At 41.8% G+C, this 71,508-nt stretch overlaps 2 protein-coding genes across 4 annotated transcripts; both read right to left on the minus strand.

Annotated features, from left to right (window-relative positions):
* Window positions 1–13,544: 13,544 nt before the first annotated feature.
* Window positions 13,545–37,119, minus strand: efnb2a (ephrin-B2a). 2 transcript variants are annotated; one of them, XM_085383666.1, is made up of 6 exons: window positions 36,963–37,119; window positions 36,224–36,778; window positions 25,142–25,425; window positions 18,380–18,472; window positions 17,074–17,181; window positions 13,545–15,377 (listed from the first exon to the last, which is right to left on the minus strand). In XM_085383666.1, exons 2-6 carry the CDS (start codon window positions 36,334–36,336, stop codon window positions 14,968–14,970), a joined length of 1,008 nt encoding a protein of 335 aa, XP_085239792.1. In that variant the 5' UTR covers window positions 36,337–36,778; window positions 36,963–37,119; the 3' UTR covers window positions 13,545–14,967. The 2 variants fall into 2 exon arrangements, with proteins under 2 accessions (XP_085239792.1, XP_085239793.1); XM_085383667.1 differs by having other exon boundaries at window positions 36,224–37,080.
* A 4,550-nt stretch (window positions 37,120–41,669) lies between these two features.
* On the minus strand, window positions 41,670–54,757 carry LOC146651441 (arginine and glutamate-rich protein 1-A-like). 2 transcript variants are annotated; one of them, XM_085383717.1, is made up of 4 exons: window positions 54,207–54,755; window positions 48,158–48,383; window positions 44,487–44,570; window positions 41,670–42,967 (listed from the first exon to the last, which is right to left on the minus strand). In XM_085383717.1, exons 1-4 carry the CDS (start codon window positions 54,536–54,538, stop codon window positions 42,803–42,805), a joined length of 807 nt encoding a protein of 268 aa, XP_085239843.1. In that variant the 5' UTR covers window positions 54,539–54,755; the 3' UTR covers window positions 41,670–42,802. The 2 variants fall into 2 exon arrangements, with proteins under 2 accessions (XP_085239843.1, XP_085239842.1); XM_085383716.1 differs by lacking the exons at window positions 41,670–42,967; window positions 44,487–44,570 and having other exon boundaries at window positions 45,124–48,383; window positions 54,207–54,757.
* Between the last annotated feature and the right edge of the window lie 16,751 nt (window positions 54,758–71,508).

Genomic DNA, 71,508 nt, shown 5'->3' on the forward strand with positions numbered 1-71,508 from the left:
TTTCAGTATTTGACATCTATCTGACGTTAGTATCTGATGCCTCCCTGATGACGCTGCATGATGGATTACTATAATGTGAAGATCTGAGGTCTTGGTTTTGTGTTCGTGCGAGTTTATTTACACCAAGTGTGCGGTTACAGCACGTGTTTACACGAACCGCAACATCTTGATGTTTCCAGGCTTAAATAAGGGTTTTGAATGCATGATGGCACTTTCACTAAAAACAGGTTACTCTGATCCTGCTGTTTCAGGCTTTCAGACCTTATTGTCCAAACCCTAAAGTCCAGATTTGCATCTACTGGTTCTGAATTTACCTTTACCAACAAGCAATTTCTTTGTTTCATTCTGTTGATGACTTATGAAAAAGTGAATCTCAAAGCATTATACATCACAGGTTTGTAGGGGATACTCTAGACACATTCCTTAAGTCAAAGTTGAAAGGATTCTTGAACAGGTGTTCCAGGTTCTTGTGATCACCTGTTGATGATTTGGTGATGTCGATGAATCCATGGTTACCAAACAAAGAGTTTCAGTTTCTGTTTGAGCAGTCAGACAACAACAAACCGTGCAGGTATTACTCATGAACTTTTGGGTGTTCACGTTGTTGGTACAGCGACAGAAACACAGCCAACACCTACGGTTAATCGTCCTGACTGTACACACACACAGCTGATAAAAATGTGTGCCTGCTCCCTGCCAGCCGAGCCTCTCTCACTTGTTGCTCTGCTCAGGCATTGTAAGGACGTCCAGCTCCACCCCTCACCTTTGTGTGCATGAATGGAAGGTGTTAGTGTCTGCAGCTTCCATCGCAGAGAGGGGAACAAAAGCAGGAGCTTTAAAACCACTTAATCCCTTCACCGGGCCTCCTCTGGCTTTGACTCTTCCCAGCCTGCATTTTTTGGATTTTGTCAATTTAATAACACACCTTGGCCCCCAAATCCTCATCCCTGCTACATGCTTCTGCTTTTACTCATGACGACGTCACCGTAATACAGGACTTCATGGAGTGCTTCTTGCTGTAGTTTCACTCAGTGATTCACGTGATTATGATGAGAGCTTTCAGCTGGCTCGTTAAAGACTAAAATGACTTTCTAATGATGTCTCAACAGGTGTGATTAAGCAGTAAAACGTCATAACACCTCTGTAGTAAAGTCCAGGCTTTAATTGTGTTTTGTCACGTTTAATGTGTATTTCACTTTTCAGTTTCACATATTAAAGGTCAAATATTATTTCTACATCAGTTTTACCTCAGACTCTAAGAACACGTCAGTGAAAATACTCCAAATCTAACCTACAAATACAACAACATGTTCTCCTGACTGTTGGGCATTAACTTCTGTATTGTGTTTTAATAATCTCCAATAATTCTGATCTTATATACATAATTATCTGTTCCTGATATCAGACAAGAAAAGTAGCATGAAATTTTGACTTTAACAGCTGACAGTTTATGGAAAAATAACCCATATTATCTGTCAGATATTGAGTCTGGTGAGTTATAAAACATTCACCCCCTTTAGACTACTTTTAAAGGTGGAAAATTAGATACTGCAACCTTTTTCATATCAGGCTGTAAACATGTTTATTTCTGCTGTAAAGTTTAACAAACCACTGTAAAGTAAATAAAATGTTACTCTTTTTTTCTGCTTTTATAAAAGATCAAGCGTAGATCCCTGGCTCGGATTAAATTAACAAAGCCGGTCTTTCTGCAGGAGTAGGGATGGGTATCGTTTAGGTTTTATCCGATACCGGTGCCAAATCGGTACTTTTGAAACGGTGCCGGTGCTCAAACGGTGCTCAAACCGGTGCTTAAAGAATGGAGAACACAAAATTGGTCCAAAAACCTCTCATGTTCAGCTGGTTTTTTGTAAAAAGATAACAATGTTAGCCTTTTCTGCAGCTATGGGGCATATATGGCATCACTCTTGGCTGGAAGCAGTGCTTAATCAATGGAAAAAACACAAACTTTATCCAAAACCTCTCATGTTTAGCTGTTTTCCACTTTTTCTTTGGTCATTTTAGCCTTTTTGGCCAGGGTGAAGGGAGTATCTGCCATCAAACAAGAAGACAGACGCATGTAGCTATGATGAGGTTTGTTAGTTCACTTTACATGCATTAATGTAATAACGTGGTTAGCCTACTCAACGTAAATTACACACGAACATTAAGCTACTCACGCAGAGAAGAACAGCTGCTGCTGCATCATCATCCATCATCATTTCTGCTACACTGGCAGGGCTAGGGGCCAGGACTCTCCTCTTCGGGGTTTTTGGGGGATATTGCTAACTCCGGGTCAGATAACAGGCAACCCACGCACAGTAGATGCGCTCGGTGTGAGGTCTCGCAGCAAGCTATCATACGGCGCATTTCTGGGCTTTTAAAAAAAACGCTATGCGTCGCCAGGTGTTTCATCGGATTTGAGGTGTTACCTCCTTTGACAGTATCACCTTAAAGCACTTGTTGCAGGCTGCTGAGTTTGCATATTTTGCTGTGAAGTACATCCAGACTTTTGACCGCTTCGCCTTGGACATTTTAATCTGTAGCTCTGCTCTAAAAGAACGCACGTACCTGGACCCGCCTACTATCCTCGGAAACGTAAAATTATTGGCTAGAAGTGCACAGCTCAGGAAAAAAAAAGCACCGAAATAAAGCACCGAAATGTGCGCTGCTTTTCGGTCTGGTTACTACCGTTTATGTCAGAACCGGTGCCATCATGGCACCGGACACCGGTACCCATCCCTATGCAGGAGTATTTTAACTTTTCAGAGGCTAGGCTAGGCTACAAATTCTTGCTTTTTCTATTGTAAATGCAACATCGTCTACAGTCTGAATCCCTTATAAATTTTGTCTTTTAGAGGTTAAAATCATGTGAGTTAAGACAGCATCACAGCAGGTTTGATATTCCAAATACAGCATGACAAAAAGCCAGTACATGGGGAAAAAAAGTTGGACATTGTAACATCGGATCTGATTCACTGCTGGAGCCTCAAGTGGACATTAGAGGAACTGCAACTTTTGGACTGAGGCTGCTGATTGGTCTTCACCTTACCAGGAAGGATATAGTTCATTTCAAAGCTGCACTTAAATAAATAAATCTGTTAATCTAGGCTTATCTCGTGTGACCAACAGAGAACCGTTTACCCTGAGCTACACAGCAGAACAGTGGTTTAACTCGGCAGTGACCATTGTGTGTATGTTGAGGCAAAATGTCTACATGTGTTTGAAAAGCTCTTCTGCAAAGCTACAGCAGTGTGCAACAATGGATTGATTTTTGCGTAGGACCACAAACAGTCTGCTTCTTCGCATTCGGCGCTCGTTGACATGATGAATATCTCCCACGTGGGCTCACCCATGATTGGAATCCGTATTCCTGGATGAGTCACACGACAGGAATCAAGAGTTTCTGTGTGGATTATCTTCTTATTGTGCGACGGAGATGCACCCTGATGACTTACTTACTTGTTTACACACGACACAGCCGCATGCATGACTGAGCAATTATCTCACTCAGCTGCAGCCGAGTCCGGTTTGTATCTACCCACGAACGTTGCAAAGGAGAACGCTGAAAATCAAATGCATCTCGGATCATACAGGAGTTTCCCTCCGAGCGCAGCATTTTGAAGTTACTGTGTTTGGTATGCAAAGAGAGCGCTCGAAAAAGCAAGAAATGTACAGCAAGCCAACGCAAGCACAGGTCTGCGTTCTCAATGGCCTCCAGAGAGATTTCATCCCACTCAGGCTCAAACTTTCATTTCCCACCGAGCTCGTAATCAGCGCTGACACTGGAGCCTCCTGGGCTTTAAGACTGTGGCCCTCTGTTCTCAACAATGTTCAATTACAGACATGTGGAGGGAGGTTAGCGCCTAAAAATCTGACTACTCCCTGATGATAAACTCTTCAGACTCCTCAAAACGAAAAACCCATTAAACACCCGCAACGCCTCGTCGCCTCTCTGCAGCGCTCGGCGGTCCAAGCCATGAAGGCGAGGGAGATAAAAAGGAAAAGTTAAATAGGAAAAACATCAGAAAGCACCCCTTTTCCTCATCAAAGCACGAGATGCTAGGAGATGACAGACCGCCATGATTTGAGGCTCACAATTTGTTTTCTCTTTTTGTTTCCTCTTTTTTCTTCTCCTTCTTTTTCTCCCGATAAACAGGAGTTGAGCTCTGCGGCCGTCATGAAGGTATTTTCATTTTCAGCTGCCGCCTCATAAACAGAGGGCTGTGAAGACAATGTGGTTAGAAATGATGAATATGTAGCCTGTGGCTTTAATATCTTTAATGCTCGCCGCCGATGTGGCAGAGCATGGAGGGGTGTATTGGATAATGATGAAAAAGAAGAAAAAAGATGGCGAGTCCATCAGCTCAGAGCTTTGTGCTCCTCAGGGACTTTTCTTGTAGCCTGTAATGCTTCACCCCGAAATAACAAGGTGGCTTTTTACCGTTATCAGGCTTAATACAGGGTGAAGCCAAAATAACAGGAACACCTGGAATAAAGGTATTCAATAATTTTTCAGAAATTAAAAATTTCAAACTTTCAAATTAAGTGTGAATTATTCATTTTGTCTTAATAATCCTTCTTGTTGTTTTTAGTTAACCCCCTGCACCCCATAATGGCCGTGATGGGCCAAGATGCATGTACTACTGTTTGTGTACAAAAGTGTTTTTGTATATTTGTGGCATTTTTTATAACATTAACATTTAGCAGTAAATCATGACAAAAAGGGTGACAATTAAATATTTCTTGATATTTTATGTTAACTCAAACCTTGTGGTCACCATTATTATAGTGAGTGCAGGTCGTCAGATCAATGTTTACCTTTTGTTTTTCTTTTTTACCTATACTCAGTTGTTTAGATTGTTCAGATTTCCACTTTCTTCTGAGAATTCTCAGGAATCTGGACTCAGACAGCAACATGATATGATGAATTAATGATGATTTTTAATCCAAATCATCATTATGGTAAAGATTGAAATCTCAGTGCTAAAGAAATGTTGGATAAGTGTAAGTGTAAGAGTAATTACATTGGAATAACACCGATTTAACATACTTTGAGTTATTGTTTGCTATCTGGGAAACTAGTACGGGTCTAGAATGTTAAGCAGTTCCATTTAGGTTTACACGTGAGAATTCTACAAAATGAGGTGGATGTTAATCAAACTCAAGTCCCATAAGTCATTGCACAGAAATCATGAACTGGTCGTGACTTTTCATGCTTCCTTTCATCTGACTATCTACTTAAATGTGTTCACGTATAAAGAAATTAATATCTTTCACTTTTAAATAGTGAAATCATGATATGTCTATGGCACTAGTCCATTGAACTCACTTTCAGACTTAAACTTTTGAAACTCCTTTATTAGTGACGATCAGAAAAATATTTTAGAAATCTATCACAAACTTGTCTAAAACCAAAACTTACTGAATTCATGTCCATCCATCCCATCCATCCATTTTCATCCGCTTTGTCCGGGGCCGGGTCGCGGGGGCAGCAGCCTAAGCAAAGAGGCCCAGACCTCCCTCTCCCCAGCCACCTCCTCCAGCTTATCCGGGGGAATACCAAGGCGTTCCCAGGCCAGCCGAGAGATATAATCTCTCCAGCGTGTCCTGGGTCTGCCCCGGGGCCTCCTCCCGGTGGGACATGCCTGGAACACCTCACCCAGGAGGCGCCCAGGGGGCATCCTTGTCAGATGCCCGAACCACCTCAGCTGGCTCCTTTCGATGTGGAGCAGCAGCTGCTCTACTCTGAGCCCCTCCCGGATGGCCGAACTTCTCACCCTATCTCTAAGGGAGAGGCCAGCCACCCTTCGGAGGAAGCTCATTTCTGCCGCTTGTATCCGCGATCTCGTTCTTTCGGTCACTACCCACAGCTCGTGGCCATAGGTGAGGGTAGGGACGTAGATCGACCAGTAAATTGAGAGCTTCGCTTTTACACTCAGCTCCCTCTTCACCACGACGGACCGGTGCAGCGTCCGCATTACTGCAGCTGCAGCCCCAATCCGTCTGTCGATCTCCGGCTCCCTTCTCCCATCACTCGCGAACAAGACCCCGAGATACTTGAACTCCTCCACTTGGGGCAGGAACTCATCCCCGACCCGGAGTGGGCACTCCACCCTTTTCCGGCTGAGAACCATGGCCCCTCCTTGAATCGCTACCTTATCGTGGTGGAGGGGTTTGTGTGTCACAGGGATCCCAGGGGCTATGTTGTCTGGGGGCTTTTGCCCCCTGGTAGGGTCTCCCATGGCAAATTGGCCCTGGGTGAGGGACCAGACAAAGAGCGATTCATAAGACCCTTATGAAAAGGACATCGAGGGAACAGTTTACCCTGCCCGGGATAGGGTTACCGGGGCCCCGCCCTGGAGCCAGGCCCGGGGAGGGTGCCCGAGGGCGAGCGTCTGGTGGCCGGGCCTTAGTCCATGGGGCCCGGCCGGGCACAGCCCGAAGAGGAGACATGGGCCCATCCTCCCGCAGGCCCACCACCAGCAGGAGGCGCCATAGGGGTCGGGTGCATTGTGTGCCGGGTGGCGGCCAGGAGCGGAGGCCCTGGCGGACTGACCCCCGGCTGCCAAGACTGCCAAGACTGAATTCATGTTTTGTACCCAAATTTAAGGCGGCACATTGGGCTCCTCTGAGAATTCAGAAATAATTCAAGCGTAACACCAACAACTAAAACATTTTTTTTTTCTGTTTAGGAACAAAAGTAAGTGTAATTTGGCATCTTATTTAAATAATAATATGCTTTACTACATATTTCTGCTTTTTTGTAAAACAGTAAATTTGAAAATTAGCATTAAAAATATTGTTTTGATTAAAAAGCTTGGGAATACTGGTATATTGGTTAATTTTTTTAGGTAATTACTAACACTGTTAATTTAAGGAAGCTGTGACATAAACCTTGGGTGGAGTTGTAATAGTTGTTAAGCATTCTACTTCCAACTGAAACCACATTTTTTTAAAGTCCTCGGAAAATTTGTATCAAACAAATGACTTTTCCTGACTAGTGAACTTTCTACTATGAGACGAGGATGAACTTAAAACAGACCTCAGTGTTAGAAACTTGAACTGTGCTCTGGGTGGTGGTTCTGGTTCTGGTACAGCACTGGGCACGGTTGAACAGGCCGATACAGGAGTGACAGGATGTATTCATGACTTGCTGTGGAGCGTAACGTAGCAGAAACTTCCTGTGTAGTCACCATTTGCACTCTGGGGTTGTTTTGCACAGGTGTTATGTGTTGGAGGTCTATTGTGTGGTTTACATTACACAGTCGGATGTTTGTTATTTTGTTGGTTCCTGAAATCGTGGAAATTGTAATGGTCTTCTTATCCTAATCATCCAGTGGCTGATTACAGCCACATGAGCAGAGACCAGAGCAAAAGGTATGGCTTCAGGGCTGCATTTAGAACTTTATGCTTGATGCTTCCAACCCTGTAACAAGGTTTTAATCTGAAATTCTGTGCTTCATCATTTATCAGAAAGCAAACAGAGACTCTGTGACTTAGTGTTGATACAAGAGTAAAGCCAAGAATCTGACCGCCCTAATCTAGATTTGGCCATAAATGCTGGCCTGCTGGATGCCTGGCTGTCACAGCAGTAATCTTGCCTGTTGCTTGATACCCCTCCTTGCAAGCTTTGGCGGAACAGAGAGTTATGGTGGCGAGTTGACGGCTGATTTGGTGAGCGGTTTCTAGCCAGCTATAGTGGAAGTGATGCCTGGCTTTCTGCGGCTGTGTTCTGGCAGGTCCTTGTCCTGACTCACTGGCAGCGCGGCTGGTTATACGGGCTAGATGCCTGGATATCTTGGACGACAAAACAAGACTGACTCACCGGCTTAGCGACAATTTGGCCCTGTGCTGGTGCTGTTTCACAGAGTAACATCATCCCGCTGATAGAAAACAGGATTCCTTAATCACTGTGTCCACATTACATCAACAGAGTGGGCCAACCTACCCAGCCGACACACCCTCACCTTCATACAGACTGCGTTCGTCTGCTATGTTGTGCAGTATACTGTGAGTCTTAACAGTGCATTAACCTGCAACCAAAACCATTCCACCGTCATATCTCTTATGTTACAGAGCTGAAAGGAAATAAGATGGTGCAGGAAATACAAGAGAAAGATATAGATCCTGTTTCAAGTCCATTGGTTGTCATATGTCTGAATAAATACAAGTTGCAGCTTGGTGAAACTCAGTATGGGGAAGCTGCCAGATTATGGGCGACTGATCTGGGGTTTGGGTTTGTTTAATGTCTTCCGGGGCATCTTTGTGCCTTAAGCTGAAAAGCTGGTTTCACTACAGCCTTGAACTTTTCAGATGGTGGTTTCGTGTGAGAATATAAATGTCATGTTCATTGGAATCAGATGTCTTCATGGTGGTCTTTAACTTCTCACAATTCACCAGGTCTTCATCAACTCATCTTGGATTAAGGGTAGGGTTGGGGTTTGTTTTCGCCACATGCTAAATGGGCAGGTTTTCAGAAAGTAGAAGTACTTTTCAGATTAAGCCTTTCACAGTGACCTTGGCATTTTTGCTAAAAACCTTTTCCATTTGGATTCACATTCGGACAGTGATCTTGAGAATCTACTACCTTCTTAGTACAGACTCCTCTGATGTCCAGTTGTGTCTATGTGAGAGTACAGCAGGTGATTATCTGGGACCTTCCTCCTGGACGTGGCATCACCAAAAGCAATGATAATCCCATTGTTGCAGACATCTCCTTGTTTGTCCATTGTTATATCCACTTGGTAAACAGAGAACCACTTGACCAGGTTTTATACTTTCCGTGTCTGTGTCTGCTTGGGTCCCAACGACATAAATTTCATCATCAAGGCTTTGCACAAATGTCCGTGTAGCTGCCTGTTTTTTGTGACCGCGCAGACTGTTCTACAGAGAATGTATATTACAATTGACTAGCTAGGGATGTGCCCAGGCAACAAATTTCAAACAAGTATAACAGCAATGATTACTCGGCCACCGGGTCCCCAGCTGTCAATGTTTGCAACAAGAGTATAATCCAAGATTTAGGCTTAAGGAGGCATTTCAGCCACATGCTAATGAAGTCTAGTTTCAGAAAATACAATATATTGCTTGACATATCAACTATACCAACATGAAATTTGTCTTTAACCTCCTAGGACCTGGCGTCCACATATGTGAACATCACATTTTGGGTTGTCTAGACCAAAATACAGCATTTTGCTCTACAAGGGCCTGATATCCACTCATGAGGACATTATACTGCCACTGTTCTATCGAAATTTAAAACAAATGTCCTCATATGTGGATCTCATTTTCTCAGAAACATAAATCAGGTAAAAAACAAAACAAAATCTGGTAATTCTCAAATGAAAACCCTGAAGTTTACGCAACATGTCAAATCTTTGTGTTGCTTTGTTTTGTTTGTCAAACCATTAACTACACCTGCCAACTCTTTGAGCCAGTGAGGCAAACCAACAACCCACAGGTCTGACACAGAGACCAGCCACCATTCATGCTAGTAAAATCTTTGAAAAACATGCATCTTTCTGGAGATAAACCAAAGTCATGCAGTTCCAGTGTTGAAAAAAAGCCAGCAGGTCTCAATTTCACCATTTTATTCAGGCCATGTTAACAAATAAGCTCATGTTTTGGTGCAGTGGTCATGTTGAAACTTAGATTTGTTAGCTGTTTTCACACCGTTTCATATTCAGCATTGGAAGCATTCATGATGTTCACAGGTATTTCAGATGAGCCAGTCAGCCTTTTAGCTCCAGGTCTTTGGACTGTGGGAGGACAACTGATCACCTGGAGGAAACCCAGCTGGCAGGTTCCAACCCAGAAAGGCGACTAAGTACTGCACCACCCTTCTCTGTTTCATTTATAACAGATTAACCCTGCTCCATGTGTCGCAACAAAACAACCAAAACCCAACCTGGGCCCATTCACAGAGGAGACGTGTAAGAACTGCTTATACTCATATCACAAATGGCGCCAGGATGTAGTTACATAAATGAAACAGGATGCTGCTAGTCTGTCATGTGCTGATACATGGGTTTCTTTCCATTACTGACGTAGGACCATACAGCTGTACCCCCGTGAACATCACCTTTAGGTCAGGTAGTGGAATATAAATCCTACAACTGCAACATTAATTGTACTCTCGTTATAAAAACAAGATCAAGTCAACTTTGACCTTAATATTTCTTAGTTATAGCTTATAGCTGCTAACTTAAAATTTAAGCCCTTTACCCACTATTTTTAGTGACTGGCTCCAACTTTTCTGAAAAAAATTATTTGCCTTGAGCTACCCCTCGTTTCTTTGGATTTTGCTTCTAAAGAGCCAGACTTTCTTACAACTTTTTAAAGTAGTCTTAAGTAATGGTTCTCCAGGCTTTCTGAAGGTCTTTCTTTCAAAACTGACTACTTTTTCACTCATATTCAAGCCATATCTTGTATCTGATAAGTGTTAGAAGTACTTGCCCTAAAAAAAATAAGTTCCAAATTACACAAGAACTAACTGAAAATCAGTGACAACAGGTCTGATGGAGCGAGTCGTCATGTATGGAGCACGGTGGAGGCTCTGTCACGGTTTGGCACTGAGTTTCAGCCAGTGTTGAGGATCTTATAAAAACCGATGAAAAATTAAAAACTACTGTCATATTTTGATCCACCATGCAATACCAGCTTGCTAGAACAGAATAGCTTTCATATACTGTGTTTCCATGCACGTTTCAGTAAATCACCTCATGTATTTCCTATTTTTCTTGCAAAATATTAAAGGAATGAGGGGTGACTCAAGACTTTTGAACAGCACTGTAGATAATATTTTAATTTGACCTTGAGTAGCCTACACAATACTCCTAACTTCAAACCCATTCAGGACCGCTTTAATAAACTGGAACACACACTCTGAGTAAGACCTTATCTAAACACCCGGACATAAGTAATGCTCCTGTGGCAGAATGGGAGCATATCCCTGCAGGAATCCAACATCTTTTAAGCGTTTATCTGCAGTCACTTCCCACCAATATTTGGCAGGAAGATATACTGTATAAATAAAAACGTAAACGACAGAACGAACAAAGAGCGATGAAGTTTGTCCTCTAGAGCAACTCCGCAGTGATAAACATCTAAAAGAAGCCAGTGAAACTGTAATAAAGTCGCCGCGTGAAACAGTCAAAAACAGACATTATTTATTCATGCAGTAAGAAACACAAAGCAGGCAGCAGCGCATCCATAGGAAAAACATTTTATTGAAAAACATTTTCAGTTTGTAACAGACTGGTGGAATGTGTGTCATTTATCCTCACGTTGAACTTGTTTTAAAGTTTTGAATGTTAAAACCATTTTTCACAGCCTGGCCATCTCATACTGCGAGGAAAAGGGGAGAACCATGACATGACTAAAGAAAACTAGGGGGGACGAACAAACAATGCAAATATAATACTGTGTTACTGACAAACCGGACTGAACTCAAATTATCAACAGAACAGAAGAAAAAGAAGAAAGAAACAAAAAGAAACTAATTCAATAAATATTTATGGTACACACTTATGGCACAAATATGCAGCAGTCAGTTTGGCAACTTTTCTCTCTTTTCTTATTTTTTTTAAACCAAATTACAATGGAAACAGTGCAAAAGGGGAGGGAGTGGGGAGGACACGGGCTTTCCATCGAGCGCTAGCTAAAATACATAGCAAAAAATTCAAATTTTATACAAAACATCTTACTTTAAGAGTTTATAAAAATGATTTTATTGGGTTCTGGTCAATATTTACATAAGCTATTTACCAAAAAAGTAGTATGCTCTGTTTTACTGAAGTGAATTCCATTTTTCTGTACTTTTCGCTTCCATTTACGTTCCTAAAAAGGTGAATAAGGCTATTGTAACAACCCAGGATCCATATACAATACAAACATTAATGTATTTACAGTTTCTTACCTACAGAAGTACGGTGCAAAATTACTGAGTCAAGTGACCAAGGGCTGACCATACGAGCAAGGCATTTTACAGTAGCCTGAGGTGCTTCTCTTAGCTTGCGTGCTGAGACTCTCACGGCGTCGCTACGATATTTCCAAGCAGGTCGGAGCACACCTGTCGACGCTGGGAAAGCGTTAGCAAAGCTAAGAAAAGGACGCCAGATTCAAAGAAACTAATAAGATTGTCATATTCTGCCGCAGACAGACAGCAACTAAACAGCCATTTCTCTTTTCTTAAATACCTGTTTGGGTGTGATACATATGCTTTTTAATTGTTTCATTTTTCACAGTTTACCTTTGTACTACGGCACACGGTCAGAACAGAAGAGGTTCAAATAATACTAGAAACGATGCAGGAACTCAAAGCTAACAGCAGGCTTGTGTTTTGTGGTGTTGGTTTGTTGTTACATCTTTCAGTGGTTAAGAACACTTTCCATAGGTGTTTTTTTTTTTTTTTCCTCAGAATCGATTTAAAAAAATAAATAAGAATTGCATATTTGCAGATTTTGTAGCCTCTCAGAGGCACAAACCTCAGATCATACAAGGCTTGGCTTTTTCGGTGAAATTTGATCATGTACGAATGAGGATGATATATGCTCGGGGGCAGGCCTACGCCAAAGATATTCATGAATGTGAAGTCACTGAAATGCACACGCACACACTCGCACAATCACACGGAGAACATGAGGGGTGTGTATGAGGAGATTCGGGCGCACTGGGTGTTCATGGGAGTTATCCTTTGGGAGATGCTACACTGAGTGAGCGTGGGAGACACAGCTACTCTGCCCTTGTGTACACCAATGTGAGCTATTTAGGGTCAGGTTAACTCTCCTCCCCTGGTCCTCCTTCCCAGGACCGAGCCAGAAAGAATACAGGACTCAGATTAAAACCGTTTACTCTTGGTATTCCTTTAACTATCACCAAAAATATACGCATATAACGGCCGACAACCGTAAACTGAGCCGGAAAAATATGGGACTTAGCGGCTGATTCCTGTATTCTTTCCATTCTTTCCATCTTCGCAGTCAACTTGCTAATAATCTGTTAATTCGTAGCTGACTGAGTTGAAAAACTGTGGTGGTCTGTGGCTGACAACAGATTTTTTTTTTTTATCAAGTGGGTAAAAATCTGAGACTTGGTAGCCAGTTCAAGGGCCAGTGGCCAGCTCCTGGTTTATTTTACTAAGTGGGGGAAAAAAATCCAGGATTTTTTTGGTAAAAATAAAATATGGGATCCGGTAGCCAACTCCTGGGAAAGAGACACCTCTATTCTGGAAAAAATACTATACTTTTAACCGGGTAAGAAAAAGAAAAATAACGGACTCAACAGCTAACTTGTGGAAAGAATACAGGACTTAGCGGCTGACTTGCGGGAAACAACACAGGACTCCCGTATTCTTTTCCGGACCTCAGCAGGATTCCGAGATATTAGATAATCAAAAACCTAGATTGCATATTGTGCACTTATACCATTAATATATTAACATTACTTCTTCTCCTTACCGCCTGACCACACCTGTGCTCTGTATGTGTTTATCATAAATAAATTCTGCTTTTTATTTTTTTGTAATTTTTCATCTTTTAATGTTATTTTTTTAAATGTACATCTATTTAATAAAAAAAGGAAGTAAATCGAAAACTCACAATATGGAAATGCTAATGAAGGAACAGTAACGATGTAAGTAGATGTCCCTGTGCTTTTTTTTTTTTTTTTACATGTTTTTTTTTTTTTTAAAGGAGAGCACCGTTCACACTGATTTGGGGCCATTTATTTTAAGGGGGCCCTTTTATTCATCACTGGACCCCTTGGGGTAAACATTACAGTACCTAGAGCTGTTTCAGCCAGCTAACTTCTGCAAGATCTCGGGCCTCTTGGAGTTTTAATTCCATCACTTCTCCGTGTCAAGGCCCAGATCAGAGGTGACTAAATCTGCCGGGATACAGCTGCTCTCCCATCTCCATCCGTCACTGCAAACCTCTCTGTGGACTGCGAAGAGTGGAGGGGCCAAAGAAATAAAAAATAGGGGGTTAAAAGTGCTGCACTATAATGTGAAAGTCCTCCACTCTTCCCAGAAGCCACCTGGGTTTATTTCTTTTTTGGACACTCTTGCCATTCCGAGTCACCTGAACTATACTAGGATATGAAAAACAGTAAACCGTAAAAGGAGTGTGGGCGGGGTCTATTTTTCTCTTAAAACCTTCAAGTAAGAGAAGTGACAAAATGTGGGAATGAGGCGATCCACACTAACACCCAAACAGTTCACATCGAGAGGTGAGACAGTGTGTCTGTGCCCGAGGGTGGATGTGTGTGCGTGATGGTGGGTGGCAGGATTAATGGGGTGATGTCCGTGAGTCACTCAGGAAAAAGTCCCAGAGAGGATTGATGGGTGCGAGAAGCTCCACAGAGTCTTTTTCCGGCCAGTGAGTGTCAAGGGGCGAGGAGGCCGCCGTTTGGTGAGTCCACGGTCAGACCATATCCTCTTTTAATTCTTCACCTCCTCATTTTATTCCTTCTCTTCTCCTTCTCGCTTTCCAAGCAGAAGTCTCTCTTTACGCGAGGAGAAAATAATTCCTTATCTCATCCTCCTCAGGAAACCTTCACACCTGTCTGTCCATCTCCAAAAAGAAAAAAAACCTTCCCGATCCCACAAACACTCCCACAGGAATGCCGGCTGCCGCAGTGCACAACACAAGACAACACTAGGGAAAGAAGAGAACGTCTTCTCTGCTTCCTGGAGAGCAGCAGCAGTGGCGGCGGCAGCAACAGCAGCAGCAGCGGTGGGCTTCACTACAGGGCCGCCACGCGTTCCCGTCCATGCCAAATCAGAGCGACAAGGTGTCAGCAAAACTCCCAGAAAGAAAAATAAAGTAGTGACAAAACATCAGAGGAGAGGAGGAGTTGACAGAGTGAGAGAGAAAAAGAGTGTTCATTAGCAGGGTGTGCCGGCCGCGCCTGCCGAAGCCAAAAACCCGCTCTGCTTCGTGAATTGTTCCAGTTCCTGCTTCCGCCTCAGACTTTGTAGTAGATGTTAGCCGGACTCTGAGGCGGCATCTCCTGAACTATGTAGACCGGGTGTCCGTAGTCACCGCTGACCTTCTCGTAGTGCGGGCAGAAGACGCTGTCAGCAGTCCTGAGCGGGATGATGATGTCGCTGGGCTCCGAGCCGTTATTGTTCCCGCCGCCTCCGCTCCGCTTCGGAGTTGCCAGGGTGCTTAGAGACAGCGTCGCTGCGTGTTGTGGTGAGTGCTTGCGGTGCCGCCGCCGGTACTTTAGTAGCAGCAGGACCAGCACGACGATGATGATGATTAAGATGACGCTGCCAGAGGCAATGGCCACAAAGATGGCCACCTCGGAAGGCATGACGTTTGAGGACTTGCCGTCGCTCCCGTTGTTTTCGTTGCTTTCTCTGGATGCTGGACCTGAAAGAAGAGAGAGAGGAAGGAATGATTAAGATGATGTCAGATTATTTGTCGTGCACGCTTTTTTTTCTCAAAAACACAGAAGCGGTAAAACAGCATATTAAGATCATTTTCATTAGCCCTCCCAAAACCGTAACTATGACTACAAATTTTTTTAAACATATTATAGTCTGCCAGATCCCAGGAAAAGCAAAGAAATAGTCAAATAAAGCATTATTAGTAATACTTCTTATAACCTAATGACAAAAATCCAAAAGCTATTACAATGCATCCAACTCTAACATGACACATTTCTGATTGGCTGGCCCTTATAAACAGTAGGTTTCAACAGCAGGTGGGTGGGGCTTCCGTGCCTATGACATCATACAGATCCAAGAATAGAAAAAAAACTGCAGTCTCTAAACTGAGAGCTTTTTGGCCGTCAGTAATAAGAATTCCCATCACGCATATGAGGGAAAATAAGGAAAAGCAGAATAGCTCAATGTTAAAATCGAAGCTGATAAGGTGTTTCTCTTCACCATGCTGCTGCCATGAGCAGCTGAGAGTGAAGCCTATACACTGAAGGCGTTTCTGTAAAGGTCACATTCGATTGGTGGCCATTCAGATTCAGCAAGTGAAAGCAGCAACCTTGGAAGTAGGGCAAACGCAGCCCGATGGGACAAACAACGGTTGGGGAGACGCAGGCAAAAACGGCACTTAGACAAATAGCATTTAGAAAGAAAAAAACAACAACTTAATTTTCCAGACTAATTGCCCTCGAAGGAAGAAAATCATAAAGAAATATTTGAGGTTGTCATCATGGCACATCAGTTATGAAAGCCAAGCTGCTCTTACTCCTAGGGAATAGAACTCTAAGGTGAGCGTGCTCCCAAGAGATCCTGTTCTCGAGATGGGAGTTTGTTCGTGGGCAGGCCAGAATAATCGTGTCCCCTCGTCTGTGGCTTCTTCCCATAGGGCCTCAAAGTGCTGTGGTAACAAGAGGGAGGTGGATATGGGATGGCAGGCAGCCCAAAGCAAGGACCCTTCGGTTGTTTTACAAGAGGATTATGCTGCCTCAGCCTGTAGCACCCTGACGCCCATATGCTCCGATAGGATGGAAGGATTTGATATTAAAAAAAGAAAATGAGAAACGAGAGCGAGATGCTGACGTCCACAGAGAGCAGAAGCTGAGCAAGGCCACGCCCTCACTGAACCACGACTGCTTATGTAGGTCAGCTTGTTTTTGTTCTTAACTCCTTCCTGGTTTTTTTGTTACTTCACTGCAGGAATTGCCTGATTGCCCAGTCCTGATTTTTTAATGTATCATTTTTTTATTTTTTACATGGGGAGATTGTGCTGTAATAGAGATAAGAGCTGTAGAAACTTGCAAGAACCGAGTCAGAATGGGTCATTAAGACACGGCAAACAGCAATCAGATCATTTTCTCGAAAAATGTCTCTTAATGTCCCGGGTTGGTGCTGGAGCGGGGCCAGTCTGGAGATACTGTGCAAGTCCTTGAAGGGGCCGGAGATGCCTATCAGTTTTATGGGCAACATTCAATTACTAGCTGACCTTTCATTCCTTCACACAAACACACACTAACTCAGCACTATCTGCTCTGAGATGGGCGAACAATCATGCGCCCCAAATGCCAAATTGTTTCGATAAATCCTCCCCTCGATTACCTCCCTGTCTCTGTATTTAGAGTAATTCTTACTTGATTTCTCCAGCACGTCGTTGGGGTTGTAGGGCTCCTTGTTATCTGGGTGCTTGGGGGAGGAGGGTACTCTGGTAGGGTCTTTGGGTGAGACGGGGTCAGAAGGATCTGAAAAATGAAAAGAAGCACAAGGATTAAACCAGGGCTGTTATAATCCAAATCTCATGAGAAAACATGAATTTTAACTCAAATCCTAATATTTTTCTAAATCTAACAGGATAGTTTTTACTGTCTAAACGTATTAATACTTAAACCTAACCAAAAAATTTTTATTACCAGTATTAAACAGTATGTATATTTTTTACCGTACCGCGTGGTTTTTATTACCTAAATAGTGCCATTTATAATACTTTTCGTAATACTTTTAATGGAGAAATGCAAGATTCATTGCACTGCTCTCTGGTGTGAGAAGCAAGATGTTCCTTAAAAGTAAAAATGTAAAAGTGCATTCATATAAATTAGCAGATTTGAGACTGGAACACAAAAGACATCAAAAAGTTCAACTTTTGAAAGCTGAGATTATTTCACGAACGTTCGTGAGACTGTGTTGGTTTAAACAAGGTGGTAAAACTAACAGAAGGAGTAATGCTAGGCTATAAAGAGTTTTTTATTTCTCATGGTGGTACAGCCAAATCTTTTCCACTGATTCCACATAAAGGCAAGCTGTTTTCCCTTCATGACTCTGATATGACTGTAATCAACCATAAAGAGCTGCTAATGGTTGAGTTTTAGCTTCCACAATGAACCCATATGGTTTTAAATGCTGATAAAGTGTCTGTCAGCGTACGTGTTTTCTGGTTTAAACGCCGAACACACACTAAATGACGGAGTCATTCGCCGAGCATCTGCTGTTATAATCTCCGGGCTGAACTCTGTGCCGGAACCGCTCTCTGTCGAACATCGCTTTCAATAAATGCAGTGATTTATGCGGAGCTCGCATCAACATTTATAAGAAAACCATTTTCACCGTCTGTTCTGTCTTTCCTTCGATTAATTCCTCCTGACCCTCAATAGAGAGGGTCGACCCCGGGAAATTACCTCTCTGGTGACAGACTGGTGAATAATTATTGGTCCAATATGTCTGAGGTGTTGCATGCAGAGGCTCACAGATCAGAAAACTGGAAAGCCTTCGACCAGAGCGTATAGGAGCAGATGCTACCAGTGCATGGAAGCATACGGGATTACGTGTGTCTGTTTGGTTGAATTAACTTCTGCTAGATTACATTTCCTGGCCCATCACAGCCCCAGGTGTCATGGAGACGATGCTTTAACACACGAGCCTGCAATCCAACTATGAAATACTCACTTTGTCCCACTTTCATGACAATCTTCATGGACTTGGTCTTGCACACGCCACCCTCCTGGTTGTCAATGCCCTCCATGGTGCCGTTAGATGTTGCTGCAGAAAGAGAAAAAGAGAAAGGTCTGAATTAGCCACCAGCGCCAGGGAAAAATCTGTAGCCACGAACGCCTTAAAGCTATCTCACAAAAACAGCCAAAGACAACAGCAGCAGCTCGGCGGCAAGACACGACTCACACCCCCGTTAATAAAAATCACAATTTGCCGTTCATCACCTCCTACAAACTGTATTAGCTCAAGTAAATGCGACAGTAATGTCTCTAACTGTGCTGACACGGAGGCAGTTAGAAGAGGACTGGGATGAGAGGGCCCATGCTGAAAATTCGGAGGCAGGAATATTGTAAGCCGTAAGCCCTTTATTAAAGACGAACACAGTTTTTAGATAGTGAAAGACATTAAATGCTTCAATGTATGATAAAATACTGAACTAAATTAAAGACAATTAAATGATTTGTTCACAAGTACAATTAAATATTTATATTTTAAAAAACAAAAACTGAAATTAGAAACCAAAGTCCCAGTCCCAGAAGTAAAGCTCGGCTTTTCCTACATATAAAAATATTTCGGCACCCACCAAATAGGTTCTGACCTTCTTCCAAAGGAACATCACCAGGACTGTGGGGTGGGTTTTAATTTACTCCAGGTTGAAATACAATGCTGTTTATTAAATACCAAGAAATAAGAAGAACAGGCTTCTATCTAGCAAACAGGCGTAACTATACGTGGACCGGTCGTCCGTGAGAGCAACACCTGGTGAGGGTGGGGATTCAGAACTCCCTTTTAACCATAAAAGGGAGTTCGGGTAACCTCCAGAAAAATTATATTAATTAAGGCATGAAGTAGTTTTTTAGTGCAACTCCAAGTGGCTACACCCCTAAGGCAAGCCTACCTACAGATTTGCTAAAAGGTATATTCTGGCCAAAAATGACTTCTGGCTCCCTCACAGTAAGACTGACCTTCAGAGCGAGTACCTCCTGATTTTTATATAGCTAATGGCAGTAAATATTTGGATGGCTCTCAAATGAAATGAATTACGAGATCTTAAAAAAATGTTTAGATACGAGGAAACAGGAACTCTGGAAAGGTGGACATGCACAAATATGGCCCACTGCTTCACCTCTCCGCTGCCTCTGGAGGACGCTGGCAGAGTTGCCGCTGAATCACAACAGAGAACAGGCAAACACAGAGAGGAGGATGAAGAGGAGGGGTTAGTGGAGCTTGTGGTCTATCAGGTCAGTAACACAGAGAGCTAACGAGCTGCCGGGGCTTAGTAGCTTGGCTTTCGGCCAGCGCTCAGTGGCCCGCATTCAGCGCCACTTACTCCCTGAAAAACATCATCACATCCCGATCGAAACAGGTCTGAAATTTTAACTGTGCCTCCTCCTCGTCCTTCCTCTCTTTTCTTTTCCTCCCTTGCCCAGGCACCAATCATTTTGATCCAAATCCACTGGATTCAATAAGACGGTGATGAGAGCGGACACAAAGAGCATGTTAACAAGGACTCCCTCCTCCTCCTCCTCCTCTCTGGCTGACCTATGGCTTTCCAGGAGAGTCCAAAAAGCACATTACAGACAAAGCTCCTTATAGGCTCCTCGTGAGAGTGTGAGCGCTGATTTTATAAACCTGTTAGTTCAACACGCTTGAGTTTTAGTATCTTCAACCACCGTGAGGCATTAACTACTGTCACCTCCTCTTCTTCTTCTCCCCTTTTTGCCCCATATCACCATTTAACCCATCGGTAGCTGAAACACCTCTCTTTTTTAAAATAAACCCCTTTGTAATCTAATCCCTCTCAAACACGGCTGCACCAAATAAAAACACACTTCAATCTGGAGTCATTTTAAACTTTTAAATTCTTCTTCTTCCCCTTTAAATGTGAAAACACACACTCTCCGTGTGCCAAGGCTGCAGTCCAGGCGAGCCTGACTTGGATTTAAACAGAATGTGATTGTTGAATCGGCTCAGGCTGGCTGAATGACCAGGCCCTCCTCGGCCAGCCCGGCAATTGGCCACTTTTTCCCACTATCTGGCTAGCATTAACCAGCTAATCCATCCTGCTGGGGGTTTGCTTGGTGGAAAGAAGGAAGGGGGGGGGGGGGGGGGTGAATGGGACAGACCCCTCAGAAAATTAATTTAGTCACCAACTACCACTAGAAAGAGGAGGTGCGTGACCTTCGGGAAGCACGGGGAGAGAGAAAAAGAGCGGAAAAGGTCAGATTTTCCTTCAGAATTGGCAAAAGAAAGGCCAGACTGTGACAGCTCGTAAAGTCACACACCTTCACAACAAATGGGAGTCGAAAAGAGTCCTCACTCAGTGAAATCAGCCTCAAGCAAATCCCCCATCCTCACCCTCCTAACTTCATTTTCTCCTGTTTATCAAATCAAGAGGGTGGAAAATCACCCCGTGTTTAACGAGACAGTCAATTGTGAGCTGAGCTGCAATCCAGATAAAGACTGTGAGAGCAGCTCTCAGCTGGTTTTAATTTCTTTTCTCCTAAACAGCGAACAGCAGGAACAAAAATAAGGAAACCTTGAGGGCTCCAGATTTCTCAGCTGACTCTATGATAAGCATGTGATGCTTTAGAGAGACCACGAAGAACAAACTACAGCAGAGGAGGGACAGAAGATAACTACCTGGATTCTGCTGGTTCAGAGCCGCTATGGTTTGACTAATATGAACACATTAGCACAGGGAAGGATGGCGAAAGAGGGTAAAATAGTTCATGTTCACCTCTCCCCAGTGGGTTGAGACAAACGTGTGACATGGCAGGAAGAAGATGCTGAAAACAGACCTAACTTCAGAAAAGAGAACGTCTAAGATGATCCATCTACAACATGATCATAATCTCAGTCTGCCTGAGTGAGATTCTTCTCTGAAACGACACCGTGAGTTTCTAAAGATGTGCTGCACAATGAATGGCCTCATTTAAAAAAAAAATTAAAATAAATAAATAAAAAAAGCTGTCTGAGAATGACTCCTGGAAAAACGATGAAGAGACCCTCAGATCCGGAAACACGGTCGATATGTCATCACTCAAAATGCAGACTGGGATAATGTGGCACTATGAGGTCTTGAAGATCATTCAAAACAAAAATGTTCCTCTAATTCCGGATTTACCACTCTTTTGACATTTCCGAGTCCCGATTTGAGCCTTTCCCCTGATCTGGTTTTACGTAACTCTCAGCAAAAAGATTAATTATTTGTATTTCAGCTTTGTAAAACTGTCCCGCTCATGCTGCCAGATTCCCTGAGTATAATTAATACACAATGCACTGCCGAAAGACAAAGCTGGGCCGCCCATAAATAGTAGAACAGAGACATGGCGGCAGACGGAGAGGAAAGTAAGGAAAAAAACGATGGATGGATGGATGGATAGAAGATGTGATTACCAGCCGTCGTGCAGGTCACGGGCTGGTTGGCGCCCGTCACAGCAGCGTGTCCTAATGGATCGTGACAGGAAGGGTCGGCAGTGACCCTCGGAAAGAGGTCGCGGCAGAGCCGGGTCATCGTGAATATCAACGCTCGCTCACAAATACGATTTTAAAAGCAGAGTGACACGAAAAAGAAAAGAATCCACGTTTTGACGCATGCATTCAAATTCTTTCGATCAGACATTTAACGAGGAAAGTCTTTCTCACGAGAAAGAGGAGGAGAAGGGTGACGGTGGAGTTTTGGCTCCTCCTGCCCTCTTTAGCTCATCTTTCCCTTACTCTGTCTGCTGCTATCCTCCCTTTCTCCCTCGTTAGCTCCCTTTCTGCCCCCTTTCCCTCCACATTCATCTCTCTCTCCCTTTCTTCTTCCTCTTCGGCTCATGTAATCATCTCGCTCGCAAGCTTCTCGGCTGCAGGCCACGCTGCCGCAAACAATCACATCAAACTCATCTGCTCCCAACTGCAGCAGCATTGTGTGCGGCTGCTTCAAAGAGGCATGCAGGCCGATACAGGACACACAGCTGCATCTTTAAACGTATCCGACCAGAAAGCCCCGAACGTAAAGAGCGGCGAGCAGGGAGGTCGAACGTGCCTGTCTAATTTCGGCCGAGCTTTGGCACAATACTCAACGCGAGGCAGCGCTAGCTAATCCAATTGGTTGAGACTCCAAATCTGTGGCATTGGTGCGGGGGCCTCGGCAATTGTGAGAAGAAATGGAGGATTAAACAGCGCTTAATTAATTACGTATCAAGCGCTGCTTTCCAAAACACTAATGAAATGCTCGGCGTGAACTTTCCCGAAGCTGTGTCACACTTCGATGGAAGTCTGTATATCAGTTGACAAACACACACACAGGAGCTTTCAGTTTAAACAAGCCAGACTGCAGGGCTACTTTAGGCCCAGCTATGGCACTTGTCAGGCATGACTCCAAGAAAACTGCAAGTATGGGCCACATTTGGCCCTAACATTCAGTCCATTTGGACCAATTCCAAGTCCAAAGTTGGTCCAGAGGTGGACTAAACGACCTATAGCGTTCCTAAAAGTAGAAGAAGGATGTTTGGAAGTATTATCCTAGATTCACCCCAAACGTGGACCTACACAGGCTAAATGTGGACCTGAATCGGTTTTATCAAGATTACCCAGATGCAGACCTACTCAGCCAAATCCGGACAACCTTCAGTTCAAGCGGGGGTTAAGGTTTACAGGAAGTGTTTTGTGGGCCACACCACACCTGACATTTGATCCACGTAAGGTGGATCTGGGCCAAACATTAATTTGTATCTGGAATGGTGTTGATTAGGGTTAAGTGTCAACCCCACATGGTGGCTAATGTGCGCTAAAATGCTCCCAAAAGTCAAGGCTGACATGTGGGCCAAATGTGGAACCACACATATTGTGGACCTACATGGGCTAAATCATGCTACATATCAAATAACGAACACAGATGTCACACCACACCTGACATCTGGCTCATATGAGGCGGATCTGTGGCTCAGGTGCGGCTGCCAAACGTGCCCTGAGTCAGCGCCGTCATTTAAGGCCAAATGCGGGAAAAGCACTTAGCACTGTCTCAGGTGCTGGCTCGCTTTAGCGCTGCAAGGTAATGGCAACTGCACGCATCTTTTTTCTTTTCTTTTTTTGTTGTTGTTGATGTTTACTCGTGCAAAGCACCACCATGCAGCTGTTAAAGCTGCAGAAGTGGGACCAGAGCTAACAGAGGAGAAAAGTGAGGCAATTAAAAGTAAAACTCTCCCTCTCTCCCCTCTTCGGGCTATGTATTAGCATTTTGAGGGGAGCTGTGAAGGGAGGAGCGAGGATGAATCTGCAAGAACTGCAAAATTGGATTTTCCGACCATCTTTTTTAAGAATTGAACTTTCCCACCGCCCCTTTCTCTTCCAACTTGTCGACTCGGCAGGACGCTGAGTTTCTTTAGCGTGAAACTGAAGGATTTAGAGAGCGAGAAGGACGCACAGCGGACGCAACCTCGGGCTCCGCGCTGTGTAAACACCAGCTCATCAATAATTAACATCAGCTTTTGAGGTGGAGGGAGCCGAGGAGGAGACATCGCGTCAGTCAGAAGCCTTTGTAGTCCATGTGCACCTCCTCTAACACCAAAGTGAGCATACAGAAGCTAAAAGAAACATCTAACCTGCTATATTTACCTGAATACAAACCTCACCTGCAACACAGTTCAAGTACCTGTCAGGCATGCCCCACCATGCAAATAACCTGCAGCTATGACCTGTTAGAGCAGCTACTCTTACATGTTTGCTTGAAGTTAAGAGGAGGGTGTTGTACCTGCAAACCTGTTACCTGCACGTTTGTTTTGCAAACATTCGGCGTCCTGGATAAAAAGCAGTATTTCCTGCTCTCCTTTCATCCCCTCTTCTCCCTGCTTTCTTCCCCTTCCTTCACTCAGAAATATGGCCTTCCCCTTCTGTGACAGCTCACAGATGGCAGTGGCAGGGACTCACAGATGGTCCCCCCACCCTCCACCCTCCGTCAGCGCCACACAGATGGTTCAGTCCACCTCCCGTGTTTCAAACCAGGGGGCCCTCGCTAAGCCCCATACCAGCTTCCTCCCAGGATGGTGTTAATGCTGCACATCGCCAGCAGTCAGCAGCCACACCTGCACCCACAGGACTACAACCATCAAGATAATCAAAGATGATTTTACAGTCACGGGAAACAACACCCAACTTTAAATTTAAACGGATCCAATATGTTTATTTAATAGTTGGATTTTTCTTGGAACTTTGGATTTTCCCTAACTTCTCCTGGAAGCATTTCTGTTTCGATGGCCATCTTGGCAACACCTCAGGGCAGTTATTTTAAAACGATGAATGAATGAGGGTAAAGCCACAGGTTTAACTCTATGGTAACCCAGACTTAAAAAGTTTGCTGACTTTGTATAAAAACGAACAACATCATCACTGACTGGATTCAAGCTTAAACATTAACATTTTGGCAACTAGCATGTTGTTGATTTTGAGCCAGAAGTGATTATCTAACAAGTAACATGGAAATAAAAAACTGCCACACCTTTAATGTTGCAAACTTTAAGCCTTGATACAATTTCATGAACCTGTACTGTGCAACAACACGATTGGCTATTTGGGACCAATCAGCCACAGTCTTCTTCACCGTCTTTGCGCTGAATTTGAAGAATCTACAGAGATCAAACTAGACTCTGAAATTTAAGGTATATATCTGTTTAAGGTTAACTCCCCCTTTAATTTATGTAAGCTATAATCTACCCCTCTGTGGATACTTACAGATGATGTAGTAGTCCCTTCCCCTGAAGAACTCCAGTCCCCACAGGTTGGGGCTGAACTCCTGAAACTTCAGGGTAAACTTGACGTCCTGGTCGGGCTTGACGCAGTTGAGCAGCGGCGTGTCGGCCTTGGTGATGGTGCAGCTCTCCAGCTGCTCCCTGGGCACCATGTACACCTTGTAGTACTCCACACCCTCGCCAACCCCGCCGTCCACACGTGGGCACACAATGTCCAACTTATCCCCAATCTGGGGGTATAATACCACGCCTTGGCCTGGCACGAATCTGAAAGGAGAGAGGGATGTTAGTGAGGCACCGAAGAACTGATGAGAAGTCATTCATTGTGCACTGTGGATTGGAGTGTTTGCCATTGAGCCTCTCCATACTCACAAAAAAAAAGAAAAGTCGGTTTAATAATTGATGTGGTAATTACTGATTGTGTCCATTAATTTTGGATGATGAAGGATAATGGAGGAATGGGAGCTGTGTGTGAGTGTGTGTGTGTGTGGTACAAAGTGACCCCAGTATCTGCAGATAAAAATCACTGAGCTTTTCTGGAAAGAGCGAATAATTAACTGGATAAATGAGGAGAAGGCGGCACGGTTGAGAAAATGGTGGAACATCGCTAGAATACAAAACAGGAAATTTTAAAAAAAAAGAAAACTGTAAAAGCTCATCTCGGAGTTTCAGCAAATCCACAACAATACTGTCACAGAGAGGCAGAGAGCCTTGAGGGTTGCAGCTGAATTTCCCTAAATTTCTTCCCAAAGTAAAATAATGTTGTCATTTAGTTTCCGAGTGATGAGAGCCCCTGCAGCATTCCAGTGACTACACACACACACACACAGACACACACTCAGAGGTGAAGCCTCGTATTTATCTGCTAAACAAATTTTCCCCCATGCTCGAACACAATTTGGAGCGCTAACCACGGACACCCTGGAGGCTTTTTACGGTGTGCTGCGAATACCGGTGCACGTAAACACACACGAAGGCAAAGCAAATAATGAAATGTACTCTGGGTTTACGACCAGGAAAATGGGTCTTTACCCCAAAGAAATGGAGCTGAACAGAGAGTCTTACTTGACATGACTCATTACATGTATTCTCTGCTTGTCATGTATATAATGTGTCTCTCTAATGTATTTTGTATAATTTGCCTAAGGGTGTAAGTGCAGCAAGTTTCCTTCTTAAATTATTTTATTTTTGACCATTAATATGCACAGTTCCTATCAAAAAAATAAACAAATGATACAAAAGCTACTTGATCATTTACTGCATCTTTCTTTTGCTTTTGTTGAAGATGGAATAAAATAATTTAAGGCACACATGGTATAAAATAGCAATAAAGAAAATGTGGAATGAATTATTGATATAGAAAAAGTTGCATGAACCAGCAAAACGGTAGAGTTGGGATGGTGATAATGGTATATAGCAATAACGTAAAGGTAGGATAAAAAAAATGATTGGGTTTGGATAAAGTACCAATACTGTAACGGACACGGTAATATTTTAATAATTCTTAACCCTAAACTATCAACAAATTATTAACAAAAAGATTTTAAAAACAATATTATTTGAGAAATTGCTTTGTTAACGTTCATTCTCATCATGTTTTTCCCCTCACAAACCTGCATCCCTTCATACATATTTACAGTAAACATAGCATCTCTGAGTGAACTCTGACCTCTGCCTGAAGGGTCGGCTCATTTCTGAAGCACTGAGATGGAAAACAGTCCTCTGAGCTCCAGGATTTCAGTTTTTTGTTTTTTTTTCTTTAAAGCTGACTACAAAGACAGGCACCGCAGGGCAGCTGCAGAACCTTTACACAGGAGACCTGATTCATAATTAACATATTTTACACAGGAATACGTGTTTTAATGGCTCTGTTTCTTTTCTCATAAGTATACTGGTTCCTTTCTCTATTGCAAATATTATTACATTTTCTAATGCGCATAAATATGACTTTCAAAAAGGAGCATCATCAAAACAAATCGTTATAGTCGAGCTGTTTTTCCCATCCTCCACGACTTCTACGCTTTATTATACGCTTTAATCCTGCAACTTTGGTCTGTTAGCCATCACGTTTAAGTGGGAAAAAAAAAACAATGTTAAAAAACAAAAATGTACTTCCATACAACTTTCCATGATCTTTGCCACAGCAATGATCAGTTCTCGTAAAGTCCTGTAGTCACGAAAACATAATCGATTTTCCCTGTTTTTCATGCTAAAACAACATCCAGGACTAAAAACATGGTCTCAGGTGTGAGCCACGTCCTCTCTATCTCTGAATGTGGACTTCTTTGACCTTTTAAACAGGGAACATATTAATTTAATGTACACAAACACCAATCAGGAACATTTTAGACTAGAAAGAACAATAACTGCAGCAACATGAAAAACCCGTAATATCTGTGTCCAGAAACGTTATTCAGTAGTTTAGAGTTTATGACTATTTCACGAATTTCCATGAGACTGCTGGTAATAAAACATCTTCAGTATGGAGAATGACATCTTTTCTCTTAGGCTTAAAAAAATATAGAAATTTGCAAATCTGTCAAGGCTTGAAAGATATCTGCTGTTACTGTACAGTATGTCATATCATATACAGTGGCTGCTTCTCTTCTTCTGCCTGTCTCTATCGCTCTCTCTTTGTCTTTGAAACGTCCACATGCACACACACATACATTATTCCTCTGCATCATCTTCCCCGCTTCCAGTACAAGCACACACACATGCAGTGGATAACTAGGCCGAGCGAATATTTTCTATGCCCCCCGCCCCCCTCCAGAGACACACTCTGTGAAGATACAGTACGACCAGTGGTGGACAGACAGTGAAGAAGAGGAGAGGGAGAGAGGAAGGGTATGCAGCACCATCTGGCATCATCATCTCGTGTGTGGATGTGAGGGAGGATGTGGAGGGAGGGAAGGTCCTCTGAAGAGCCTCGGGGCTTCACTCGAACACAAATACTGTAGAGCTGTGCGCTTTAAAAACATGGACGTGTATATGTGTGTGTGACTGGAAGTGTTCATTCATGCGTGCAAGTGGGCATGTGTGTTTGTACAGGGGTAAAAGCAGGCAGGCATGCATGTGCTCATTTTAAACGTCTATAGGGCAGATTTACTAACAGGCCTGCACCCGTGGAAAACCGACTTTGGGATTTATTAAAGAGCTGCAGTGACGTTAGCAGCTGAAAGGCACGGACACGGTTGTTTTGTGTATGTATCTGAGAGCACAAAAGCTCCCCGTTAACAGGGCATTATTTAAGGCAGATAATGATGGCCAGAAGATCAAAATCAAGGCTTCAAAAACAACAATTAAACCTCCTTTATGCTAGATCAGACTAAACCCACCCTGATTCTAGCTACAAACCTGAAACACGACTTTAAATTCACATAAAATATTTTAAAAACGTGTGTTTTGCCACACACAGGCACACGCCTCCTGAACACACATACACAGATGAAGCGAGTTAATAATTTCCGATGTTTTTCCGATAGCAAATTTGATCAAAACCTCTGTAACAATATTATCAAGCAGGGTGTAGGAACTCCTGCTCTGCTGCCATCAGTGCTATCTCTACAGGAAGCTAGCTACTAGCAAGAAATCAAGCATGACTCAGATATTTAAGAGCCACATGAATACACTGGAACGCCAACATTAAGCAGTTATTAGACCTCGCCGGCTCCTCCTTTTATGCCTCAAACACCCACTTTAGTATGACTTCAGCCCCATAATTTAAACAAATAGCAACACCCAGGGCTACTGTACAGTTTTAAAAATCACAAGCAATTGTCAAAAGAGCATATTACAGTCCATGTAACAGACATTATCTGATGCTTTTATTTGCCACAGTAAAGTGACAGTAAAGTGAATCTTTTTAGGAGATTTTGGACTGTAGATCTAAAATGACCTTTGACATCAGGAAGGTTTTATATTTTTAGTGTTTTACAAAAGCCTAGTTTGAATTTTGGAGGTGGCATTGCTGTTACATTGCTTTTATTTCCCTTAATCTGTAAAAAAAAAAATAAAAAAACTAGTTACATGCATGTACTCACAGAAAAACAACTATATCTCAAAATAAAATAATAATTAAGGGATAAAAAACTCAAATAATTAATCTTACTTTCTCTTAAACACACCATCAACAAATGCAATGCCTACAGTGAGTTAACGAGAAACTTGAGTCATTTTCAGTCCAGCGGGATCCTTGTCACCACTTTATGCGTTAGCCGGAGGTAAAAACACAATCATCCATCATATTTCAGATAAAGTGCTCATAAAGAGAGAGTTCAGCAAAAAAGAAAACCAGTAGCTGCTTAAAAGGGGCTGAAAAAGAAACACAAAAGGACAACAACACGGTGTTACCGGATACCTGGCCCCCCGGTGGGCAGGTAAGGCCGAATACAGAGAGGCTGATGACAATGCCAAATGGGGACACACAAAAACAAGCCTGCCCCTCCACCTCATGATTGTAAATGCATTTGACCCCCACCGTGCTATAAGGCCCCTCACCCCGTCTATAGTGCCCCCCCCCCCCCCCCGGCCATCATAAATATTCCTGAACCAAAAGAGCCCCAAGTATTCTGGCACGCATTCTTCAGAATAAAAGAAAAGAACTTCCACAACATGTTTACCAGCTTATAGGGTGCTGATTTCCTCATTAAAAAGATGACCTTTGACCTTTAATGGACTGCTGTTGTTTCTGCAGTAAAAAGTCACATGATGCTAAACAAGTCTGTTTCTTTTTGACCACGGTGGTTAAACAGGACCTTTACTTCACATTATTTTAGTTTATGTCATTTGATCAACTGGAAATTTGTTATGTAAAGTGTGTTTTAATCTACTGCCTCCATTTTAGTCACTGACATGGAATAAAAACAGAAATGCCTTTTCTATGACGGGAGGGAGAAGCTAAGTACTGTTAACGCAGAGTGAAAGCCCTGAATTCAACATGTTACGTAAGTAAAAGCAGTTAACTATTATCCAGAATAACACATTAAAGTATTAAAAGATACATGAAGCTATGACTAGATTATTATCTCACATTAACCCATAAAAAACTGGATTTTATGGTTCATTAAAGGGTTGAAAACTCTGACATCAAAAGCACATTAAAATAATCAATTTACTGTAAAATCACTAATCCAAATGTTGTTTTCGCCCTTCAGTCTGTGTGCAAAAATCTTATTTTTCAAATATATCTAACTAGCATTTTGAGTTTGAAACTGTAATAAACTTGCCTCAAAACACCCCGCATTCAACATGTTACGGCAGTAAAAACATGTAGGTATAATCTCAAAAACATCAGTTAAAGTACTAAAAGACAGATGATGACATGACTGCATTTTTCCCACTTGCGTATTCATTTTAAAAACAGGATTTGAAACTGCAACTAATGACGACTTCGATTATGATTTATCGAATCAACGAATTTTAGTTACGATTCATTAAAATGTTTGAAACTGTGAAAAACACTGTGGTAAGAGCCCTTAACGTGCCAATTTTCTGTCAGATCACTAATCCCCTCCTTTGTTATATGCTATACTCAATGATCTTCACATGTTTGTGTGTGAAAATCGCTCAGAAAAACGTACTGTAGTAAAAATTCAGTATTTTCCTGTGTTGGTGATGTACTGGAGCACAACAAACTACAGCACTTCAGTCATGAAGCGGTGGAGAAAACATGTTAAAGTATCAGGCAACAGCCAAAATTAAAAGATGAAGTAAAAGAACCTGAAAATCCTTACACGTACCTGCTGAACCCACGAACAGGAACTGAACAATAACCGTGCCTTCTCAGGAATCACTCTAAACGCACTTTACACGAGTTTGACAAGAAAAACTGAAACTGATCAAAAGAAAAATGTCCCTGTGACTCAAATGACTGATTTTTCATATCGGATTCATAATAAAACAGGAGTTCCCAGTTTTGCACCACTGGAGCACATTTTGAATTTTACATAGATTTTATTGTTAACAAATGAGCTGATTAGATCCTCTATTAACCGACTTGTCTGTAAACAAGTGAATGCTGTTCATAGTGAAATTATTTAAGAGAACAACGTCTTCATGTTTTCTTTGTGGAAATCTGAATTTTCATTGTAAGCTGAAGCTGTCAGAGGAGTTACGTGAATTTAAAAGTGCAAAGAACAAAAGTAAAGGTGTGAAAAGAAAAGTTCTTAAAGGGCATGTAATGGAGTTCATAACACTACTAACTTGGCCCCGTCTCTGTCTGTTAATCTTACTGCGACTTCCTGGTAAAATGAAAATAAAAATCTAAAAATAAACATCCCAACACTGCCTGCGCCACTGAAACACAACGTCTCAGCCTTTAACCCTCCAGAAAACTGTGGAAAATCTTCTATATTTACGTTTATTTGTTTGATTATTCAGCAAAAAGCAGCTAGATTTCTGTCAGTAATTTCAAAGTTTACAGAAAAGCTTTGTGTCACCCTCACACCAACAATTTAAACCTGTTAAAGTCAAATACTTGCTGTGTGTAAAAGGACCGAGGGTGTTAGGAAGCCGTTAAACGACAGTAAAAGTTTCCTACGGGGCAACAAAACCTGACCAGAGAAACCGGTTTAAATAAAATAATCAAAAATTCTAATCCATACAGCAATAATCATTACTATCACACATACAGCTTTACAAATTCATATTCAGAAGGTAAAAAAAGATCAAAGTCAAAGAGCCAACTTTTCTTTTGTTCCTGTTATAACTGGATACACAGTCAGATTGGAGTAAAGCGCAGGTAAAAACAAATAACACAAAACAATAAACCACAAACACGTAGGTGGACAAGGTGGGTTTTTAAAACAGCGGGAAGAAAAATAACACTTGCATATTTTATATTTAGTTCAACAAAATCACAATGAAGACATTGAAAGCTACAGCTGAAAAGGATTTCTTTCATTTATGTGTCAGAGTTTTTGCAGTTTCTATTGTTTGAGGCATTTAAATGTTAAAATTCATTAAATCTATGTAAATAAATATAAAATCAGAATGGAGTTAGTTTAAAAATATGCACATAAGGCATAAATTAATGATTTTCACTCCTCCCCGACACACTTAGTTTACTTTACACTTCTGTTGTGACAAACTGCCAACTTTTTTACTACTTCACATACTTATCTGTTAAAATACTTAACTATTAAAAGTTTTTCCCCAACAACTGTTAGTGAACAGGCAGAAAATCACAGGGAGAGGAGCTGGATGGAGACCCCGGGCCTCACGGGGCCTCTGTGACGGCGCAGAGAGGAGGCGAGGACAGACGGGGTTCATCTCTACAGCAGCAAAAAGGAGTTCAAGATTTTTAAAGGTTTAACTTTGCTGTGATGAAAGTGACATAAATCAGGCTCACAGGTAGGCGACACTTGAGTGAGTCTTCAAAGGCTTACATCTGTTTTCTCGTTTATCTTCTACGTGTTTTTAGTGTTTGTGGAGGGCAGGGTAACAAAAGGAGCTCAATGGTAAAAGAAGAAAAACAAACAGAAAGAGGAGCATCCTGTTTGTCCCTCCACTCCCTCTATTTTCAGACTTTCTGGTGGATTTGTGTGACCAAATGGAGTCGCTGACCTCTTCCTGCGGCCCTTAAGTCATGAGCAAACGGCGAGGGGAGCTGGATGTTTAGCTGCAGCGAGGGTTAATCGCCCTCTGTCGGACGAGACGTAGTGGCCTCGTATCTTTCATCTGACCCTAGGCAGCTAAACATAACCATCGTAATCACCCAGAGAGATTTTCGTCTTCTTCTTCTCTCCCTGTTCTTTCATTATATAGAGGCAATCACGAACTGCTTCTCCAACTTTTCATCTGAATCATCTTTATGCCTGAGACTGAAATGCTAAATAAACATTGGGTTGGCGTTAAAACGCAGAGGAATCCAGCCAGTATGCTGACACTGACGCTGGAATAACATTGATTTATAGCTGCTGTAATTGTGATTGGTTGAGCATCTGTTTCTCTGACAAACAACGTTGAGGCAACACATAAACCTCCTCTGTAAATATGTCAGGCCAGTATTTATTTATTTTCTAATGTCTTAAAAACTGAATATTCATCAAACACATGCATTTTATTTTTACTTACACTGTATATGTAATCATTCGTGGTTTTATTAAACACCTCTAACACTTAACCAACTAACATAACTAATGACAAATAAAACATGAATTATTTTACACCACTGCCCTCAAGGAAGTAACACTAACTTTAGTCATCTCAATTAGCTTACCAGTCAGACAGTATCAGTTAGCCTGGACTGGTTAAGTTACCTAGGATCAGCTAGGTTTGGCTCACTCAGTTAAGTTTGCTACTATTTCAGTTATCTAGGATCTGTTAAGTTAGCCAAGATCACTTAATTAAAACTGGCTATCTTAGCTAACTGATACTAGTATCAGTTAGCTAAGACAGATTAAGTTAGCTAGGATAAGCTAGGTTTAGGATAATGAAAGTTAGCTAAAATTACTTAAGTTAGCTAAAATAGGTTAAGTTAGCTAGAAGAGGTTAAGTTGACTGGTATCAGCTGGCTTGGACCAGCTAAGTTAGCCAGGATCAGTTAACTAGGATCAGCAAGGTTTGCTAATCTTTGAATTATCATGGTTCAGTTTACCAAAAAGCAGTTGTGTTATTTAGGATCAGTTAAGGATAAAATAAGTTAGCAAAAATACTACTACTAACAATTTTTTAAAATTATTTTCTACTGTAGTATAGTTATATTTCAGTTGCTCTAACAAAACAGACACAAAAACACTAGAATCGGACTCCTCGTCACTCATTCAGGAGGTTTCTGCATCTCTGCGCCCCCTCCCTCCGTCCCTCCCTGCATCCCTCCACATTCACAAAAGGACCCTGAGAGGTGCCCCTGTCGCTGCCCGGTCACAAAGGGCCTTTGGGGGCTGCTGTGTAATCTCTTAATGAAGTGCAGAGGAGGAGAGGGAGCGCTTCTTTTACATAAAACCATGTAAAGCAGGCCTCGCTTTTGTTTCTCCCTCCCAACTACAAAATGGATTACCACACGAAGGAGGAGGAGGTGGTGAGGAGGAGGGGGTCATTCTCTTGTTTTTTGGGGGGGGGGGTTTGGTGTTGTTTTTTGAGGGCAGTAAAGTAGTAAAGCTACAACAATGAGGCTTAATCCTTCAGATTTCCAACATCCATCCTCAGTTGAATAGTCAAAGAGGAGGAAGAGGAGGCAGGGGGAGCTCGACCTGTTGATGAAGACACTAAGGACTTTCAGGGTGTTATTTAACCCAAGCAAAAGACGGAGAGTTTAAAAACTACCAAAAAAAAGAAAGAAAAAGAAAAATCAGCCAATGAGATCATTGTGTGACCTCTGACCTCTCCACTCAGACACAGGAATACTTTTGCTTTCTCCCCCCCTCCTGTTTGTCTGCTTATCAGAAGGATTATTCTTAAAGGTCTGGATAAAAATCTGAAGAACTGAGTTTAACTTAGACGTGATGATCTTCCAGAGCTAATCTAGATCCAAATCAGGGAGTTTTTAGAAGGAAACGTTTGACATTTTCAGTCAAATGTCATAAAAACTGACTTTTTAAAAATAATAAGAAAAAATAAATAAATAAAACAAACTAATCCAGTTCCTGCAGGTGAGGGTGCTCCTACGTCTTTTTAAAATAACTACATAAATAAAACTGAACTGAAAGTATTTTTACTAAACACTGTCTCAGGTGTGCAAACTTCAAATACTTAAAGATTTAATTTAAAGATTAATCACAGCAATCTCTGAAATAACCCGAAGATAAATAAAAATAAATTAAATTATTTAAAGTGCGCACACACATAAAATAATATTTTTGATCAAGATTAGCCTCTAAAGGTCCAGACTGAACCAGCATCTAAACTGCGCCCTGCACCAACACTCGCCTTAATGAATTTTTAAAAAGCGCATTTTTTGCGCGTCTTTTCTGAAATTGCGCTGATTTTCTGCGTCACAAAGGAACACAGCGCCAGTCAGGTTAAAGGCGCACATTTCCATGACTTACACCTGTTCTAGTGCGACCACCAACCAGAAAACGTTCCCGCTCTGGAGCCTTTTAGCTGCAGGAGTTCGCCCGTGACCAAACGGCCACAAAGACGGGCGCCCCCCGCCGGGCTGCACGCAGGAGTACCACCTCCTCTCTCTCCTCTTTTATTTTTATTTTTTAATTTCCATTAGAAGAGTTTAACCGCCTCTCTGAATATTCACCAGAGCAGAGTTCAACCCCTCTGAGGCCTTTTCTGTCCGTCTGGCAGCAGCGAGGAGCGGCTGGAAGCGTTTGGGGAGCCGCCGGTTCACTCCAACTTCCAGAAAAACTTTTCACGTCCTAAACACATTTACCCCACAAACTAAAAATCCACCTCATTGCTCAGGGGGTTGAATTCACTGTTTTATATTTACCCCCCACACGCACTCTCCTACACACACACAACCCGCAGCAGAGCATCTGAGGCCCGGCGGAGCGTCCCGGCTGCCCCCGCGGAGACTCCCCGCTTCTCGGTAAAACGAAACATTAACATTTCAGCCACTGAAACAGCTCCTGTCCTCTCCCCTGTCACCACAAACACGCGTGGCAGCAGATTATTATCACAACAAAGCGTGAAAATTTAACTTCATCCGCAGAAATCTGCCCCAAACACGCCGCCGTGACGCACGGCCGAGCGGGCCCGAGCCGAACGCTGCGCGTAAAGACGCCCCGACGAGCCGCAAATCTGACACGGATCAGAGTTTAACCTCTGAGAAACTGCGCCGGAGGAGTGCGAGAGCACACAAGCGGGCTATTTTCTAACCAACCATTAACGTGAAGCTCGAAGGCGAGCTGACACGAAGGGTTAACTCCGAAAAAAACCCCAGCTTTTCTCGCTCGACACGAGACAGAAACCCAGTCAAATAGACCCTGAGAATACCAGCCCAGGATTAAAATCCGAGGCTCTTTGTTCCGCTCCTCTGCGCGCTCATGGGATGGATTTCAGTCTAGTTATTACTATTATAATTTTTATTTAATTATTATCATTATCATTATTATTATTATTATTATTACTACTACTACTGCGTCTGGGGGGGTTTCTGAGCGGCACTTACTTGGTGTTTGTTGTGTTCCAGTAGATGGACTCCAGGATGAGCGCCCGGCACAGGTCCACTTTCAAGGCAATAAACAAAACTCCAAAATAATATCTCCACATCGAGTCCCCCATGGTGAGCCTGTGCGCCTTCAAACCAGCCAAACGTCCACACTGGGAGGAGAATGGGAAAAATAAACAACAACAACAAAAAAAGGCCCCAGAGAGACAGAGAGGGCTGAGGAAAGTGTTTTCAGCTTATATCCCGATCCAGGGGGGATGCGCACGGACCACAAACCCCGATCAGAGCATCTCCAGATGCACCAAAAACCAAACGGCAGCAGTTCATTCGGCGCACAGTGCGTTTGTATTCTCCCCGCTCAGCGCGTAAAGGCTGGAATACATCCCATCAGAGAGCAAATCAATACCAATATAAATCCCTCTGCGTTATAGTCCAGCAAAATCCAGCAGCAGCACAGAAAAGGAGAGATGGCTGGTGGTGGTGGTTGGTGGTGGCTGTTGTTGTTGGTGGTGGTGGTGAGATATTCCCTCTTTCTTTCAGCTGGTGAGCAACAAACTGTGGGTGACAGCAGCAGAGAAATGAGGAGGGCGAAACAATGAGGTCGGGTGGTCAAAATGAAGAAAATGATCACATGTGAGAATGAAAGAAATAAAAGGAGCTGGGATGGAACTTCTCATACTATACACCCCTCCAAAAAACGCACACATTCACGGATATAAACACACACATACACACACACCAAAGTGTTTCTGCTGCTGCGGCGCAATCCTGCAGATCCGTCCTCCCGCAAAATAAACCAAAGAGCGCAGGGAGGATGAAGCCTCAGCGGCTGCTCCGAAACCTGGATGGAAAGTAACTGCAAGGGACGGCTACTGGGAATATTTGCTGAGCATAGGCCCCGCCCCCAGCGGCCGCTGATTGGTCCTCGTTTGGTTGGGGAAGTCAATTGGAGCCGGGCTGTCACTCAAAGAGGGCAACTGGTTCAGTTCAGAGGGGCGACTGTGCGCAGAAATGGGAGCCGAAAACCCACCGACTCACAGTCCAGCCGGAGTCCGTGCAAATTCACCCACATTTTAGCATCAGGTATAAACCGAAAAACGAGGGAGTGCGAGCGTAAAGCTCCTCATCTCACCTTTTTAAAGGTTTACGCAGCGCACCGGAGTCCATGTAAATAAAGTGCGTTTTTGCTCCGCAGCGCGTTCATTGCAAAAGAAACATCATGAAAACATTTGCTCCCATCAGGCTCGTACACGGGACTGTATGTGTGTTTGCTGCAGGAGCTCACACACGTACACACTCACACACACTCGAACTCAGCAGGTCGAGTTTTTCCGCAAGCCAAGAGCGCCCACTAGCGGAAAATCTGCATCAGAGACAGCCGAAGAAAAAGATTTAGGTTTATCTTACTTCTAAATTAAAGTTTAAAAAGGAAAAAAAAGGATAAAATATATAGTTTTAATTAAGAAGGAGTGACTCGGGACAGAGTTTAATGGATTTAAAGGAGGAATTTAAACACTCTTAAAGGTTAAAAGGGAGTTTTTCTATGTGCAGTTTTTTTGCCCTTTAATAAACGTTTTCCACTTTTCTAGAAACTCAGACTGATTAACATGAGTCATGACCTGCATGTTCACTCTTAGCTGTCATTAAACACGTTCACACCTTTAAAACGTTTTTTAAAGGCTCGGAATGACGTTTCAGGACTCGGTCCCTCCAATGGAGACATTTTAGAGACTGTTAACATGCCCACACTTTGTCTAATTCACTTTTTATATTTTATCTCATACCTGTATATTGACATGAAACACATTCGCACTTTTATGAAAAAAAAGGGTTTTACAGGATTAAAGTTTTTCCCCTTTAATAAATAAAAATTCCAGCCTTCTGACATTCTCACAGTTGGTTTAAATAATAAAAACGAGACTTTTTACCCGTTTATTCCCCTTTTATTGAGATTACAAACATTTAACCATTTTGAAACGTCTTTAGAGGCCCCAAACCAGTTTATTTCTCTGTTTCAGGACTTCCCCCTTTAATAAAAATATTTAATATGCTCAGACTTTGCATAATTACTTCTAAAAACATTATTTCCCGCCTGTGTGTTGCCCAGTAAATTAAATTTACACACATTCACACCTTTAAATAAACATTTTCAGGGGATAAAAATTAGTTCTGCTGTGTCCTAGGACTCCTTTCCTGTAATAAATAATATTTTCCAGCCGTCAAACATGCTCAGCCTTCGTTCAATTAACTCTACAAACATTATTATTACTGTTTTATCTGTTTATTGAAATGAAACAGTCACACCTGCTGACTTTTGGTAAACAGCTTCTAATTTAATGAGCACTCCGCTCTGTGAAGTTTTCACACTCTCTCACACTTCACGCTATCTGCGGTTTTAAAGTGGATTGCGGGTGTTTGTTTTGCGGATCTTCACCCGGGAGATAATTGAGGAGTCCCCCCGTCCTCCCCTCTCCTCTGCCGGCCCGGAATCAACACACAGAGCTGCATTCGAAGCTGGATGTTTATTGTCAGAGCTTCACTTTAATTGAATTTAGATGCCGGATGGGCACAGCTCTAAATATGCTTTACTGTATTATTGCTGCTGCACCTCTAGTCTGTGACAAACCTACAGGAAAAAAAATATCCTTTTCTCACCTGAAAGTCCTCATGAGCAGCCTTTAATCCCCACTATTTGTTTTTATTGATGTTTCTAATTGTTTCTGTTTGAATCAGGACAGAGGAAGCTTCTGCCAGTCTTAAAAGCTCTTCCTGAAGCCGTCGGGCCACGAAAGCGTCTGTGCGCAAAGATCAGCCAAAACAAGCGTAAAACACACGCACGCACTTACCAGTGACTGTCTGACACTTAGAAACAGGAGGTCAGTCTGCACAGGATTTAAACTCACCTCTGTTTTTTTCAGCAGTTAAAAGATGTAGGGAGTTGCGTGGAAACTTAATTTCATTCAAGTTTGTGGAAATAAAAGTGGTTTTAAGTTTCGTGTAAGTTCGGTTCAAGAGAAATTCAAGTTTAAAAACACCTTTTTTTCTTGCACACCTTTACTTTCTTGCAGACAGGTGAGGAGGAAGAGGAAATAAGTTCATTCCAGGTAAAAGGAAACAGTGCGGGATGTGTCTCTTATCCAAAAACTATGAAAACACACTGTCGTTTAAAAACTCCCTCGTTTCACTGTGTTTTAAGGAACTCTACTAAGGCTCAGTTGTGGTTTTACACCCTAAACTTGCTCCAGCAGGTCCGGGCTCCGGTCAGCTGCAGCGGGACACGCAGCAGCGCTCAGCCCGCAGAGGAGCGCACCGCCGCGGGCTGTGGGTCCGCCGGGCACCCGGGTCGGGCGGTGGATGTTTTCGCAGCTTCTGTGACAGTCTCACCGACGTGTGGCTCCAGACTCAGAGGGACCACCTGACTCCGGCAGGAAGTCACAGTATGAATAAATGAACCAATATTTTATTTAGCTCCGGTTCTGTGCACCGCTTGGAGAGCATTAACAAAAATAACAAAGTAAGTTGTAACCTGCACCTGCAGGCTTGGTTTCGGTGTGAATCATATGAGCTATTCTCACCGCTCTGTAAATATTATTACATTTAAACTGAAGGCTTAAATTAAGCTTTCATCCATTCATGTTTTAATAATTTTATTTAGTGCCTCTATAAAAGCCGTGGAGCCCTAATGGCGCTGCTTTGTTCTGCCTGCAGACACTTGGGTGAGGTCTGCAGGCATGGTTTACATGTTTAAACACAGTAGTTATTTACCTCTGACATTTACACTCACAGCACCTTTTCTAGTTCCCGATTTACTTTGAGAAATGAACGCTTATTGTCAAAATATATGTAATGTGCATTGACCATGCTAAAATAATTCAAACTGCATAACATGTGTAAATAAACAGCAAGTCAATGTAACTGTCCATAACCTCAACATTTAAAATTTTTTTTTACTAATTTAAAACTAAACCTACATATTTAATTCTCAGACTGACTTGTGATTTGAGCTTTATTAGTTTGAAAGGAGGTAAACTGAAACAAATGAACTCCCAATTTAAAGTTTAAATGATAATTTAGCTAATCTAGGCCATCTTAAGCTACTGGTGCTAATTTCTTTAAAACATTTATTTTTATTCTTTTTGAAAAAAAGAAAAGAAAAGCACAGAAGCAGCACTTTTAAAGTGCGGGAAAAAAATCAACAAGGCTATAGCTACAGCTATTACTAGCTAACCTAGCCAAGTTATTTAGAAAATAGCAACCAATGCGACATTTGTTTCCAAAGAGTATCCTCGGCCATATAAACCAAATTAAAATGAACATAAATATAACAGCCCATGTACTCATTAAAAAAAACAAAAAAAAAACCCCCACAAACACAAGGACAGGCACAAAGGAAATAATAAATAAATTATTTATGTAAAATCAGGTAAAACTCCTAATAGAGGCAATTAAGGTCGGCTAGGTTACTGTTCACTAAGCTAATTTAGCAATATTTCGTTCTTTGTTTAGTACCATTTATGCGATATAGAACTGAATCACAAAATTGTTTCAGCAATAAAATGAATCTTTTTTTTAAAGAGGGAAAATGGTCATTTTAGCTAAGCTACAGTGAACGCTATCAAAAGCTAACTTATTTCACTTGAAAAAAAAAAAAATAAATCAAACCACCATCTTTTTCTTAGTAATTAGCTTTAGTGCCCAAACCCAACCAGACATTCAAAACGAATTAAATAATATAAAAATAATTTACTAACAAACATTTTTTCCAGATTGTGTTAGCTAGCAAGACTAAGCTTAAACACGGAAAAAGTTTATTATATCCTGTGAAATCTCAGTGCTGTTTTTTGTTTTGTTTTTTTTATTTATTTTAAGCAAAGCTTTGCTCTTTGGTTTTATGCTTATATTGCTGGTCCATCTCCATTCAGCAGAAAGCACTTTGGGTTTGCCCGTTTTAAAATGGACCGCAGCATTTTGGGTTGTTCCTCCGAGTTTAGTAACTCGCCACATTAATATCACCATCCGTCACCGCTTCACTTACACCCTCAAACGCAGGTTGACAGTTTCGATTGGATTCATTAGAGTTGGGTTTGAGCTGCATTGAAATGCGGGTTTGCCGAGGTCATTTGTCATCCTCTGTAATCTAGCGAACGGTCGGCTTGCAGCGACCTCACTTGCCGTTACGAGCTGGAAACAAACCAGCAGCTGCAGAAAAATCTCAAATTGCAGCTGCCAACTAATTAGGCAATGTTGTTACAGGGATTTGGTTAACCTGACAGTGATGTATTGACTCGAGAGGAGAAAATGGACCGCTGAGAAAAAAATAAATAAATTTCCAAAGTGGTGCCAACGGCGCCATTAAAATTTGTCACTGATCGGGCTACCTGATTAAAGATGAAACTGTGAAGGGCTGAATTAAATAAGATAGAAGCTCAGGAAAGCATCACACGGGTCAGTGTAGGCATTCAATGGATTTATTGATCTGTTCAGTCCCTTGACAATTGGGGGGAAATTACATGACAAATTCAAAATGCCACAACATAACAAAAAGTCTTTATATACCCACCTGAGGTCAGCCACACGCACACACACTCACATTCACACACACTTAAAACACATCCACGCTCGCGCTGACCTCAATCCTCGTCTTACCTGAACTTGTGCGAATCAGTCCTCTACGAATCAACACTTACCTCGCCCGTTAATTTACTAGCACATGACTGAGGGACAGAACACAGACTGTGGCTTTTTGTCTCCTACACATTTTTATCTTTAACTCGGAGTGAGGAGGGAGATGCAGCACATGATATTACATCAGACAGGAAAATGCCATCTCTCCTCAGTTTCCTGCAGGAGGTTCCGGCAGTTCGATCATGGGCAGTCTGGGAGTCGAGCGGCGGGTTCACCTCATTTCTATTTCTTTTTTTTAAATTGTTCCTCTTAGGACAACATTTAAAAGCCAAAATGCATACGGCAGGCGGAGCTGAAGCAGAGCCACAGAAGAAGAGGAGCAGGATTTTTAAAATGGAGGGCGAGCTGGACGGGAAGTTTGCTGTGCTTTTTAAAGTCTGTGATTTGGTAACCACAGAGTCTGCAAACAGGAAACCCACAGGCCGACTCCCATGCTGCACATGAGCCGAGCCGAGCTAGACAGTCAGATGCCTATCAGGTCTGCCTTTCAGGCCGTAAGAAGAGCACGAGAGTTAAGACTTAACCGGGTGGCAGGGCGAGGGACACGTTAGAGCATCTACATCAAAAAAAGTTCAAGTTTTCTAAAAAAAGAAAAAAAAAAAAAAAAAAACCAAAACAAACAAACAAAAACAACCCAGAAGCACAAGAGTCATCTGTGCAGCAGGGTGAGGATGAGGAGGAGGGGGCGATGGTCCTAGGGTGAAGAGCTGCCTCCTCTTCAAAGCTGGGAGGGAGCGAGTTAACACGCTGGTTGCGCCCCCCCTTCTTTCAGCACTTCCAAAACGAAGCGAGCGTTCCACAGAGGAGGAGGAGTGGGGCTGAATGATGAGGAGGAGGAGGAGAAAGGAGCTGGATGGGGGAGGGGGATGACCTGCGGACGAAGGGGGAGCAGTCTTATTCTGTGGCCTTCAGGGTGAAGGAGAGCTTGGGCCTGGACTTGCCCTTGCCGAGGATGATTTTCTGCTCCTCCTTCTGCTGCTTCTGCCGGTCCTGCTCCAGCTTCATGCGCTCCTCGTGGATCTTTCTCTGCTCTTCCACAATACGCAACTGATCCTCAGCCTGCGGGACAGACACAAAAAAGGAATCAGGGGCGGGGTCACGTAAGGCCATGATTACACTTACCGCCAGGTCAAGTAAATCCAAGTAAATGAAGCTCCTTAAATGTGCCGTGTTTCCCAGAATATTGCTGCTGAAGGAACTACAACAGGTGTTTGTATTTTTTCCCCCCATACTAACAAATAGTAGTAGTAAGTAGCAGTAAAATTACTTCATTAAATTTAGGCAATAAAAGTTATTCTGTTAGATTTAGCTGATTATTTATTTATTCTGCTATAATATAATAATAAATTATTTATTTATTTTTCTATTACACTTAAACAATGAAATTAATTAATTAATTAATTCCATATCAATTTTATTAAACAATAAACACGTACTCGTTAGATTGAGTTGTTAAAATCGATTCCATTCAATTTAAATAGTAAATACGACTGAGATTTAGACAACACGTGATTTTACTTTTAGATTATGTAATTAGATTTATTTCTCGTCACCATCATAGAAGCATTATTGTACTGTGTAACTTCTTCTACGGCTCCCTTGTAAAAGCAAAATAAAAAAAACAAACAAAAAACCACAATACACAATTTTGATTGGTCCTAATTTTTTTTTTTCTTCTTAAACATTCATTTTGGTTTTTGAAGTATTACAGGAATGCTGGTTTTCTATAGTTTGACCCTGATTCAAATAAACAAAACTGCAGAATTTATTTTTTCCCTGTCCCACTTATTTGCAGATCCGTTTCCATGGCTGATAACCATCAACTCAAAGCCACTGCGTAGACACTGTTTCCTGCCAGTGGAGTGTTGCCATACCCAGTAATGTCACAGCAAAAAGCCTTAAGGTCTCAATCCGTCCTGATTTTTGGATTAAAGATGTAGTCACGACATTAAAAGCTGATGAATGTCAGTTTCTCAAATCAATCCAATTTTTCAATCCAACTTCAGTCTTTGAATTAACCACTAGACCTCTTTCTGACCCGGGGTCCCTTCATCAACACCAAATAATGTTTAAACTATGTTCTTGCATGTAAATATGCAACGACTCAACAGTGCAAGGATTTCTAGAACATACACTTCTCTGGGGGGGTTTTGAACATTACTTTGATTTGAAATTTCACAATTTATTTTATCGATACCTGTTTATACAGCCCAGTATCGTGGCCAAAGAAAGCCATTTTCTTGTTAGCATAATTAGAACGTTAAACGTTTTTCCAAATTGCAGAATTTTGCATGTTGATGACAAATTGGAAATTTTTGTATTTTAACTCAAAGAGATCTCTCTCTGAATAAGAGAAGATTCATCACGATAATCAAACAGTTTTCAGTGTCTAGTGCGAGCTGAATATTTTATTCACAAACCCTAAATGAGTAATCTAAATAGTAAGCTAAATAGTTTTGCCTTATTTTTAAGTTGCGTTAACTTTTATGTGTTGATAATGTAAAATTATTGCTGATGGTGAGAACACACTGCTCAGTGGATGCTAACGACAGATAGTTGTGTGTCCGTTTTGGCGTACCAGTTTGGCCTGAGCCTCTGCGATCTTGCGGTTATTCTCCTCCAGGATTTTTTCCAGCTCCTCCCGCTTCGATTTTTCTTCTTCCTAAACAAGCAACACGATGATATGTTAGCGCACGAACAGGCCACAAAAGGCACGCACGCACGCGCTCACTCACACACTCACGACAAGTTTGTTCAGCCTCTCACACATTTTTAAAAATCCCTCTAATGCTGCCTAGAGAAAAATTAAAGACTAACACACACCTAGTGCTGCATGATTACACTCATCAATAGAAGACATATATAAAAAAGACAGACAATCAAAGCTGCTGCTGCTTTTTAACATGTTTATAAGCAAGAGAAAAATAAAGGAGGGAATAGTTTTGGCTCACCAATGCACGTATACCATTTTCCTGTGTACCTACACAACTGGTGAAAGCGTTAAACGGTTGAATATTTACTGTCTCGTCCGGACTGTGTGGCCCCTGCAGAGACAGGAGCGCTCCTGGTGTGGGTAGGTAGATATGGGGGTTTCTGCCATACGGCGCCATTCCTCTTTATTACTGATCAGTTTACGGCTTAGCCTGCAGCCGCGGTGAAGGAGTGCAGTACAAAGATGTTTGTCTGTGTTTGTGTGCAGGTGTGTGTTTGTGCAAGTATGTAAGTGTGTGTGTGTGTGTGTGTGTGTGTGTGAGAGAGAGAGAGTGTGTGTGTGTTCGAAGTGGACCCGCCCACGGTACACTTACAGTACAGGACGCGGGTCACGGCTGAGCTGAAAGGTTGCAGGTCAATGCTAGTTAGGAAGGTGGTGTTTCCAAAAAATTAACAAAAAAAACAGCACAAACACATTTCCAAACTGAGCCTACAGGAGAAGCAAGTTGTCAGCACAAAAATAAATCAACACATTTTGTTCCAAAAGCTCCACAAAAATCATCAACAGGTGACACAGGTGAGAGGGGATTAACCTGTCAGGACAGGAAACAGGAAATGAAGCGTCCCTGTAATGTTCCCCTCCCCCAAAGAGTTAAAGAGCAGGTGAGGTGGATTAAAACAGACGTGATGAACATTTCTACACATCGCTGACCTTTCTTCCTAGTCCTGAGGGTAAACAAAGAGTTGGGGGGTACATTTCTTAGCCTATTAGTCCCGAGTCAATGGCCGCTGCGCTTTAGCTGGACCGCTCATTCACAATACTGTGATGTAAACAAACGCCATTTTTCTTAATAGTGCCCAGGGAGGGGAGCCAGGGTTGTTTGTTCTTAGTTTAAAAAGGAACCTTTAGGGCGACTAAGCATCTGAAAAGAAATCAGTTTGAATAAAGTTAAAGGCAAGACCCCAGAAGACCTTACTTAGCAGATGTCCTAGCATCTTTCCTGTGCAAACTCTCACTTTTTGCTGGAAAACAAATTAAATTACAATGTTTTTGTCCATCTGACCTTCATCAGGTATACAGGCTATTACCAACTGAAGACTAACGACATTAATCTGCTTATTACCTTCCAAAATTCAACAAATTCACAGCACAAATCAGGTTTTAAAGCAAAACATTTTGATAGTTAAAACATGAACAGGAATACCAAATGAACCAAACAATGTCACACAAGTACCAAACTAAAACAACCAAAACAATTGGTATGTGTATATAGTAACAACCATGTAGTGGTTCAGATACCTGAAATGATTAGTTTAGCCTAAATCAAGATAAGCTCCAACTAATAAGCTGAAACTATCTAAACTCATCTTATGCTAAGTTAAGAATTAAAGCCAATTTAACTAATCTGAACTTAAATTCAAGTAGTTTCACACAAATTATTATCAAGTATAATGAGTAAAAGTAAGTTACTGTGCAGTAAGTTGCAATAAGTTCAGCTCAGCTGTGTTCTAGAAGTTAAGCTTTGGATAAGTTAACTTGAGGTAAGTTCAGATAAGTTAAGACAAGTTAAGTTCAGGTAATTTAAAATAAGTCTGTATGTATTAAAATAATACACTTAATCCCAAGAGTTGGAAAAATCCAGCTTTATCAGCTAAATGAAGTTAAACACAGCCTAGCCTAATAGCCTAAAGTGCAATACAATGACAAACATCTCAACAAGGTAAAATTTGGAATAAAAATACTCACACTTAAATTAACAAAAACATCTGTAGAGCTAAAGATTACATAATATAAATAAATAAAAACTGCACTGTGAAATACTGAATTCAAAAGACTAATTACCTGTATTCAAACAAATTAGCTATTCATTATTCAATTAGAAACCTGTGGGCTTTTTTTAAAATGAATAACTAAATCAGTTCAGATCCCTGGCTGATTAAGTGAATAATCCAGAAGTCTCTCTTCCACTTATTAAAAAGTCATGGTCTATACCTTGACTATGCACAGAAACAAGTTAAATAACACGTTTCACACCACTGAAGATTTCCCTGATAATAATTGAACGTAAGATTCGCAGATAGAACGTCTGTAAATCTTACGTTCACTTATTCTGATAAAAGTCGGAAGAAAAAAAACTTTCAGTTTAATAAATATTCCAGCAGTGAGACAGGACTTATGTAACTGCCTCTATAAGTTTTGTTTTCGCCTTGAATATTTTATATCACGGTTTCGATTGTTAGATTCAGAAAAATTTGTTTTGGGGCCCGGGAAAGAAAAAAAAAAAATCCACCCTAATAATGGCAGTTACAATGTCAGACTTGTAATAATTGCATAGTATATTTTTTATGTTTTTAAAAAGCCTTAAAAAACAAAAGAAACCCTAAAATAACCACTGACAGGCAGCAATCTAGTTGGTAAAGTTTAATCTTTAAATTTAAAAGAAAATATATATATATGTATATATACCTTAAATACAAAACTAAGAAATTTGAGTAAACCAGAAAAGAAATGAATATTGTTTTGAAACCCGCCATGGCAAAACTCTCACCAGCAAGTTAGAAATGCACTGCTATCCTCTAATCTCTTTTAAATTATAATTTTTTTTAAACAGAAATAAAATGTCAACTTTTAACCTTTTAACTGTAGCACGTTACATCCTACCAAACTCAGGGTAGACACAAGATAAACACATAAACAATATAATTTTTCAAATACTCGAATATGTAAAAACATATCACCTTACCCATGATTTCAGGAATAAGTGAAATTTTTTGGATAAACAGCTGGAGAGTTGAGGTAACATGGTAGTTTGTTTCGATTTAAAACCCATTGGATGGTTTTTCACTATGAGAGGTCCACTCACTGACTAATGAAAAGAGAAACTAAGCTAACAGCCTGAAAGACTCCCACACTGAGCTGAAATGCAACTACTGCAAAAAAAAAAAAAAAAAAAAAAAAAAAAAAGTGAATGACAGGAATTTCGTTATTATTCTCGTCACTGCTGTTATTATTACTTCAGTAATTTACACCAATGAAGAACATTCATTATACCCTTGGATATATTGATTTGCTTTAGTATCTGAAGCCAAGGTACTCCCTTTTCCTTTTATTCTGAAAGCTGCCACTTTCCTTGAGCACAGCTGCATCCAACTGTGTGAAACTTGTGCCATGGCTGGGTTACACTTTAAACAGTTAAAATAAAAGACCAAAGACCCAGTCAGAGTGGGAAACTGAGAGGTGAAGGGAGCTGAAGGGGTTTGGGTACGGGGTGGTGTAGGGGTGAGGGAGGGGCTGCGTTCCAAACGACCGAGCGTTACCTCTCTGGCCTTCTGTGCCGCCAGCTCGGCTTGCCGCTGCCGCTCCAGCTCTTCCAGCAGCTGCCGCTCCATGATGCGCTTCGCCTCCTCGACGCGTCGCAGCACTTCCCGCTCAATCTCGTCTTTCCGCTTCTCGAGCTCCTCCTCCACACGTTTGGCCACGAGCTCCTCAACTCGCCGCGCCGTCTCCTCCTCGATCAGCTTCTCCTCAATCTCCTGCTGCCGGCTAAAGGAAAGAACAAAAGGTTAGCATGTCGCTAATTCGTGTTTCGGTTTTAAAACGGAGAACTATTTAATTGCTAATCAAATAAACCACACCGAACCGCTTTGAAATATCTCAAAATAAAAGCTTAGTCTGTATTTACCCAAAGCTAACCAACCAGTTTTTAATTCATCATACCTGAGAGTGGTTTTTACGAGCCATACCAAACCCAATATTACAACACAGCTGATCAGGTAAAAAAAAAAATTAACAGAAAGGCTATTGTTCAAATGGATATTTAAGAATTTACTAAACTGCTTTAAACAGCTCTTAAATATACATAATTCAACAATGAGGACATTTTTAATTTCAAATGTGAGATTGGGTGCAATTTAGACTGTTTTTCTGAGTGCTTTGTGGAATTTAGATGGAGGTCACCTGCCCTCCTGTTTATCTTTTCTTTAAACTGTTCTTTTTGTGTGAACAGGAACTTATTAGTAGCGATGTAAACACACACTCTCCACCCTCTCAGGGATCTGGTTTCACTCTGTCAGGCTGTGGAAACCAGAAACTGGACCCAGCCCTGCCCAGCATCCTTTATATTTACATTTGTATGCCCGGTTAATGGGCCCTGTGGCTGTTAGGCAGCAGGAGAAAGGAGACGGGACAGACAGACAGGAAGCCAGGTGTGGGCTGTGTGTTATATTACCTGGAGGCTCTCACACACACAGACACGCACCTGAAAAGCTGCAGTCAACATGGATGTATTTACGGTCACAGCTGTTTCATTAAAATCTGAAATAGGATTATTTCAGTAACGAGGATTAAGTTAACACAGTTACTCAATTTTTTTTTTAAGCTGTGTGTTTAAGTCAGTTTGTGATGTTTAGCTGTTGCAGCAGGTTTTGTGGTTGTTCAATGCGTCCTGATTCTCTCTGCATCCTGTTTAAACCAAATAAGTTTTAAATATCAATAGAATTTGACTTTAAAATAGGCCTTCCTGTTAAAGCCAAGTATCCACTTTTCACTCACATTTGTGTTTCTTAAATTCAACAAGTTGTATTACTTACTTTTGTGGGAGTACTGCATTAATCGAGCAGACTAATGACATGAAGAATAGCTGTTTTTTCACTAATGAAAACTTTGATTTTTCCTCTCAGTGGACCATTGCGTTCACATGTGGACTACAGGGTGAGACATTTACTGAGTTTGGTTTCAGTTGATGTTTTTTAGCTTTTTATTTCGCTTCGACTGCAACTGTGAACTACTGATTATAGCAGTATTTGTACTGAGTGTTTGACCAAAGAAAAGATGGCCAGCTGCTTCAATGGAGATGTAGCAGCTGAGTTTGAAGAACAGCAGGAATCAGCACCTGCATACCTGCTAACACCATGAGCCAAACTGTAAATCGAAGGTTTCTGGTTTGAGTCCCTGTGTAGATGCCTGTATATAATCCCTCACAAAAAAATAAAAATAAAAATCAGCACAACAGAAACCCGCCTTAACTAATAATAAACAATCCAGATGGTTTTAACTGCAGGCATCAACATCTGTGCATTTATTCTCTATAAGAGAAACACATTCTCTCCAAATGCTCAGAGCTACAGCTGTCCAGCTGTTTGTGTCTACAAAAACACTCATTACTAGTACAGCTACAGCTGAAGTGAGATAAAATAATCAATGAGTAAAGTTAATATTCAATAAATCAAGAGGTTTTCACTGAATGTCTCACTCTCCAGTTTATATGTTAATACAATTATCTCTCCAGAGGAGAAATCAAAGTGCTTATTGGAGGAAAAACACTCATTCAACATAGAAATCATGCAAGAGCATCATCAAGAACAATTCAACCCCAAAATACACCTGTGAGGGGAAAGTTAAAAGCCCCACTGCTGGAACTTTATTATTGTATGAACAGTACTTTTAAATTTGCCTTTAAACTTTTTTCTGAGCATCTTTGCTTTAAAATAAAGCGACTCATCTATACAAGTAGGGCTGCTCAATTAATCGAATTTTAATCTCGATTACGCTCTGGGCTTTCAACGATCATTAAAAATGATTGAGCCGATTATTAGCCTCTCCCTCGTGCTTTACTCTCGTGCTGCTCCGTGTGGCAAATCGAGCGCACCTCTCTGCATTTCAAACCCGTCACAACAATTAAGAGGGCCCGAGGGAAGCTCGGAAAGCTAAGCAGAAGTTATTTGGAGAGGAGAGTGACTGCCGTTGGTTGAAAAGAGAGGTAAAAAAAAAAAAAAAAAAAAACTTCAGTGGTGTGGAAACATTATGGGTTCGCGGAGTCAGACTGGATCAAGTAGACATAGTGTGTAAACTTTGCTACGGTGTCGTAGCTCCACCACAGAGCAACACTGCAAAGTTCACTAAACATAGATGTTTACATTTTTCATTTATTTCTTATATTGCAAACATTTGCACTGTTATCAGTATTTGCACACTATTTTATATTATTTTTTAAAGTCATTTTTCAATACATTGTTATTGTTAACCCTTTAAATCCCTGTAGAACCGGAACCGCGTAAGCTAGCGCAATAATTTGTTTTGCATATGAAACCGGAGGAGATGTACTTACATCTTATGCCATCAGCTTGTCCTAGGTCACAGTTTCCTTCCACATGAAGCTTTGCAAAAATTGCATAAAAAGCGCTTGCAGGAACAAAAACATAATATTCCAGAAACATGCTTTGCCGATCCGATCAGCTGTTCGTAACACTTCCCACATTGAAAAAGACGTCAACGCGAACTATCGCATGTCCGCCATTTCCTGTCCGAAACCGGAGGTGACGTCATTTTCGCGGAAAATGTAGTTTTTTTTACTTGTAGGCCTTAAAAGCCTATACTGGTGTTTTTATAAGTCATGATTGACTCTATCCGGTTGTTCAGTCTGACGTCACTAGCCGTGTCTGGGTCTAAACTCCGCTGCAGGTCCATATATCAAACGATCACTATGGCATTACTGAGACTTGAAAAACTGTCTAAAGTCTTTCATCTTTAATAAAATGATCAGCGTTCTGCTCTACCAGGTGTAACAATTGAGTTTAACATCCAGGCATCCATGAAAATGGAATTTATGAAATTTAACGGAGTTAGAAGTTAGCAGGAAGTTAGCTCGCTAGCTTCTATCTAAATACAATATAGCATGTCCTGACTGCGGGGTTTTGGAAACAAATTAAAACGTACAGCTCTGTTATCACTTCCAGCATAAATGAAGACAGAAAACCAAACAGCAGTGACGTTTGTAGGGTTACTGAAGTTGGGCTAGCTGGTATATAACGATGTGCTACGTGACCACTAGCGACACAGCTATGTTAGCATAATATAAACAAGCTAACTTTTTTTCCACTCGATAAAAGTTACCATGAGTGTTCTCGGTGGTCAGGAACAAATGTAATCGCATGCCAGGATGCTGTAAAAGGACCAAACTTCAGCCAGGAGAACAACTGAGATAATCCATCCACAATACGAGGTTAGTCATTCATATACTGCTGCATGGGCTGGGCTGTAGTTACATCCTAAGGTTTTAAAAACTGAGCTTAAATAAATGATTAGCGGTAATAAAAGCTGAGGGAGGTCAACAGTGATCACTGACTGTTTTAGGAGCTTTTTGAGATTCCATCCATCCATCCATTCGCTTCCGCTTATCCTTTTCAGGGTCGCGGGGGGCGCTGGAGCCCATCACAGCTGTCATAGGGCGAGAGGCGGGGTACGCTCTGGACAGGTCGCCAGTCTGTCACAGAGCCAACACACAGGGACAGACAACCATTCGCACTCACATTCATTCACACCTAGTGGCAATTTGGATTATCCAATTAACCTATCCCCACAAGCTGCATGTCTTTGGACGGTGGGAGGAAGCCGGAGTACCCGGAGGGAACCCACGCAAACACGGGGAGAACATCCAAACTCCACACAGAAAGACCCCGGCCTGATGGTGGAATTGAACTCAGGACCTTCTTGCTGTGCGGCAACGGTGCACAGTAGGTAAAGTGGTCGCCCCATGATCGGAAGGTCGGTGGTTCGAATCCACTTAACGGCTACCCTGAGGTACCCCTGAGCAAGGTACCGTCCCTACACACTGCTCCCCGGGCGCCTGCTTAGTGGGCTGCCCACTGCTTCACTGAGTGAATGGGTCAAATGCAGAGAAAAACAAGTAATTTCCCCATGGGGATCAATAAAGTATCCATTATTATTATTATTATTATTATTATTATTATTATTATTAAACATGTTAACAACACAAAAGCCATATTAAACGCAGACTACTTTCGGCCCGGAAGTAGGATTCGTCACGTCATCACTTAACAATCGGATACTTTTCTGAATAGTTTCTGGGATGCTTAGAACTTGAATTGCACTGCTGGAAATAGTTTATTTTGATGCACCTGCTGTTTTTGCATCATAGGATTGTTTTTTGGTTTTCCTGCAGTATATAAAAATTGCTGTATCTCCAAAATAAAACTGTGAAGAAACTCAAAATAAATTCCCTGTTGGTGTAAACTATTTTTTGCAACTTTTTTGTATTTAAAGTTTTGAGGGATAAGCCTCTTAAATTTCTCCAAGTAGAAATATATGTAAAAAAAAACAAAAACGATTTTCAATTTTTTTTTGTAGTTTATTACACTTTTTTGCAATTAATGTAGTTACTATGGACTTAATGCATACATATTATTAAAATATGGGCTATAACAGTTGTATTGATGTATAGCAACTTGAAATGCTCCCAAAAATGGCACTACAGCATGTAAAAATATAATATAAGCTCTGGCGAACTTGGTTCTATGGTAGGTCTTAAAGGGTTAAATAAATATCGTCAAATAATCGAGATCTCAATTTCAGTGAAAATAATGGTGATTATCATTTTTGCCATAATCGAGCAGCCCTATATACAAGTTAGAGCAGATTGTGGGGATTTTGTTTTATTTACACGAGGCTGTGATGCTCCTCGCTCTTCTGGATTTACATCAACTCCACTGCTGTTTGTCCTTTCAGTGTCCTTGTTTTTTATTTATTTATTTGCATTTGTATGTATGCATGCATTCATTAGTGAGCACTCCAGGTGTTGTCAGTACACCCTCAGCTCTGGTTTAATATTGGGCTCAATGTTATTAGATCACTAACTGTGCCAGATTTATCCTCATTCTAAATGCAGGATTTTCAAGAATCTATGCACTGAAATTGATGCCCTGATGTCTGTGGAGAACCTGGAGCTAAACCCACACAGATCGCTTTCTCTTCACTCAGCATGGAAACATTAGGCATGTCGGTAACTGAGCATCAGCATCTCCTGAAGCATCAACATCACTACTGATCTGACCTTCAGTGCAGGTCAGAGAGTCAAATCTCTGCCTGCTGCAGGAAGTTTATGACTGCAGGATTAACTGACAGACCTGCACACCAATAGCCACTCATTTGACATATTTAAACGTTAAAAGAGAATCCAACATGCATTACTTCGTTAGTTCAACTTTACCAGCACGATTCCGGGTTTTTTTTTTTAGTTTTTTTTTCCAAAGTGAAAACTGCAGGTCAGTGAGAACAACCTCACAATTCTATCATGATGCTTAAAATACGAGTTTATAGTTATGTTTATCTGAATTAATGACGGTAGAACTAGAGGTGTGATCCACCTGAACAGGTAAAGCTTTCCTCTGACAGGCGCTGCGGCCTTTGCAGCCTGTTAGCGTTAGCCAACTAGCTCAGAGAGCTAACGATCGCCATGCAAATGACCGCAGCTAGCCTAGCATTTAGCTTAGCTTGTAGCCGAACACGGGCTGGGGTTCAGTATCGTTATGTAACAGTTTACGTGCCGGTTTCTGTATTAAATATACCCACATCTTCCTCTGTCGCTCCATCTCCGCCTTCCTCTCCTCCTCCTCCTTCCTTTGCTTCTCATCAAGCGCGTTCCTCTTGCTCAGTGTCCGGCCGAAGATGTCGATGCGCTCCGGCGGTGAGGCTGCTCTCTCTCTGCGGGACGACGCTGTGTTGGACCGGGATCGGGACCGGGATTCTCTGCGCCGGTTCCTCTTCGACTCTCGGGACTTGGAGCGTTTCTTGGAGCGCTCCCTGTCTCGAGATCGCGACCGGGACCGGCTCCGTTTCTTACTGTGCTTGCTGCTTTTGGAGTGCTTGGACCGGGACGAGCTGCGGCTCCGAGAGCGGCCCATGGTGCCCTGCGGACTGCTGGATTCTACGGCTGATATGTGTACCGAATCAGGCCCTCCACTCCGCCCGCTCCTCTTTAAGCTTCTTATTCACACGAACAGCTGATGTTGCGCTGCTCCAGCGGGTTAATTTTGGAGAAATAACCCTTCAAACTAGCTGTTGTTTTGCCCTACTAACTCGCTTTAAGGAAAGATGGCGGTTTGATGAGTTTTCCCAGCAGGCACCGCGGGCTTCGGGATTTTCCGTCGCTCTTCGGCATTTCCCGCTCAAAGCAAACTAATAGACTGAAAAGACCAGAAACCAGCCAAAACATTTCAACAAATTTAAGTCCTTTATGAATGGGAATATATGATTTGTATATAATTTATACATTTTAAAAAAGTGTAAAATGCATTTTATATAAAATATATAACTGGGATACATAAACTTATCTTTCCACAAGTGAAGTAATCACATATTGAAGGCTTAAGAAAAGTTCTGGCATTCCATTTTGAACTTTGGATTTTAGAAGACTCAATAAAAAGTTTTCTAAACTAACGCATGATTTTATTTTTTTCTCTTAATGAAAACACGTATACTTGTATTTGTTTGTTATTCACTAATGACATTTGACGTGTGGTCAATTCTGGGAGTCTAGAACCAAGTGGGTGACGTTAAGGCAGTTAAATCTATATTTGTATTTAGCCTGTGGTTTTAACATCACACCAACGATAAAGATGACATTTCAACACACAGCTGTATTTGTATTTTTAAAAAACAGCCTGAGTACCATCTGGTATGTCTCCAGTTGTTCTGGTTGTATTGTCAGATGCATACACATTTTTATGTCGCTTATCAGTCGCTTTCTTCCTGCCCCTGTTTCAGCTCCAGTGATCTCTTGATTAGGGCAGGTGTATCGATAGGTTGCTAGACACCAAGTTAGCTTTAGTTTGCTCCTCCTAACAAATAAGTTGTGAAAAGTAAAAAGTGGTGTAATTTCTGACATGTTACTGGACATTGACTGGATTGCATCCATATTACTCTGTGAAGGAATTTGTTATTTCTGTTGATTGAATCCAGTCTGAATCAACATGCTGCTTGGTTTCTTCAGCCTGACAGAGAGGTAATCCAAAATACTGAGACTATAATGAATGGATAAAAATCTATGGCTCTCTTCCACAGCATGTCTCTTGTTTTGCCTACCTCCCCTCAAACCCAACCGTTCACAGCAGATGGCCGCTCCTCCCTGATCCTGGTTCTGCTGCAGGTTTCTTCCTGTTAACAGGGAGTTTTTCCTTCCCACTGTCGCTCATGTGCTTGCTAATAGGGGTCATCTGATTGTTTTGGTCTCTCTGTATTTTAGGGGGTTTACCTTACAATATTGAGTGCCCTGAGCTGACTGTTGTTGTGATTTGGCTCTATGTAAATACAACTGAACTGAAGCAATGGAACCAGACCATCTTCTGCATCATTTACTGGACATGCAGCTGAACTCTTTCTCACTTAGCTCAAAACATATTTTCAAATTTTCATCACCTCATACACAATACTTAGATTCATTTGAAACTCATTGTCATGTCATATTTGCCTCTAATTTTCTGAGTTCTTCACTTTTTTGTAATTTCTGTTTACTTGAGCTCCTTTAGCTTTTTGAACTATTTAGTTCTGTGATATTATGTTTATTTTAATAAGCTAGGTTGTTATTTCCAAGTGTTGATTTTCAGTCATTTTAAATTTTTGAGATAAACTAGTTTTCATTCTTTTTTATAATTAACTGAATTATAAAGGCCTTTAAAGACCCAGTCCAGCTGAACTCCCAACCCAGGCACTTTTCACTCATTTCTCCTCAGTTTATTTTCTTCATGTGGTTATGTGAGGTTTTTTCCATAAATGTTACCACCTCACTGTCATTCAGGGCCTTTAATCTCTATTAGGTTAGTAAATTTAAATTTCATTCAATACCTTTTGTGAAGCTACTGTTATAATATGGGGTTGACACAAAATCCCAAACCACATCATATGTGACCAACTTGGCAGGTGATCTCATTTTTGACAAAAATTAAGTTTAAACAGTAAAAGTTATAAAGAGTTGACTGGACGTGTTGCTCTGCTGCAGGAGCTCGACAGCGATTTGAAGTTTTGTCCCTGTTTGACCTATCTCTAACGTCGCCGTGTCCATTTTTAAAAGCTGTTTTCATGCACTATCAGAGCTGAAAATGACGCTTTTATCCAAGCTTGTAAATATAGAGACACGAACATCAGATAACAGACAGAACGAGGGAGGAAAAAGGAATACCCAACTTGACAATGACACAATCCTGCACGCAACGTTTGCCATCACGCTCTGGCAAAATGAGGCCATTGTGATAACTCTCCCCGGAGTGCTGCGCTCAAAATAAACTGCCATTACTATATTTAAAAACACATAACTCACCAGCCCAGCTTCAAAAAGGTCACACCGCTCAAGCTCAAAATGAAAGTGTTCTTACTTCAGAGGGTTTTCTCTGTTTTTGTTTTTTCTAATTACCTGCAGCGGCATCTAATTTTAGTAGAAAGAAATAATTTGTTCACAGGGAGTCACACTGCGTGCTGCCTCGATTGCACATCAAAAGCACTTTTACTTGTTGTGAACTGAGTTGTCAGATGACTCACTTATATACCCACACAGATGGAAAAGGGCCTTTGTGTTGAGCTGCTGTGCATTCATCCGTGAGCCTGTGGTGTCACATTGAGTATGAGCACTTCCTCAGAAATACAAATTTCCTCTGAATTAAAGCAAAGTCAGAAATGAGGTGATTTTACTGCCACAAATTGAGGGCAAGTCGCAGTTGATCCGTCCAGGAACAGCATCTCCTCCCTCCCTCTCTGCTCCTCGTGCCTCTGCTTGAAGCCAAATAATCGATTTTCTTTAACTTTTATTTTAATGATCCGCGGCGTTCTGTCCCACAGATGAGAGGAATTGGCATTAAAGCACCAGAGATGTCTTGTTTTTCACTTGGAAAAGGCAGAAGTGCTTAAAGCCCCCTTTTGATGAATAATAGAAAATGCTTCATGGAGGTGGAGAGGAAAGGAGTTCCAGTGTGACTCCGGTCGGGGGGAGAGGAGGAGAAGCAGAGGATGTGTAAATGAAAGACTTTGCCTCAGTTTGTCTGCTTTGCTTCTGGGTGGTTTGAGGTGAAAGTAGAAGAAGAAGCAATAGAGTTGGTTTAATGTTTCTCTAATCCTCTTTTGAAAGAGTTCAGAGGTAATCTCAGGAGAAGCAGTTTGGATAAGTCACAGATAATAACGTCAGTCAAGGCTTAAAGGTGTATGTGATACAGGAATGTCACCAACTCCTTTGAAGAGCAAAATATCCACTGAAGTGGGCAACTAAAATCTCAACAATGGGCTTCAGTGTCCATCACACCACGATGGGAATAAAATGATACGTAAAAAAATGGGTTTCACACCTGAAAGCACCATTGACTCACCTGCTTTCTTGTCCTGTGGCGTCCCTCAGGGCTCTATTCTTAATCCTCTTTTTTTGTGCCTGCTTCCATTATAATATGTATTTAGATAGATCCATCTTCATTTATATAGATGATGTCCAGTTTTAATAACCCAAACTCAAACTACCAGCAACAGACAACAATACAGCAGGAAATAACATGACAGGCCAGTTAATCTTGTTAGATTTTGGACTACTGATCAGACAAAACTAAGGATGTGAAGATGTCACCGGTTACTTCATACTGAGAAAAGTCTTTGATAAATTAAAAGCTGATAATTGAATGTTATTCAAAGATTATGTGAGAATTAAACTGGGTGGTTTGTAATAGGTAAATGGTACCATGTACAAGCTATGTTGTTATCATCACCATCATCATCATTATTATATAAGGTCAACTGTCATCACTTTGAATTTTAACCAGTGATGCTCTTTCCACATTTATAGAGGTTAGAAAGCAGCTGTGATGAATCACATGACATCTGCTTGTACTGTATACTTTCAATGTAGTTGGATGAATCCACAGAGAACAACAGCACAGGTAAGCTGATCACAGCCCGTCCACAAAGAAAACAACTGAAATTATCTGACTTATTTCTAAGTTTATTCATTTCCCCCACGCTGTACTGCAAATCCCACGTTAACCCCTGATTACAACCCTTCCTGTTTACATGCATGAGTGGAAACAGTGCTTTCAAAGATGGCGCATGCTGTTGCTTCAGGGGGGAAACCTCTGCTGATCCCATTGATATTCATGTGTTGAGATGAACCTCAGCAACACTGATGCTCAAAGCTGAGTATAGAAAAAAAATTATATTGTGACTCTTGGAGTGGATATAAAACTGTTTTGGTTTCAGTTTTAGCAGAGTTTAAACGTGTTTTTTAGCCCAGAAAGTTTAATGTGGATGTCTCCTGAATTCATAGGGCTGTGAGTCATGACATCTTCATATATGTTGGCAAAGTTACTTTAAAAAATATGAGCTCATTTAGACCGTGTCTCTGAAATGGTGGGATGATTCCTCTAATTTGGCGGATTTAACATGAAATGTCCTTCAAATAATTTCCAGTGTGAGCCGTTCTGTGTCAGACCTGTTTAATGTACAGATTGAAGAGTTTCTTTAAAATAAATTCAGCATTGATCCGGGAAATCAGAAAACCTCCCCGGCCTGCTCGGCTCAAGTTAATCAAAAAGTCCGTCCTTTCACATCATGTGATCTGCTTTCACAGCTCCCCTCTCCTGCCCCGTGGTGGCTCTTCAGGGGCAGAAACACTTAACAAACACAGGATCTCTTTTAAAAAGCCCCGCCACATTGTCACATTGTCATGTTGATGGCCCAGGGGTCCCAGCATAAAGAGCTATTGAGGATGAGGAGGAGGAGGAGGGGAGCCTGAAAGGCCTGAATGAGAGCAGCTCTTTCTCCTCGGGCTGGGTATGGGAGAGGTGAGGAGCAGAAGGAGACAAAAGGGGAGGATGGTGGAGGTGGAGGTTGTAGGAAAGGGAAGGAACTGAGGAGGGAGGACTGAGCAGTGATACCAGGAAACAATCGTTACTCACTCATTAGAGCCGTTTTCTTTTGGGTTAAATGTTGGCGGTGTTGTATTGTAAGTCCTCTCTGGTCCACCTGATTCCCACTGACTGGATTTTTCTTTTTATACGCCCACCTTTGACTGGCTTTAGGCAACAAACACGCTACAAAAATTTACCTTCAGCTTAATTTCCTGCCATTCTAACACAGTCTCACAGCAGTGAGTAAAACCATCATTTCCCAGACTTACTTTTAGATTTTTCATTCTCAGACTGTGAAAATGTCCACGTTAGGAGGCGTGACTCACACCAGATTAAACTATAACGAGAAGCCTGAAAGAGGAAGACAGCAAATAAACAACAGCACCGACGTGATGATCGCTTAATAAAGAACAGCAGGAAGTTTTTTTCTATCTGAACCGTGCAGTTTGTGATTTGCTTCACAGTTTTAGTCATTACTTTTTCATTTTCTCTTGGAAAAAAAATGTTTTTTTTAGGATTTAAGTTGGATGGAACGATCAGATTATTAATAGTTTTTCATGTTATTTGTGCAAAAATACGATATCCGAGAAAACACCTGCTTTTGTAACAACAAAATACAACAGTGGAAAATGTCATGTGGGCAGGATGTGGCCTAAATATCACAGCACACCGGACATTTAACTCATATAAGGTGAACACTGTCAATCCAGGTCAAATGTGACCAAAATTAATCTGCAAAATCTACACCAAACATTCAAGCAATCCACAATGAAGTACATTAAAGGTGAACCAATGCAAGCCAAAGCAGACTCTTTCTGGCTGAGTATTGATCCCTCTTTGTGTCATCTCACTGTGGCGGATAGGTGCTAAAACGTGGAAGCCGTTGATCTTAATAAGGTGAACCCACATGTGCCAGGCTGATTGTGGGTCTACACAGACCAGATGCACTAAATGGACCAAAAACAAGCTAAATAAAGTGAGTCCACTGAGCTAAAACAGGATTTCCAGAGAGCAGCCACATTAGACCAGATCGGGGCTACTTTGGCACTTATGGCTCAGTTACAATACTAACAGATGTTGTGTGGGCCAGGTGTAAAGGGAACCCTGTAAGCCAAGGCCCAATGGAGACCAAGAAAATATCAGATGTGGGCTATTTTGGGGCCAAAGGTGAAAATTAGAAATCTTCTCTTATGATATTCATGAAACTACCAACTTATAAGAGCTTCAGGTTTCCAGTATTACAGATTTGTTTGGTTAAACTTAACCTTTTAGGCCTATTTTTTCTATAATTTTTGCCTATTTAAACAAGCTTGAAACAGCTTTTACTGATAATCCACCCATCCATACATCCAAAAGTTTCATACAAAGAGAATCAGGCCCAACTCTGACCCTAGATGGGTCTCCGGTGACCTGCTGGACGGTGTAGAGGTGAAGACTCTGCAGATAAATGTTGCAAAAAGTACTTTATAACGTCCAAGTCGCCCTGAAAGCCTCCATATAGCCACTGACCAGATGTCCGTGGTCTGACTGACCATTTCTCACAAACGTTCGGCTCCATTCAGACTCAGAAGCCCTGAAAAGAGCTCTCCATTCCCTTCGACTGCCATATGCCCGATGTCCTCCCTCTGACGGTTTGCTTGTCTCCTTCCTCTGAGGAGATATAATTAAGTGTTAGAGGAGCTTCAGAGATGACCCCTCCTGTCACCGCCGCGTATAGATGGCAGCGGCGGCTGTACTGGCGGTGGACAGCGCCTGGGATCATCTTTCTTAAGGAGGGACAGGTGACTGTGACTCTGAGGTCAGGGGTCGGGTTCTTCATCTGAGACGAGTGTCTGCTTCACTTCCTGAAGGTTGGGGGCAATTATCAGGTGAAATTAAAAACTGCGAGCGAATGCAGAGAGGTAGGGCCGTGTTTGCTCAACTGACGAGGGCGAGAAGATTGACAGGAACATGAGCTGCAGCGTGCGAGGGAAAAAGGACTGGACTTAAAAGACTTCCCAGGCCTCCCGAGTATGTGTTTGGTGTCCGAGGGGATGAGATTTACTCCTGCGCCTCTTTCATCTCCCTCCTCTCTTTCAGAAAGCACGGCTGCAGAGTGTGTGCTCGCAGCATGGGAAGAAAGTGCGCTCCTGAGAAACTACAAACAGGAAGAGACACACATCCATCACAGCCAAACGCACACTCACGCTCGCCGCTGTAACAATGGCCGCTTCCTGCAGGCTCGGGTCACAGTTACGTTGCGAGTCGCCGGTTTTTGAGCGCTCGAGAAGGAGCCAAGGTCTTACTCAACACCCAATCGTCACTCAGAGGACTTTTTCCTGAGAACTGCTTTCATATTTCTGCACCCGTTTCCTCCTCGTCATCTTTCAGGAGCGGCTGTAGCTCGCCGCTTTGCTGCTTCTCAATGCAAAACGTCTCGGTTCAATCAGATCTCAGATCTCTATCTGCTCGCAGAGCCGGAACAGCTTAAAACTCTCAAAAGTGGATTTTCTGGCTGCTGTTCAGGAATCACCTCATCGGGACTGACTCACAGGAGCCCGTTTTGATTAGTCTGATGCCTTTAATGCAGCCTTCTTGGCGTCTTTGTCGAGTTTGCTTTGAGTGAAAAGGCGCTGCTCTGTCACCCTCACAAAGCTCACAATGGCTCACATGAATAGATGAGTTTAACCCCTCGTTCCATACGCTCCATACAGGTCATCCCCTCTGACAACAGCTCCCTCGACCTTCTCAGAACAGTAACTTTATTTATGCAAAATTTTACCTTCACGCTATCATTTTTGAGCCCGCAGAGCTTCTTGAGCACACCAGAGAGAAACGTTAGAGCTAAACTGTAACCTTTTGAGCAATTCTACTGCACTTATCTGACAAATACCCTAGGTTGCTGTGCAGTACAGCTCATGCATGGCTTCTTGTTCTGCAGAGAGCATCAGATTTTATAGGAAGCTTCACAAAAACAGCGACATGCCTGATCATCTACTTTAGTGCTCCCCAAAAGGCGACTGAAGAAATGTTCAGTTCGCTCTTGTTGGCTCTGCAGCTGCTGTGACGGGCTGATGACTCTACATGAAAACATGGACCCCGAGCTGCGGCCCACGATGCTGTGAAACACGCCGCAGAGGCAGCGAGTCATTGTCAGCTGAAAAGCCAGCTGTTGATCTCAGCTAATGAGCAGTTTCCTCCTTTCCGGTGTGGAGATGATGATGGCCACACATCAGATGACCTCCACAGGAAAGCAGAGGAGCTGTCAGGTCGATCATCAAACAGCTGCGTTTGCTGCGTATTTATTTATTTATTCATTCATTCGTTTATTTGAACATCAGCATGTTCTGCTGTTGAATTTTGAGTTTACTTCTTATTAAATATTGAAGTGGCTCAGTGATGGTTTGTGAAGGGAGGATTTAATCCTTCAGTCCTTTGTGTTGTTTCTGCAAAGGTCACACTGACAGCAGCAATAAATAATAAACCTAATTTCAATTAATTATAGTTTTTAAATTATTATTTTAGCTTTTCGTCAAGTACAAACTGTTTGATTTGTTTGTTTTTTCATTTAAAAAAATTATGCATTTATCGATGAACCTGTCCTTTTAACATATTTCAGGGTAATCCACCACAGGTTACACAAACATGTCATTTTAGAATTAATTTTTTTTTTCATATTTCTTATTTGATTGAATTTATTTTATTTTAATATATTTTATGTTTTTATTATGTGTAGCACATTTTGTAGTATTTTACTTGATTGACTGATATACAACATTTTATTTCCTTCAACTTTTAATTTGTTAAAATACATTTTTACTATTTTATGTATATTTTCACTTTTATTGAGTTTTATTTAAATTCTAAATTAATGAGCTCCTTACTCCATACAGCTTTTTAAACGATGTATTTAGATTCTGAATTGCTTTAGTTCACTTGCTTTTTGCGTACTTGTTTACATTATTTAAAGTCATTCGGTATCTTATTTAATGAGGTATATATTATTCTATTTAATCAGCCATTATACTTAAGAAGATAACTGAAATAAATAAAGTTATCTCATCTTATCTAAGATGCTGTTTCAGACGACGACTCTGAATTTGTGTTAATAAAAAAAGAAATCCCCGTGTGGCAGCATTCAGTCCTTCGATCTGTGATTTCCTGATCCAGACTGTTCTTAGAAAGTCAGATTTAAAGTATCCCTGCTGTCATCTCTGCACTCAGATTGATAGTTTTCAAACTCTGACTATGTTTTGTGTTATCAGTTTTGAGCTTGTTGACCTCCTGCTTTCTCTCTTTGTCGCCTCTTCCTGGGATTTAACAGGACTTCTCTCTGCTTGTTTAGATTTACGGCCTCCTCGTTCGGGGGTTAAATGTGGTTATAAAGAGCCTGCAGCTCCCCTCCTCCCCTCCTGCCTTCGAGTTGGGTGACTGATGTCCTGATTAAACAGCGAGGGTGATTGATCCATCATATCCATCATTCGCCTGCCTCTGGCTCAGTATGGAGTCGTCCTTTTGCTCCTTTGTGCAGAATTCAAACCTTTGTACCGCACACGTGTGCGCTCCCCGGCGAGGGGGTGACACACCTAATTCAATCATCATCATCAGCTCAAATCTGATTCCTTCTGCATGTGTGTTTTAAATGTTGGGGGCAGCATATGTTCACTGTGTGTGTGTGTGTGTGTGTGTGTGTGTGTGTGTGTGTGTGTGTGTGTGTGTGTGTGTGTGTGTGTGTGTGTGTGTGTGTGTGTGTGATGTGTTCAGGTGTCAAAAGCAGGCTAAGATGTCACAGCCTCTCCCTCTTCCTGTGTTTCCCCCCTCATCCATCTCACTGACAGTGGCAGAAACAGTAGCCTCCCCGAGCTCTCCTGCCGGGCCCTCTGCGAGCAGCAGGAGGCCCCGCCTGCATGTATGGACGCCTTGTCTGGAGGAGAAAGCCTCTTCACAGCCGGGTTAACTTGTTGAGGACGCCCCACCATCTCCGGGTCGACCTCAGTGTGGATCTGAGTCCCAAACCCATTTGTCTGGTGGATAGTTTAACACCTATCTGCGGCCCCTTCACATTTTCCAGAGGTGTAAGAGATACTCAGACAAATGATCCGACAAATCCAAGCGGAGCGCTGCCAAAGGAGCAATTTCACCTCCACTTGTTTTATTTTTTAAAAAGTTTGGATTTGGCATAAACCAAAACAGTGTCTTTTAAACGAACAGGAGGAAAAACTAGCTGCTGGTAGACATGGCAGGGATCTGTGGACCTGCTGGAGCCAACTGAGGCTAATTAAACCAACCTCGGCCTGTTTTACATGTCCACCTGTAATGCACACTGGCAGAGGCTGTGGCCTCTGATGTCCTCCATTGTTCCAGTTTCAGAGACCTAACAGTCTGCATTAGGAGGCTGGAGGGGTGGCAGCTGCCTGTAATCACATTACTTTTGCAGTAATTTAACGAGTAACAAATTACTTTCTCCTGGGAGTCAAAACCTGATGTAATGCATTCAAAAAGTAGAAAGTGCAAAAATTCTGTGTAAGGTTGTTGAGACGGAGACTCACATCCTGTCGGGACTTACGGTAATTCATTTTATTTTTTGTGATGTAATTTTATTTATTTTTATTTTAGTCACTGGTTTTCAGACTCACAGTTAATAACTCTGTGTGTTAGTTTACTTTATATCTTTGTTTTGTTGTTTTTATTGAATTAATACATTATAGAGCCACAAAGTTTTTATGTTTTCAGCTTTTTTAGTAAGTACACTGAGTTTACATGCAATGACATTTGCTACATGAATAAAATTAGCATTAACATCGACACTGATTCATCCTTCGACCCCTGTGCGTTACAGCAATAATCAGACTCATCCGTTGTGTTTTGTTTTTAATCCATGATCTTTTGGCTCTAAACCAAACCAGTGAGTACAAACTTGAATCTGGACACAAAGCTGCTTCTTCTGGGTTCAAACCCGGCAGCTTGTAGCTACGCAGAACCTTTAGGTGATGTCGTCATCTCTCCGTGTCTGGATTGTTGCAGTCAGTGGATAAAATCACACTTCATCATCAGCTGCTTCAGGTCACTTCACCACTGCGGAAGTTTGTGTTTGGGGAAAAGACACATCACCTTGATAACAAGACAGCCATGTTTAGGGGTATATTTTTACATCTTGCAGATGATGAACCTTAATGAGGCTTATTGACTGAGATTTGAAAGCAGACTTTGGTATTAACTGCTGCCAATAGAAGATGATTAATCTTCTCATGTTAGTCATGCCTGTCTCTCATCGATTGATTGATTGTTCTTCTGGTTTTTAAAGCGATCGCTTTGGGTTTCCATCCATGAATTTTTAATTTTCTCTTTTGTGTGCTGGTGTATTTGTAAGTTATTGGGAGATATTCCATGGAATAAGGTTTTATTTTTATATACGCTCCGATATTTGGAGCGAATTTCTTCAAAAAGGTTGAAACAGTCGACATGACATGACCTCTAATAAAACAGAGACATCAGCCTTAAATGCCAGTTTGTAGGAGGAAAGAACAAATAAAAAGACCTGAGAGCAGATTTCTCTGTTTGTTTTAACCTGTCTAAAGTGCCAGATGGGTGGAGATAGTGGAAAAACAATACAATACAAGTGCCCTGCATTGAGACAATCACAGGAAAACAATTGAAAATCACTGACCACACACACACACACACACACACACACACATTTTTCTACCCCCACTTACATGGGAATCTCAGCAGGTCACAAAAACAGTAAGGACTAATTTGATAAAAGGTTTGGGACCCTGCTGTGTGGAGAGGGAAAGTGGGTAATGAGTTCCAGGCTCAGGAGGACAGGGACAAACGGAGAAAAAGGGATGAGTTAAAAGTTCATCCTGATTTACCTTCAACGTCACCGACGCCATAGAGACAAACCAGGAAGTCTAACCTGAATTAAATCTGACTAAGGCTCGTGGGGGAAGGATATTTTAAACTACAGGGAATTAAGTTGTTTAAACTAAGCAATAAAATCATGGGAAGGACAAAAACATGGCTAAATAGTCCAACAGACACTAGAACACAATAAAAAGCAAATCCGGGAAACAATCAGAGCACGGCACAGTCCGGTCCAAATGGTAGCTTCCGAAAGCTTCCACAGCCAGCGAGCAGTCCCGTCACCGCTCCATGGTGGCTCTAATCAAACCCAGCCGGAGCGTCCGGGTCACTTTTCCCACCGTCAGCGGTGTCCAGCACGCTGCGAACAACAATGGCAGCGTTTTCCTTCATTCTTTTTTTGTCTCTCCTCTAATGTTTTTATGCACACCTGTGAAAGAGCTGATCACACCTGCACCTCTAAATAATTATGCATTCTAAAAACAGCTAAAGGCAAGTAAAATAAAGCAAAAGAAATCGAGTAAAAAGTTTAAAGCCGTAAATAAACGTGCAGATAGGCGTCTTCATGTACCTGTAAGCATAAAGCTGCACATCAGAGATGCAGCAGGAAGCCTTTGCTCGCACAGATCTGTAATTATCATATCAGTGACAGGTAGAAAAAAGCATTTTCATTTTCTGAGATCAGCAGGCTGATAGCAGCAGAACCAGAGGGCTGCAGACTTTAGGACATGAAAGACAATCTATTCACTTATCCACACAATGGGGCTGCACGCCCCCCGCCCTGATTCATATTCAATATGGAGCTCGCTGCTCCTGCATGAGAAGGCCTCTGCTGTCAGACTCTCTGCTGAAACACTCGCTCCCTCTCCAGGGCGCAACTAAACTCGGGCGGCCCCCTCACCTCCGAAGACAAACCTCTGAGCCCTGCAGGCTTACCTGCTCCTGTGGAAAAGGGCAGGAAAGTGAAGCTCTGTAAAAGCCGTGCTCTGGAGAGCTGTTAGCCAAAGACGCTGATGTTCAGGACAGTAAATTAATTCAGGTGTTTGCCAAGCTTCAAAGATGTGCATGTGCACTCTCGTATAAAAGCCTTGAGGGACAGGTGCGTTGGAAAACTCACTCCCAGGGCCAATGAAAACGCTCCCAATGTTTAACTTGATGTTTTTCCCCCAGAGTTTGAAAAGTTCTCCTTCAGCAGATATCAGCTGAACTTAAACATCCTGAATAGCAGATCTATTCTGTTCATTTTCCAGCTCTGTGTTTTATTTTTGGACTCTACTTCAGCAGCTTTGCATGATTCACAGTTCAAAATAATCCTTCTTTAGTTTAGTTCTCAGTCTTCAGTTCAACCTCTATCTGAAACAAGGAAGTTTATCAGCCTTCTTCCACCTTTAAACCAACTTTCTCGTGATTAGCTACTTCTCACAAAGAGAAGGTATAGGCATAATCCTTCTCTATGACATCACACAGATCAAAGAGTAGAAAAAACTTTGTGAAACTAAGTGTTCAGAGCAGTCTGAAGCCCAAGCTTTGAGCTTATACAAATACTGACCACATTATTGGAAACAGCTTTAGTAATGTTTAATGTGAACATCCACCTTTAGAACAAGAGTTATGCCACCCTCAGCAGGATACTTGAGGGTGTGTTTGCCTGTGCTTGAAGACTTGAAGTCATTTAGGTGCACCTCTCAGGATGCCCTGTAGGGGGAGCATGGATATATCTGGCCTGTTGTGGGAAGTTCCAGTTGCACAAAAAGTGGGTATCATGTTTGCTAGTTTACTCTTTGCTTTTCATGGATGTTCCAGTCTTGTTGGCTTCATTCATTCAGCACCTCCAAATCTGAAGCTGTGGGTTTCATCCAGAACAGGGAGGAGTTTCTGCATCAGTGAAGGAGTTTAAGTTTGAGAGTGAAACAGGAGATTATGTTAAAGATGATCTGTGTTCCCACCCTCACCTGTGTCCTCGAGCTTTGGGTGGTGACCAAAACGAAGGAGGTCACAGATTTCCTGAAAAAGATAAAATAAAAGATGTCTGGGCCCAGCCTTAGAGAGGAGAGCTGCTACTCCTCCACAATGAAAGGAACTAGGTGGGATGCTTCAGTATCCAACCAGGTGCTTCAGGAATGTCCAGTCTGGAAAGGTGATGTCTCAGGTGGTTTGGGAATATCTAAGTGTCTCATCAGAGGAGTTGGAGGAGGTGAGGGAGGACACTCTTTCCTACATGGCTGCCTCTTGATCAGATAAGTGGTAGAGGATGGATGGATGCATGGATAACATCTGTTTCTGCTCTGTTACAAAAAGGCTCTGATAAAGTCTGTAACACTGACAGTCTGAGGAGGTTTTTGAGGCGTGTGAGTCAGTGAAAGCTCAATCCTGACACACTTCCTGCAGAAAGGAGTTTGAGTCCCCAGAGATCTGAAGGCAGTGACTAATCAATTCTTGTGCATTTCACAGCCCTTTTCTCTTTCACTCCCACTTGGCACTCATCATTTCTTTCCCTCGCCTCCCTCAGACGTCCCCTGACTCATTTAGTATCCTCTTGGTGTTGGAATTTGATTAGTCAGCATTCCCCGAAGACCTCACAGCCACGTCGGGTCGCTCCTTTGGGCCTTTTCTTTCTGCTGTGACTGACGGCTGTATGGAGCGGGATGAGCGCCGTGACTCCGGCTTTTTAAGCTGCTGATTGGGGCGTGCCCAGTGGCCTCATGACACCTGATGAAATGTGGGCGAGGCAGAGGTTTTTAGCACTGTCATGCCAAATAAATGATGCCAAGTAGTCCATTTAAAAGCACAACAGCAAATACAAGAGGTTATTTTTGGGGGGGAGGTCACAGTGGCTCATCTGAGGACAGCATGGTCTAATGATTTTGACCTGCAGTGTTAAACTGTATATACCTTTATACACATATGTAGAGGATTAAATACCATTGAATGCAGCAGAAGTGACCCATACGCCATGCACAGATAGAGGTGCACAAGCTCACTGACAGCCCTGCAATTATCCTTCCTCTGCACCGGCATAATGTTGAAAAATACCAGCGTTCCCTGCAGCAAATATGGCCATTTATCACTTTAAAACTTAATCAAATATACACTAACTACATGCCCTTGATCAAAAATGCACATTTGGCTCCTTTCGTTGAACACTCTTGGCAAACACAAACTGTAAGTTATCTAATTAGCTGGCTGAGAGTCTCCAGGCGCTCTGGATGCCAGGCAGTGCTACTGTAAATACACTTTCACCATCTGGACTGTGTGACTGTCGTCTCTCTGTTTCCTCCGTGACCCGAGGTAGCCTCCTGATAGGTGGGAACAGCATGCCAGGCATTGGACAGCTGTCTCTGTCTTTCATTTCCCTGCAGTGCCATCCTTTACAATCAGGAAGTCCTCACAAAGTTCTACAACACAGAACAAAACTTCAGCTGCTGGCTTTGTGCGTTCAGACCTGTTATGCCTTTTTAAACTCGGCTTGTCAGTATCCGTGTTGCATGGCAGGGTATGTGACCTATCGCTGACCCTTCGGCCACTTTCCTGTCCCAGGTTAGCTGCTCGGCCTCTGGGGAATGCGTGCCACCCACAGCCTCCAGGAGACAGAACATATCTGCCCCGACCTGGGGTAAATCAAGAGTTAACAAGCTCTCTCTCATTAACACTTTAAAGGTGCTGCCTGGTAATAAAACCTGTTCACGACGCCCCTGCAGGCTTCTTCTCGAACAATATACTCCCTGTATTTTCTGCAGTGCGTTCACATTTACTGCTATTATAACATTAGTCTAAAATGAACCTCGAAAACACCAGATGACAGGAAAATCAGTCAGTGAGGAGGAGGAGTTGTAAGACCTCTGCTTTCATTTGAGCTTAAGAGACAAAAGCAGCCATCACAGCTTGTGTTAAAAAAAAAAACCTGCACGCGGAAAAACCACGCTAAAAGGTATTACCACGCAGCACAAGTTTATCACAAAAACCACTGACCCAGCTGATGAAAGTTTGGTGAGAAAATGGACTTGACTTGTTTAGCACATAAATATAATAAATGAACTCCTCTTTAATAATTTGAAATGATGTCTATGAACAGGTATGAGATATACAGATAAATTAAGACACAGAAACTACAAACAATAGAGGACACAATATATTTGGTTAACTGTTTGTATATTAATCACTTTGATCCAAATGATAGCCTTCATGATGCTATAAAAATGTTATGCTAGACATTTGTTTTACAGGGGGGCTACCTGTTAGCAGATGGAGGAAAATATGGATGTTATAACTTATGTTTCAAGTGTTGGCTAAATTAGCAAAAGGCTAATTGTAACTAAAGTCATATTTACACTGATGTTAGTTAGCAGAAAGCTGGTTTAACCTACACTGACTAAAATTTAAGCTAAAGTTAATCAAGTATAACCTGAATAATGAAAACAAAGGGGCGGTTCAGTTAGCTATGGTCTATTAATCCACTACTAGCATGCTAGTAACACTGCATTAGATATGATAAAACAACATTTTTAGCTAGATAAGAACCTTTTCTCTTTTACGATTTCCTGATAAGCTAACTTAAATGTTGTGTAACAACTTTGAGTGACCTAACTAAACATATAACTCAAGCTATTACATAACCGGTTGTAGTTACCACCACTAAAATTTACCTTAAATATGCTAAAGCTTATTACCATCAGTCATATCTAATTACCAAATTTTAATTTACTGTGAAAAATATTAGACTAGCTTTTATGGCTAACATACAAGTTGATCTGAAAACAGCATTACATTAGTCCCAGTAAACTATAAGATTATGAGCAAAGTTAAAACTTATTTGAGCTGATATGTCATGAATGAATGGTGCTGATTTTTTTTTATTATTATATCTGCAGCTCATTTAGAGCCCTGGCAAAGAAAAGCGTATTTAAAAAGATGACTAAGCACAATAACTGATGTCATGTTCACACAGGCCAGTACTGCGAAATGCTAAAACATCAAAGCCTAATTAGCAATGCAGTGGAGATGTCACACATCTTCCACATCATTTTATTAGCATTATACATCATGAGGAACATGCACTGTCGTCACACCCCACAGCTCTGAAGCCCCTGCAGTTGGATAGAGCCATCTGGCCACGGGATCATACATATTCAGAGAGGACAACCTGACATAACGCCCAC

This window comes from Rhamphochromis longiceps, linkage group LG16 (assembly GCF_057381845.1).
Source record: "Rhamphochromis longiceps isolate RC_006_pf linkage group LG16, R_longiceps_female_GT1.1, whole genome shotgun sequence".
Lineage (NCBI taxonomy): Eukaryota > Metazoa > Chordata > Actinopteri > Cichliformes > Cichlidae > Rhamphochromis > Rhamphochromis longiceps.

Coding starts and splice junctions, on each gene's coding strand:
- efnb2a (XM_085383666.1), bottom strand. CDS start 36,336: ATGGGGGACTCGATGTGGAGATATTATTTTGGAGTTTTGTTTATTGCC. Junction 18,473..25,141: donor AAGGGACTACTACATCATCT/GTAAGTATCCAC, acceptor CTCTTTCTGCAG/CAACATCTAACGGCACCATG. Junction 15,378..17,073: donor CGACGTGCTGGAGAAATCAA/GTAAGAATTACT, acceptor CTCTTCTTTCAG/GTCCAGCATCCAGAGAAAGC.
- LOC146651441 (XM_085383716.1), bottom strand. CDS start 54,538: ATGGGCCGCTCTCGGAGCCGCAGCTCGTCCCGGTCCAAGCACTCCAAA. Junction 48,384..54,206: donor ATGGAGCGACAGAGGAAGAT/GTGGGTATATTT, acceptor TCTTTCCTTTAG/CCGGCAGCAGGAGATTGAGG.